Source organism: Callithrix jacchus, chromosome 15, assembly GCF_049354715.1.
Source record: "Callithrix jacchus isolate 240 chromosome 15, calJac240_pri, whole genome shotgun sequence".
Lineage (NCBI taxonomy): Eukaryota > Metazoa > Chordata > Mammalia > Primates > Cebidae > Callithrix > Callithrix jacchus.
The window spans coordinates 5,572,054-5,642,647 of NC_133516.1; the positions used below are offsets into that span (position 1 = coordinate 5,572,054).

At 50.2% G+C, this 70,594-nt stretch overlaps 2 protein-coding genes, 1 non-coding gene and 2 pseudogenes across 4 annotated transcripts; all 5 read left to right on the forward strand.

Annotated features, from left to right (window-relative positions):
* Positions 1-30,163: 30,163 nt before the first annotated feature.
* LOC118151204 (filamin-A-like) lies at positions 30,164-31,326 on the forward strand. Its single transcript, XM_078350066.1, has one exon. It carries the CDS (start codon positions 30,839-30,841, stop codon positions 31,286-31,288), a length of 450 nt encoding a protein of 149 aa, XP_078206192.1. The 5' UTR covers positions 30,164-30,838; the 3' UTR covers positions 31,289-31,326.
* Positions 31,327-31,641: 315 nt separating this feature from the next.
* LOC128928132 (uncharacterized) lies at positions 31,642-40,422 on the forward strand. The gene is made up of 7 exons (XM_078350063.1): positions 31,642-31,809; positions 31,966-32,103; positions 32,251-33,054; positions 33,801-33,987; positions 34,063-34,279; positions 34,363-39,954; positions 40,295-40,422. Exon 6 carries the CDS (start codon positions 38,905-38,907, stop codon positions 39,889-39,891), a length of 987 nt encoding a protein of 328 aa, XP_078206189.1. The 5' UTR covers positions 31,642-31,809; positions 31,966-32,103; positions 32,251-33,054; positions 33,801-33,987; positions 34,063-34,279; positions 34,363-38,904; the 3' UTR covers positions 39,892-39,954; positions 40,295-40,422.
* LOC118151229 (large ribosomal subunit protein uL16-like) lies at positions 40,031-42,867 on the forward strand (annotated as a pseudogene). Its single transcript, XR_013526868.1, has 8 exons — positions 40,031-40,203; positions 40,292-40,432; positions 40,536-40,581; positions 41,251-41,309; positions 41,403-41,510; positions 41,637-41,847; positions 42,416-42,577; positions 42,658-42,867. The product of XR_013526868.1 is annotated as a large ribosomal subunit protein uL16-like (transcript).
* Positions 42,233-42,367, forward strand: LOC128931248 (small nucleolar RNA SNORA70). Its single transcript, XR_008479321.2, has one exon. It is a non-coding gene; the product is annotated as a small nucleolar RNA SNORA70 (small nucleolar RNA).
* A 4,762-nt stretch (positions 42,868-47,629) lies between the features above and the next one.
* LOC118151025 (acid phosphatase type 7-like) lies at positions 47,630-59,419 on the forward strand (annotated as a pseudogene).
* Positions 59,420-70,594: the final 11,175 nt, after the last annotated feature.

Sequence of the window (70,594 nt, forward strand, 5' to 3'; positions counted from 1 at the left end):
CTCTGAGCACTGAAGGTTGACACCTTGGGACACGTTACCATTGGAGGCTACCAGCAGCCACGGCACACCAGTGGGGAAGCTCTGATATCATCCATCAGTGGCTTGCTACGGTCCATGAATGCCAAGTCCAAGCTTCAGGAAACATCTCCTTGGTTAATCACAGACCTGTGCTGGAAGGGAACCCAGAGAGCATTGAATCTGTGCTCTCTTGTTACAGATGAGGAAACTGAGGCTGAAAGAGGCTTGTCCAAGGTTAAAAAGCTAGTAAGTCAAAATCCCAGTTTCATTTCAAGTTATGTTAGGACAGTCATTCTTTCATTTATTCTACATTTATCGAGTTCATATAAAGACACGTTTGGAGGATACGATGAGGAAAGTAGTTGGGGGATTCATCTATATTTGGTGAAGAGAAAATCAAGGAAACAGTTCAGGAAGGTAGTTTCTTCTGGAGAGAGAGATGGGGATGTGATTGGAGAGAGGCACAAAGGGCTTCAAAAGAATTATGTCTGTTTCTTAAGCATATACAGCCAGGCACCATGGCACACACCTATAGTTCCAGCTACTCAGGAGGCTTAGATGAGAGGTTCACTTGAGCCCAGGAGTTTGAGGCTGCAGTGAGGTATGATAGAGCCTGTGAACTGCAACCATATTCCAGCCTGGGCCACATAGTGAGACCCCGTTTCAGAAGGAAAGAAAGTGTGCACAAGTGTTATTCTTCTCTTTTTTCTCAAGACGGGGTCTCATTCTGTGACCCAGGCTGGAATGCAGTGGCATGATCATGGCCCAACACAGCCTCAATCCCCTGGGCTCAAGTGATCCTTCCACTTCAGCCTCCTGAGTATCTGGACTACAGGCGGATGTCACCTTGTCCAGCTAACTTTTTTCCCCCTTTGGAGAGACAGGGTCTCACCGTGTTGCCCAGGCTGGTCTTGAACTCCTGGGTTCAAGCAATCCTATCACCTCAGCCTCCCAAAGCACTGGAATTATGGACATAAGCCAAGATGGTCAGTTGTAGGTGTTATTCTTTAAACCATCCTTTATATTCCTTTAGATGTATATTTCTTTTAAATAGCAATTGATATATATAGAAAGAAAAGTGAGAAAACTAGAGAAGAGTGGCATGGGGAGTTAGGTAAGGAGAAAGATAAGTAACTTTGCTGTTCCAAGGCAGGGTGATAAGAACTGTGGCAAAGCTGTAATAGTAATAGCCCAGCTTGGCTGGACATGGTGGCTCATGCCTGTAATCTCAGAACTTTGGGAGGCCAAGACAGATGAATCATTTGAGCTCACGAGTTTGACACCAGCCTGAGCAATACCTTGAAACCCCATCTCTACCAAAAATACAAAAAATTCACTGGGCATGGTGGTGTGTTCTTGTGGTCCCAGCTATTCAGGAGGCTGAGGTGGGAGGATCGCTTGAGCCCAGGTGGCAGACATTGCCGTGAGCTGAGATCACACCACTGCACTCCAGCCTGGGCAACATAGTGAGACCCTGTCCCCCCTAAAATATAATAGCCCAGTTATGTGCACTTGGCACATATGATCTCATTTAATCTTCACAATGGACACTTTCTATTGTTTCCATTTTACAGGTGAGAAAATTGAAGTTCAGAGGTACTTACCTTGTTTAAGGTTTCATGGTGAATCTTCTTTGCAGTCAGATTCAAGTGCTCACATCTTAGTATTACACTACAATGGTGGAGGGACACATTGACTTGCACAGTGAGCTGGGGTGGGATGGGGAGGAAAAGGCAGTAAAGTTACTAAATCTCTCTAATTTGTTTCCTGGTTCATGAAATGGAACTAATTTTACTTGTTCCTTCTTGTGCAAATAATTTGAATATGAAAGCACTATATCAGCATAAAAGCTGGCATTTATGAGGAATGAGTTCTGTACCACCTACTTTTCAGTTATCACCCTCTCTCATCATTCCTTGACCCCATCAGTAGCACACCATCCCTGTTTCACAGGCAGATTGCCTCCCTGCTCTTAGCAAACTCTAGTGACACATCTCTTTCCTCCCTGCCTTCCCAGAGGTGCTGGCTTTCATTTGTCAGTGACGGTCATTCTGAGGCTGAGATGTTAGAGATATGAAGCTCCGGTCCTTACCCCACCCTAATGTAAGCAGTGCCATCCTGTTGGAGCATGTCAGATTCCACAGTTATCTCTGGGGCCATCACCCTCTGCTGAGAAGCCTGAGGCTTTGAAATCCTTGAGTTTTCACAGTGGTTCTCAGTCTGGCTGCACATTTGAATACCCAAGGAACTTTATGGACTCTAGCTTTGAACACTCGTCATGCAAGACCTCACTCCAAGTCAATCAATTAGATTTGAGAGGAGGAGGAGGGCAGCATCCTCTTCCAGGTGACTCTGAAGGGCAGCTAAGGTAGAGAACCTCAGGTATATACATTCTCTCCAGATGAGCTGAGCTGAGAAATAAAGGGTAATGAAGGGATGAGAGAACACAGCTAAGCAATGACATGGATGCTTCCTAGCCTCAGGCTGGCCCAAGGATTAGGCAGGAGAAGTCAGGAAATGAGAAAAGAAACCAGGAGGAAAGAGATAATGAAGTTGAAAGGAAAGAGAAGAAGAAAAAAACAACAAAAATCGGTTTTGGTTTGGAGGACACTAAATTGCTCCCAATAATGGTCCTAGACCTTTCCAATGGTATGTGTTGTGTGAATTCCAGTGTGTTCTGAGTTCAGGTCCATTCTGTGGTGTATGTGGGCTTCAGAAGATACAAAGAAGTGTGAATGCTGTCCCATTGGTATTCCAAAAACTATAATGTTCTTGCATAGACAAAATACACGCATCACACATAATGCATCCCTTTGGCATGTTCTCCCCAGCACCCACAAACCCTGTCGCGAGAAGCGAATTCTAGCATAGAGGAGGAAAGTGTGGTGTTGGAGGTGGGATTTGAACTGGGACTTATGATGCAGAGGAATTAGATGATGAGGGAGGATGAAGACAGAGGAGACAAACACGGATGTGCCGGGGCAGGACAAGCCTGGCCTGATGTGAGAGGAGGCTGCCACTTCCCCAGCAAGTGTGGGCACTGAAAGGAAAGATGTACTTCCGGTCCAAGGGCAGCAGAGTTGAGAGAAAGGAGGGAGAAACCAGCTGTGGGAAATGGGTCGGTTTCAATAGATATGTGAATGATAGATTAATTACTTGACCATATAAATACATTTTCTATCTCTACTTGGAGCCTGATTCTATGACATTAGGAAGCAACAAACTGGGACCCCCATGATGGAGTGGTGTTTACAGATGTTCCTCTAGGAGCAAGAGGGGTGAAGAAACCAAGACCCAGAAATATGTGATAGACCTGAGTTGGTAGACCCAAGGCCTCAGACAGCAACTGAGAATGACAGAAAAGATTCTCAACGTTGGCTGTGAATGGGATTGCCTAGGAAGCTTAAAAAATGACTGAGGTGGCCGGGCGTGGTGGCTCCAGCCTGTAATCCCAGCACTTTGGGAGGCCGAGGCGGGTGGATCACGAGGTCAAGAGATTGAGACCATCCTGGTCAACATGGTAAAACCCCGTCTCTACTAAAAAAAATACAACAAATTAGCTGGGCATAGTGGCACATGCCTGTAATCCTAGCTACTCCGGAGGCTGAGGCAGGAGGATTGCCTGAACCCAGGAGGCAGAGGTTGCGGTGAGCCGAGATCGCGCCATTGCACTCCAGCCTGGGTAACAAGAGCGAAACTCCGTCTCAAAAAAAAAAAAAAAAGACTGAGGCAATACAAGCATATACATTTATTGACACTCTTGGAACTGTTCATGTAAAATGGGTACATTTTATTATACATAAATTGTACTTTAAAAAGTTGATTTTTAAACCAAGTCAACTTCTATCTACCATGTAAGGAGCTAAGAATCTCTGCCATTCTGTCCTAACAACAAATAAAGAGCTGAACAGACTGGGAAATCAACAACTCCTTAGATTCCTCAGAGAAGGGAGGTGAGAGGGAAAACTGCTGTCTCCAAAAGTGGAGAGGCAGGTAGGCAGATGCAGAGGATCACGACTTACCAAAGCGAGAATGAGAAGAAAACAGTGTCTAGGCAGGAAAACCAAAACTGTAGTTGATGAATTATTAGAGGCCTAGTGTGGACAAGTCTGAGAGTTCAAAATTCCAGAGGACTCCGTCGTTGCCTCTTACTGCCAAGCTTGTGTGAGTTTTACCTCTAGAAGCCGACCAGGCCCTCCCAGTAAATGTTGGAGAAAAATCCCCTTCTGCTTCCAGAAGGGGGAGGGAAAAAGAAAGCATTCTGAAATACACTAGAGCATTCTGTTTTTCTTAACATGGCCTGCCATCAGGGGAAACTGTTTTACAAGACCCTGACTTGCTGTCCTAAGCTGCCTGGGGGACGGGAAATACTCAACTCCAGTCCCTTCACAGTCCAGAGGCAGAAGCTCATTGAAAGACAGAGACAGGACTATCGAATGCATCTGCTCCTGGACACATAACCACCATATCACTAAAGGCCTGTCCAAAATTTGTTTTACTTAGTACCTCACTTTCAACAAAAAATTACAAGGCATACTAAAAGGGATAAAACAAATTTTGCAGAAACTGAACAATTAGAACCAAAATCAGATATGGAAGAAATGCTAGAAAGGCCAGAATTTTTTTTAAACTATGATTAATATACTAAGAATTTTAATGAAAAAAGTAGACAACATGTAAGAACAGATGGATAATGTAAGTGGAAAGATGGGAACTCAAAGAATGAATCAAAAAGAAACCCTAGATATCAAAACCCCTGTGATAGAAATGAAGAATGTCTTCAATGGGCTTATTAGTAGATGGGACACAGCTAAGAAAAGGATCTCTGAGCTTGAAGATACGACAATATAAACTTTCAAAACTGAAAAGCACAGAGAAAAGAAAACAAAAGGGAGTTCTCGTTGTGTCTGCGGAGAGGTGAGTCTGAGCTGCATTTCCAGACCGATCTTTGTTGCCCACAGAACGGGGAAATTCCCAAGTGAAGTGGAGACGCGGGACACCAGGCAGATATTCTGCCTGGCGAAGCCGGCAGCCGGGGTGGCGGCGGCCGGCCCTACCCAGCGCTCCCCACAGGGCGCACTTGTCTGGGTGCCCCATTGAACCGGCAACCGGAGACGTGAGAGGGCTGGACTTGTGACTGAGCTAGACTTGGACAGTGGGCCAGCCCAGGGGATTGCAGAAACAGAGCGTTAGGATTGGCCCAGTGGGACGAACAAAACCGCGATTTCAAACAAGCCCCGTGCAGACGGCCCGAGACGCTCTGAGGGGGAGGGGCGGCCACCATTACCGAGGCAACCCGCCCCAACTGAGATACACGCCCATTGCTGACGCAGCCAGCCGTTGCCGAGGCAACCTGTCCCTACTGAGATACACGCCCACTGCTGACGCAGCCAGCCGTTGCCGAGGCAACATGCTACAACAGAGAGACTCTGCCGCAGGGCGTGGTGGAGAACAACAGAACAGCAGAGCCAGGGCGAGCCTCACAACAGCAGGGTGGAGCCTCAGCAGGCAAACAGTGGCTAGTCTGCATCCTAGCTGGGCAGGACCTCAACGGACATCCAAAAATAAAGCCCAAACCCCTCAACACAGAGCATTTGAGAAAAAAAAAGGGTTTTTTTAATGAGCTCTGTTGCAGCAGAATCAAACATAGCAGCCTAACAGCCCTGAATGAACAACACAGCTCACAGCTCAGCAATTAAACCCCTATAAAGTACAAACTGTCTCCTCAAGCAGCTCCCTGACCCCTCTATATCCAAAAGACTGACATTAGGCAGGCACCATCCTGGGACAAAGATATCAGAAAAAGAAACTGGTAGCATCCCTCGCTGTGCCACAGCTGCTAGAGGTGCACCCCAGACAAGCAGGTTCTGGAGTGGACCTCAGCAGTTGTACAGCGAAGGGGCTAGACTGGTAGAAGGAAAACCAAGCAACAGAAATACTTCATCATCAACATTCAGGGTGTCCACTCAGAGACCCAATCGAAAAGTCAGCAACTACGCAGACGACCAGCGGACAAATCCACAAAGATGGGAAGAAACCAGCGCAAAAAGGAGGAAAACACCCGAAACCAGAACACCTCGCCTCCTAGAAAGGACCAAAACTCCTCACCAGCAAGGGAACAAAGCTGGACGGAGAATGACTGCGACGAAATGACGGAATTAGACTTCAGAAGATGGATAATGAGAAACTTTGGTAAGCTAAAAGATCATGTATTAAATCAATGCAAAGAAACTAAGAACCTTGAGAAAAGATTTGAAAAAAGATTTGAGGAAATGATAACAAGAATGGATAACTTAGAGAGGAATATGAATGAATTAAAGGAGCTGAGAAACACAATACGAGAACTTCGCGAAGCATGCACAAGTTTCAATAGCCGAATGGACCAAGCAGAAGAAAGAATATCTGAAGTCGAAGACCAACTCAATGAAATAAAACGAGAAACCAAGATTAGAGAAAAAAATGCAAAAAGGAATGAACAAAGTCTCCAAGAAATGTGGGACTATGTGAAAAGACCTAACCTACGTTTGATAGGTGTACCAGAAGGGGACGAAGAGAATGAATCCAAGCTGGAAAATACTCTTCACGACATCATCCAGGGAAATTTCCCCCACCTAGCAAGACAGGCCAACACTCAATTGCAGGAAATTCAGAGAACACCACAAAGATATTCCGCAAGAAGAGCAACCCCAAGGCACATAATCGTCAGATTCAATAGGGTTGAAATAAAGGAGAGAATACAAAGGGCAGCCAGAGAGAAAGGTCAGGTCACCCACAAAGGGAAGCCCATCAGACTCACAGCAGATCTCTCGGCAGAAACACTACAAGCCAGAAGAGAGTGGGGGCCAATATTCAACATTCTTAAAGAAAAGAACTTTCAACCCAGAATTTCATATCCAGCCAAACTGAGCTTCAGAAGTGAAGGAAAAATAAAATCCTTTGTGAACAAGCAAGTACTCAGAGATTTTGTCACCACCAGGCATGCTTTACAAGAGCTCCTAAAAGAGGCACTACACATAGAAAGGATCAATCAGTACCAGCCATTCCAAAATCACACGGAATGCTAAAGAGCTTCAACATAATGAAGAATCTACAACAACTAACAGGCAAAACAGCCACTTAGCATCAAAATGGCAGTATCAAATTCACACATAACAATATTAACCCTAAATGTAAATGGACTAAATGCACCAATCAAAAGACACAGACTGGCAAATTGGATAAAAATCCAAAACCCATCAGTGTGCTGTATCCAGGAAACCCATCTCACATGCAAGGATACACAAAGGCTCAAAATAAAGGGATGGAGGAAGATTTACCAAGCTAATGGAAAGCAAAAAAAAGCAGGAGTTGCAATTCTCATCTCTGATAAAATAGACTTTAAAGCAACAAAGATCAAAAGAGACAAAGAAGGCCATTACATAATGGTAAAAGGATCGATACAACAAGAAGAGCTAACGATCCTAAACATATATGGACCCAATGCAGGAGCACCCAGATATATAAGGCAAGTTCTTAATGACTTACAAAAGGACTTAGACTCCCACACAATAATAGTGGGAGACTTTAACACTCCACTGTCAATACTAGACAGATCTACCAGACAAAAAATCAACAAGGATATCCAGGGCTTGAACTCAGACCTGGAGCAAGCAAACCTGATAGACATTTACAGAAATCTCCACCCCAAATCCACAGAATACACATTATTCTCAGCACCACATCACACCTACTCTAAAATTGACCACATAATTGGAAGTAAAGCACTGCTCAACAAATGCAAAACAACTGAAATCATAACAAACAGCCTCTCAGACCATAGTGCAATCAAGTTAGAACTCAGAATTCAGAAACAGACCCAGAACCACACAGCTTCATGGAAACTGAACAACTGTCTCTTGAATGTTGACTGGGTAAACAATGAAATGAAGGCAGAAATAAAGAAGTTCTTCGAAACCAATGAGAACGAAGACACAACGTGCCAGAACCTCTGGGACACATATAAAGCAGTCTCTAGAGGAAAGTATATAGCAATAAGTGCCCATATGAGGAGAATGGAGAGATCCAAAATTGACACCCTATCGGCAAAATTGAAAGAGCTAGAGGAGCAAGATCAACAAAACTCAAAACCCAGCAGAAGACAAGAAATAACTAAGATCAGAGCTGAGCTGAAGGAGATTGAGACACGAAAAACCCTTCAAAAAATCAATAAATCCAAGAGCTGGTTTTTTGATAAGATCAACAAAATAGACAGACCACTAGCCAGATTGATTAAAAATAAAAGAGAGAACAACCAAATAGATGCAATAAAAAATGATAAAGGGGAAATCACCACAGATTCCATAGAAATTCAAACCATCATCAGAGAATATTACAAACAACTCTATGCGCATAAACTAGTAAACCTGGAAGAAATGGACAAATTCCTGGATTCCTGTGTCCTCCCAAGCCTAAACCAGGAGGAAGCTGAAACTATGAATAGACCAATAACAAGGTCTGAAGTTGAGGCAGCAATTAAGAGCCTACCACACAAAAAAAGCCCAGGTCCAGACGGGTTCACAGCCGAATTCTACCAGACACACAAGGAAGAGCTGGCACCATTTCTTCTAAAACTATTTCAAACAATCCAAAAAGAGGGAATCCTTCCCAAATCATTTTATGAGACCAACATCATTCTGATACCAAAACCCGGCAGAGACCCAACGAGTAAAGAAAACTTCAGGCCAATATCCATGATGAACATAGATGCAAAAATCTTCAATAAAATATTGGCAAGCCGATTGCAACAGCAAATCAAAAAACTTATTCATCATGATCAAGTAGGATTCATCCCGGGGATGCAAGGCTGGTTCAACATACGCAAGTCTATAAATGTAATTCACCACATAAACAGAACCAAAAACAAAAACCACATGATTATCTCAATTGACGCAGAGAAGGCATTTGACAAAATTCAACAGCCCTTTATGCTAAAAACCCTCAATAAACTCGGTATCGATGGAACGTATCTCAAAGTAATAAAAGCTATTTATGACAAACCAACAGCCAATATCATACTGAATGGGCAAAAACTGGAAGCATTCCCTTTGAAATCTGGCACTAGACAAGGATGCCCTCTCTCACCACTCCTATTCAATATAGTACTGGAAGTTCTAGCCAGAGCAATCAGGCAAGAAAAAGAAATAAAGGGTATTCAAATAGGAAAGGTGGAAGCCAAATTGTCTCTATTTGTAGACGACATGATAGTATACCTAGAAGACCCTATTGCCTCAGCCCAAAAACTCCTGAAACTGATAAGCAACTTCAGCAAAGTCTCAGGATACAAAATCAATGTGCAAAAATCACAAGCATTCGTCTACAACAATAACAGACTTAAAGAAAGCCAAATCAAGAGCGAACTGCCATTCGCAATTGCTACAAAAAGAATAAAATACCTTGGAATACAACTCACAAGGAATGTAAGAGACCTCCTTCAAGGAGAACTACAAACCAATGCTCAACGAAATCAGAGAGGACACAAACAGATGGAGAAACATTCCATGTTCATGGTTAGGAAGAATTAACATCGTGAAAATGGCTATACTGCCCAAAGTAATTTACAGAATCAACGCTATCCCCATCAAGCTACCATCGACTTTCTTCACAGAACTGGAAAAAACCACCATGAACTTCATATGGAACCAAAAGAGAGCCCGCATAGCCAAGTCAATTCTAAGCAAAAAGAACACAGCGGGGGGCATCACACTACCGGATTTCAAACTATACTACAAGGCTACAGTAATCAAAACAGCATGGTACTGGTACCAAAACAGAGATATAGACCAATGGAACAAAACAGAGGCACCGGAGGCAACACAACATACATACAACTATACAATCTTTGATAAACCTGACAAAAACAAGCAATGGGGCAAGGATTCCATGTTTAACAAATGGTGTTGGGAAAACTGGCTAGCCATGTGCAGAAAGCAGAAACTGGACCCCTTCCTGACACCTTACACTAAAATCAACTCCAGATGGATTAAAGACTTAAACATAAGACCTGGCACCATAAAAACCCTAGAAGAAAATCTAGGCAAAACTATCCAGGACATAGGAGTAGGCAAGGACTTCATGAACAAAACACCAAAAGCATTGGCAACAAAAGCCAAAATAGACAAATGGGACCTAATGAAACTCCACAGCTTCTGCACGGCAAAAGAAACAGTCACTAGAGTGGATCAGCAACCAACAGAATGGGAAAAAATTTTTGCAGTTTACCCATCTGACAAAGGGCTGATATCCAGAATTTACAAAGAACTCAAACAGATTTACAGGAAAAAAACAAACAAGCTCATTCAAAAGTGGGCAAAGGATATGAACAGATACTTTACGAAAGAAGACATATATGAGGCCAACAATCATATGAAAAAATGCTCATCGTCACTGATCATCAGAGAGATGCAAATCAAAACCACATTGAGATACCATCTCACGCCAGTTAGAATGGCGATCATTAAAAAATCTGGAGACAACAGATGCTGGAGAGGATGTGGAGAAAAAGGAACAGTTTTACACCGTTGGTGGGAGTGTAAATTAGTTCAACCATTGTGGAAGACGGTGTGGCGATTCCTCAAGGCCTTAGAAATAGAAATTCCATTTGACCCAGCAATCCCATTACTGGGTATATATCCAAAAGACTATAAATCGTTCTACTATAAGGACACATGTACACGAATGTTCATTGCAGCACTGTTTACAATAGCAAAGACCTGGAATCAACCCAAATGCCCATTGATAATAGACTGGATTGGGAAAATGTGGCACATATACACCATGGAATATTATGCAGCAATCAGAAATGATGAGTTTGTGTCGTTTGTAGGGACATGGATGAATCTGGAGAACATCATCCTCAGCAAACTGACACAAGAACAGAAAATGAAACACCGCATATTCTCACTCATAGGTGGGTGATGAAAAATGAGAACACATGGACACAGAAAGGGGAGTACTAAACACTGGGGTCTATTGGGGGGAAAAGGGGAAGGCCAGTGGGAGGGGGAGGTGGGGAGGGATAGCCTGGGGAGAAAATCCAAATGTGGGTGAAGGGGAGAAGAAAAGAAAGCACACTGCCATGTGTGTACCTATGGAACTGTCTTGCATGCTCTGCTCATGTACCCCAAAACCTATAATCCAATAAAAAATTAAAAAAAAAGAAAACAAAAAAAGAATCGAATATCCAGGAACTGTAGGACAATTACAAAAGGTAAATATACATAATGGAATGTCAGAAGGAAAAGAGAAACAGAAGCAGATGCCGAGGATCATGACTTACCAAAGCGATTTCATTATTTGAAACGATAACGACTGAGAATCTCCCCCAAATTAATGACAAACACCAAACCACACATCCAAGAAGCTCAGAAATTATCGAGTGGGATAAACACCAAAACAAAACAAGAAACACAATACCTAGGCAGACCATATTCAAACTAAGGAAAATCAAAGATTAAAAAAAAATCTTGCCAGGTGTGGTAGCTTATGCCTGTAATCCCTGCACTTTAGGAGGCTGAGGTGGGTAGATCCCTTGAGACCAGGAGTTCAAGAACAGCCTGGCCAATATGGCGAAACCCCGTTTTTCCTAAAAATACAAAAACTGGCCAGGTATGGTGGTGTGTGCCTGTAGTCTTAGCTACTTGAGAGGCTGAGGCAGGAGAATCACTTGAACCCAGGAGGCAGAGGTTGCAATGAGCCGGGATCACACCACTGCATTCCGGCCTGGGCAACGGAGCTAGACTCCATCTCAAAAAATAAAATAAAAAAAAAGACCAGCCTGGGAAACATAGTAAAACCTTGTGTCTACCAAAAATATTTAAAAACTAGCCAGGCATGGTGGCATTATTCCAGCTATTTGGGAGGCTGCATTGAGCTGTGATTACTCCATTGCACTCCAGCTTGGGTGACAGAGCAAGGCCCTATCTCCAAAACAAAGCAAAAAGGACCCAAACTTGAAAGTAGCTGGTGGTGGGGGGAGACACCTATCAAGAAGCAAAGATGAGAATTATATCTGATTTCTCAGAAACTATGCAAGCAAGAGGAGAGTTGAATAAAATAAACAGCCGAGAGGAAAAAAAATCAACCTAGAATTCTGAACCCTGTGAAATTATTCTTCAGAAGTGAAGTAGAATTGAAGACTTTCTCAGACAAACAAAAGTTAAGGGAATTTGTTGCCAGTAGACCTGCCTTGCAAGAAATGTTAAAAGTAGTCCTTTAAAGAGAAGGAAAATGATAGGTCAGAAACTTGGATCTATATAAAGAAAAGAAGAATGTTGGAGAATGAATCACTGAAGGTAAAATAAAAGGTTTAATTATTCATTGATCTAACAGATAGGTTTATTCAAAATTATAACAATGTATTCAATTATATATGTTCATATATATACTGATGTATGCTTACATATAAGTGAAATTGAATTGCAGCATTAATGCAAGGGATGAATAGGAAGAATTGGGAATATTTTGGTTTATAAAATACTTGCAGGCTGGGTGCAGTAGCTTACACCTGTAATCCTAGCACTTTGGGAGGCCAAGGTGGGCAGATCACCTGAGGTCAGTGGTTTGACACCAGCATGACCAACATGGAGAAACCCTGTCTCTACTAAAAGTACAAAAAATTAGCCAGGCTTGGTGATGCATGCCTGTAATCCCAGCTACTTCAGAGGCTGAGGCAGGAGGATCATTTGAAATGGTGAGGCAGAGGTTGCAGTGAGCTGAGATCGCACCATTGCACTCCAGCCTAGGCAACAAGAGCAAAACTCCATCTCAAAAATAAATAAATAAATAAATAAATAAAGTACTTACACTAACTGTGGAGTGGTATAGTGCTATTTGAAAGTGGATATGCCAGCCTGGACAACACAGTAAGACCCCATCTCTCAAAAAAAATGAAAAATTAGGTAGGCCTACTAGCACATACATGTAGTTCCAGCTACTGGGGAGGCAGAGGTGGGAGGATTGCTTGAGTCCAGGAGCTCAAGGTTGCAGTGAGCTATGATTGCACCTCCTCACTCCAGCCTGAGCAACAGAGTAAAACTCTGTCTCAAAAAAGAAAAGAAAGCAGAGGTGGATTACTTGTAAATATGTTGCAAACTCTAGGGCTCCACTGAAAAAAGTAAAAAAAATATATAACTGATATGCTAACAAAGGAGAAAGAATGAAATCATTAAAATACTCACTTAAAACCACAAAAGACTGCAGCCATTAAAAAGAATGAGTTCATGTCCTTTGCAGGGACATGGATGAAGCTGGAAACCATCATTTTCAGCAAACCAACACAGAAACAGAAAACCAAATACTGCATGTTCTCACTCATGAGTGGGAGTTGAACAATGAGAACACATGGACACAGGGAGGGGGAACATCACACACTGGGGCCTGTTGTAGGGGGTGGGAGAGCATTAGGACAAACACCTAATGCATGCAGGGCCTAAAACCTAGATGATGGGTTGATAAGGGTAGCAAACCACTATGGCACATGTATACCTTTGTAACAGATCTGCACATTCTACACATGTATCCCAGAACTTTCAACACACACACACACACACACACACACACACACACACACACACACACACATGACAGAAAAAGAAAGGGAAAAGAGCATAAGGGCAACACATAGGAGTAACAAGTATGGTAGATATTACTAATCCAGGTATGTTAATAATCATTTTAATTGTGAATGGTCTAAATAAACCAATTAAAAGACACAGATTGTCAGAGTGGATCTAAAAACAAAATCCAACTGTTATATTTTCTACAAGATACCCACTTTAAATATAAAGACACATGTGGATTAAATATAAAGGAATGGAGGAAAACATACCATGCTAACACTAATAAAAAGAAAGCGGAAAAATCGATGAATCCACTGTTAGAGTTGAAGACTTCAACATCTCTCTTTCAGAAATTGACAGATGCAGAAAATTGGTGAAGACATAGTTGAAGGTAGCAACACCATCAGTCAACTGGGTATGATTGACATCTACAAACTGCTTCATCCAACAGTAGCAGATCACTCATTCTTCTCAAGTGCACATGGAACATTTACCAAGATTGTCCATATTCTGGGTGGTAAAACATACCTTAACAAATACAAAAGAATAGAGTTATACAATGTCTGATCTCAGACCACAGTGGAATTAAACTAGAAGTCAATAATGTTAAGATAACTGGAAAGTCCTCAGATATATGGATATTTAAAAACATGCTTTCAAAGAACACATATGTGAAAGAAATCTCAAGAGAAATGTAAAAATCTTGAACTAAATGAAAATAGAGCTTAAAATTTGTGGGATGCAGTGATAGCAGTGCTTAGAGGGAAATTTATAACACTGAATGCTTATATTAGAAGAGAAGAAAGATCTAACATCAATGACCTATGCTTCTACCTTAGAAAACTAGGAAAAAAGAGCAGATTAAATTTCAAGAACAGAAGAAAATAAATAATGAAAATTGGAACAGAAATCAATGAAATTGAAAATAGGAAATCAATACAGAAAGTTAATAAAACCAAAAGCTGTTTCTTTAAAAAAGATCAATGAGATTGATAAGCCTCTAAGCCATACTAAGAAAAAAAAAACAAATTAATATCACAAGTGAAAGAGGAGACATCACTAGAGATCTCATGGGCATTAAAAGAATTATAAAAGAATATTGTGGGCCAGGATGGTGACTCTTGCATCTAATCCTAGCCCTTTGGGAGGCAGAGGTGGGCAGATCACACTGAGCTCAGTAGTTCAACACCAGCCTGGGCAAAACCCCATGTCTGTGAAAAATACAAAATTTACCTGGGCATGGTGGCTTTTACATATAGTCCCAGCTACTCAGGAGGCTAAGCCTGGAGGATCATTTGAGCTGGGAAGTGGTGGTTGCAGTGAGCTGAGCTCATGCCCTGCACTCCAGCCTGGGTGACAGAGCCAGACACTGTCTCAAAAAAAGAAAAATTTTATGAACAACTCTGTGCTCCAAAAGTTGATAACCTAGATGAAATGGACCAATTCTTTGAAAGACACAGTCTGCCAAAACTCACACCAGGATAAATAAACTATCTGAATAGTCATATCTACTAAAGAATTTGAAGCAGTAATTAATAACCTTTCAAAACAGAAAGCCCTAGGCCCAGATGGGTCTGCAGATGAATTCTACTAAACATTTAAGGAAGAAACTTTGCCATTTCTCTACAATCTCTTCCAGAGGATAGAAGCAGAGGGAATACTACCTAACTCATTCTGTGAGGCCAGCATTGCCCTAATACCAGACCCAGATGAAGACATTGCAAGAAAGAAAATTATGGATTAATATCTCTTATGAACATTGATGCAAAAATCCTCAACAAAATATTATCAAATTGAAACCAACACGTGTAAAAAATTACACATCCTGGCCATTTTTTTCTAGGTATGCAAGGGTGGTTCAACACTTAAAAATTAATTAATGTAATTAATCACATTTGTAGGCAAAAGAAAAATTATATTATCATATCAATAGATGCCAAAAAGATATTTGACAAAATCTGACACCTATTCACAATAAAAATTGTTTTTTTCTTTTCTGAGATGGTCTCGCTTTGTTGCCCAGGCTGGAGTACAGTGGCAAAATCTTGGCTCACTGCAGCCTGGACCTCCTGGGCTCAAGCAATCCTTGCACCTTAGCCTCCTGAGTAGCTGGGATTACAGGCACGCACCACCATGCCCAGCTAATTTTTGTATTTTTATAGAGACAGGGTTTTGCCATGTTGCCCAGGCTAGTCTTGAACCCCTGAGCTCAAGCAATCTGCCTACCTCAGCCTCTCAAAGTGCTGGGATTATAGGCATGAGCCACCACACCTGGCCTTATTCATGATACAAATTCTTAATAAACTAGGAATAGAGGTGAACTTCCTCAACTTGATAAGCAGTATCTACAACCTACAACTAACATTATACTTACTAGTAAGAAACTCAAAGCTTTCCCACTGAAATCAGGAACAAGGCAAGAAAGCCACTTCTCACTACTCCTTTTCAGCATTATACTGGAAGTCCTAGCTAATGCAATAAGACAAGAAAAGGAAATAAAAGGTATACAGGTTGTGAAGGAAGAAATAAAACTGTTCAAGATGTCATGATATTCTATATAAACAAATATGAAAGAACTGACAAGAAAACTGGAACTAATAAGGAAGTGTAGAAAGGTTACAGGATACAAGGATACAGATGTCAGTTGCTTTCTGATATACCAGCGAAGAACAAGTGGAATTTGAAATTAAAAATTAATTAACATTCACGTTAGCAGTCCCCCAAAATGGAATATTTAGGTATAAGTCTAACAAAATATTTACAAGATCTGTATAAGGAAAACTACAAAACTCTGATGAAAGAAATCAAAGAACTAAATAAGTAAAGTGATATTCCATGTTTATGGACAGGAAGAATCAATATTGTCAAAACATTTGTTTTTCCCAACTTGATCTATAGATTCAATGCAATTTTAAACAAAACCCCAGCAATTTATTTTGTGAATATTGGCAAACTGATTCTAAAATGTATATAGAGAGGCAAAAGATCGAGGAAGCCAAGTCAGTATTGGAGGCAACAAACAAAGCCAGAAGACTGACACTATCTGAATTCAAGACAGTACAGAGCTACAATAATGAAGACAGTGTTATATTGACAAAAGAATGGGTAAACAGATCAATGGGAGGGAATCAAAAGTCCAGAAATAGACCCATATAAATGATAGTCAACTGGTCTTTGATAGAAAAGCAAAGACATGTCATGTGGTAAAGGTAGTCATGTCAACAAGAGGTGTACACAGGGCAAAAAAAAAAAAATCTAGACACAGTGCTTTACACCCTATACAAACATCAAGTCAAAAACCTGTATGTAAAATTGTAAAATTCAAAACTGTAAAACTTCTAGACTACCACATGGGAGAAAATCTAGATGATCTTGGGTATGCTAGTGACTTTTTAGATTTTTAGACAACACTGAAGTCAGAATCCATGAAAGAAACAATTGATAAGCTAGACTTCCTTAAATGTAGGATCTGTTCTGCAAAAGGCAATGTCAAAAGAACAAGAAGACAGTCACACACTGGGAGAAAACATTTGCAGAAGACACATTTGATAAAGAATTATAATCCAAAACATACAAAGACAATAAAAAAACAGCCCAATTAATGCACAAAACACCTGAACAGACAACACCAAAGAAGATACAAACATGACAAGTAAACACGTGGAAAGCTGTTTAGGATCATACGTCATGGCTGGGTGCAGTGGCTCACACCTGTAATCCCAGCACTTTGGGAGGCCAAGGTGGGCGGATCATGTGATCGAGACCATCCTGGTCATGGTGAAACCCCTTCTCTACTAAAATACAAAAAATCAGCAGGGTGTGGTGGCACGGGCCTGTAGTCCCAGCTACTCAGGAGGCCGAGGCAGGGGAATCACTTGAATCGGGAGACAGAGGTTGCAGTGAGCCAAGATTGTGCCACTGCACTCCATCCTGGCAAAAGACCAAGACTCTGTCTCAAAAAAAAAAATCATATGTCATTAGGGAAATGAAAATTAAGACAACAATAAAATACCACTACATGCCTATTAGAATGGCCAAAATCCAAATATATTGACAACATCAAACATTGGCAAAGACATGGAGGCCGAGGCAGGAGGATCGTGAGGTCAAGAGATCGAGACCATCCTGGCCAACATGGTGAAACCCAGTCTCCACTAAAAATAAAAAAAATTAGCTGAGTGTGGTGGTGCACGCCTGTAGTCACAGCTACTTGGGAGGCTGAGGCAGGAGAATTGCTCGAACCCAGGAGGCGAAGGTTGCAGTGAGCCGAGATCGTGCCACTGCACTCCAGCATAGGGACAGAGTGAGACTCTGTGTCAAAAAAAAGGGGTGGGGGAGGGTGGAAAGAGAAAAAAGCCTTGTCTAGCCACAGTGGCTCATGCCTTTAATCCCAGCACTTTGGGAGGTTGAGGTGGGAGGATCCCTTGAGCCCCAGAGTTTGAGACCAGCCTGGGCAACATGATGAAACACCATCTCTACAAAAATTACAAAAATTAGGTGGGTGTGGTGGCATGTGCCTGTTACCTCATCTACTTGGGAGGCCGAGGTGGGAGGATTGCTGCAGTGAGCCACGATCTTGCCACTCAGTGTACTCCAGCCTGGGCGATAGACAGAATGAGACCTTGTATAATACCTTGGGGAAAAAAAAGAAAGAAAGAAGCAAAGGAAAAGCCTCATTGTCTGTTCTTAAATGTAAAGGACCTTCAGTCAGCATTCACCTTGCATCTGGGTCCCAAACAGCCAATCCCTTACATTAAGCTAAATTCTGCTTAACGAGTCCTCACGCTGAACTTAGAAGCCAAGCATTCAGGATGATGAGCCCTGGAGTCTCCCTCTTCCTCCACTTTCTACCATTCCATAGCAGTCATGCAGCATTGGGTGGGACCGTGGCTTAAGATGTTGAAGCCAGCACCCAGGTACAACTTGTCTGGTTTGGGAGAATTTTCTGAGCATATGGTTTTCCCCATCTCAGAGATCCATGTAGTACTGGAAACTGGGACATTGGAACAGGAATGTTCCAGGAGAACCGGCTCCTGAGGCAGTGATCAGGGAGTAAACTGGAAAGGCCGACTGGGGCCTAATATATGAGGAGGAGTCTTTATTCTTTTTTTTTTTCTTCATATGGAGTCTCACTCTGTCGCCCAGGCTGGAGTGCAGTGGTGCGATCTCGGCTCACTACAACTTCCGCCTCTTGGGTTCAAGGGGTTCTCCTGCTTCAGCCTCCCGAGTACCTCGATTACAGGCATCTGCCACTGCACCTGGCTAATTTTTGTATGTTTAGTAAAGATGTGGTTTCACCATCTTGGCCAGGCTGGTCTTCAACTCTTGACCTCGTGATCCACCCGCCTCAGCCTCCCAAAGTGCTGGGATTACAGGCATGAGCCATTGTGCCCTGCTGGAAGTCTTTATTCTTATGTATTCTTTGATAACAGAATCATTAATGAGAGCATTGTCCGGATTTAGTCTCAGGTTTCACTCATTATATTGAAAATGTTGTGAAAAGCCCCTACCACTTTCACTATAAGTGAAGAAACCTGGGGTATAAAAAGGAGGCCTGGAGTTTTTTTCTGGCTCTGCATAGCATGAGCACAGTGTCAGCATATTACTATTAAATAATAAGTACGTGTGGAGCACTTCCTATGTTCCTGGCACAATGGATGCACTTTGTATGCAGTACCTCATATTAATCTTCAGAGCTTTGTTTTCTTTTACAGATTAAATAAACGGAAGGTTGGAAAGGTTAAATAACTCAGCTCAAGTTACAGCCACACTGTAACAGCCAGGATTTGAAACAAGGTCTATCTGACTGCAGAACCCATGCTCCTAGTCACCTCATGTACAGGCCCTCTGAAATGATTTGCTTTAGGGATTCAGTTTCCTGGGGAGGGCTTTCCAGTTGCCCGCTTTGAGGTTTCTCATTTCCTCCTGAATTCTTGGGACCTTCTTTTCCCCCTTAGTCCCTCTAACTTTCTTTGTAAACCTTAATTCTGCTGATCAATGTACCCTCCGCCAAATGTACCATAAGAAACAAAAGGGTCATCTAGACCTCAGGCATGCAGTAGGTGAGATAAGATTACCTCTAAGGTTGCCCCCTACTTTCAGCACTTGGAAGTACCTGCTGTATTTCTAGGCCTGTGCTTGGGGCTGTTGTGTACAGCTATGCAGGTTGTTCACTGCAAAGATGCTTCCTTCTCAGGGGGTAAGTGTGGACCAGAATCTAGCATGCCTGCGGGAAGGCACAAAGACACTGGATAGGTTAATGGTAGCACTGACTGTCCTGGGCTCAGAAGTAAGTCTTGCCGTTGGGTACCTTTCTTATCTTTACTTAGAAAAGTATCCCCTTGAAATAATGGAAGCCGGGTCTGCAGCTCTGCCGTGTTGCAGTTAGCGCGAGGAGTGCGGCAGGTGCTCAGCTACCAAGAATCACAAGAAGATCAGTGTTCATGAATGATACACATTTGAAAAGTTTACATTTACTAAGCGTTATTGACAATCGTGTGTATTGATTAATGTGTATTCTATAAATATAAAAGCAGATTCACATCTCCTTGGATTCCAATACACTTTCTTGAGGGGTACATAAAAGGTTGGAATTTGTTAGCTCTTTGAGAGTTGAGGATCGAGAGCTGTGGAATTAGCAAACAAATGGTAGCAATACAATCCCTTGTCCATCTCTAGCCCTCACGTTTCTATTCTGGTATCCAGCAGCCTTATTCCCTAGACTCCCTGGATGTCTTCATTTACTCTTTAAAAAAATTGAGCTGGAATTCATGTGACATTAACCTTTTAAAGGGTACAATTCAGTGGTGGCTCATGCATGTAGTCCCAGCTCTTGGGAGGCCGAGGCAGGCAGATGGCTTGAGGTCAGGAGTTCAAGACCAGCCTGGCCAACATGGCAAAACCCTGTATCAACTAAAAATATAAAAATTGGCAAGGCATGGTGGTGCACACCTGTGATCCCAGTTGCTCAGGAGGCTGAGGCAGGAGACTTGCTTGAACCTGGGTAGTAGAGGTTGCAGTGAGCCAATATTTTATCACTGCACTCCAGCCTGGGCGACAGAGCAAGACTCTGTCTCAATAATAATAATAATAATAATAATAATAATAAAGTGTACAATTCAGTAGCATTTAGTACATATACAATGTTGTGCCACCATCACCTCTGTCTAATTTCAAAATATTTCCATCACCCCCAAAGGAGATTCTGCCCATGCCGATTAATCAGTCACTCCTTTTCCTTTCCTCAGATCCCAGCAACCTCTAATCTGCTTTCTGTGTCTGTGGATTTACCCACTCTTATGTCTGGCTTCTTTTGCTCAGCATGATGTTTTCAAAATTCATCCACTTGTAGCATGTTAGTACTTCATTCATTCATTTATTTATTTAGAGACAGGGTCTTGCTCTGTCGCGCAGGCTGGAGCACAGTACAGATCATGACTTACTGCGGCCTCCAATTCCTAGGCTCAAGGGATCCTCCTAACTCAGCCTCCCTCACTTTAACTTTTTTGTAGAGATGGGTTCTTGTTGTGATGCTCAGGCTGGTCTCAAACTCCTGGTCTCAAGAGATCCTCCCACTTTGGCTGCCGAGAGTACTGGGATTACAGGCATGAGCCACTTCAGCAGTCCACGATTAGATCTTTCTGACTCAGAAGGCTTGCTTGTCTTTCTGCTACATTGTAAGGCCTGCAGAGGAATTTTCCTACTCCTTAAATTAGTGAAGGTTGTGCTGTTGACTTATCCCAAGTTTTAGGTATCTCATAGCCACCTAGACTCACCTGTTACCCAGGGGCAAGACCTGACTGGGTTTAATGTCACTGAATTTCCTACGTGTAATCAACTCACCTCCCTAAATGGATTTGTCCTTGGTCACTGAGAGAGCTGCCTCTTACCTTCTGTTAAAGAGAAGTTGGACTGCACACTAGTTACGAGTCGTGCAGATGGATTTTATTTAGTATTGTTTTACACAGGAGAGAGGCTTCAGGACAGAGCTGAGCTCAACTTTGTATACAGCAGCGCTGACTGGTTAGATAGCCAACCCACAGAGTTGAGGGGCCAGTGGGTGGAAAACAGCTGAGGAGAGACATCAAGGACAGACGGATTCTTGCTGAACTGGCCTAATGGGACTCTTTCTAAAGGCAAGGGTAGGAGGTGAGGAGCTTGGTCAGATGTCAGGGGCTGGGGGGTTCTGCTAAATGGACCTAGCAGAATTCTTGCAGAAAACTGGACTAGGCAGGGCCAGGATGGGGCCCAAGGATGAGGCCTCATAAAAAAGTGCTCAGAGGAGCTGTCTAAGGCTTGGTCAAAGAGAGTGTCTTTGTCACTTCCCAGCAGATGCCAGGACAAGGGCAGCTGAAGACCCACAATGCTAGTTCATTGTGAGGGTAAGTCATCTCCCCTGGGTGTGACTTCCAACAGTCACACCACACTTTGGCTGAGCTGAAGACTGTCTTGGAGAAGGAGTGTGCACCTGAGATGTGCTGTAGCTCCCATTGATGGGGCAGGCAGCATTTCATGGCTATTTCCCACAAGCTTCTCTTGAGTAAGAGGTTTTCAGTCATAAGAGCGAAGATGACCCAGTCATTCAGATGCAGGAGCAAGGCAGGGCCCATCCTCACCCTCCCAACAGTGTAACTCATGTGTCACCCAGGCACACCTGAACCCACAACTGCTAGTCAGCAGCTCCTCGGGGCTGGGAAGCGTGGGGGGCCACCTTCAGCTCTTGCTTTAGATAATGTGTGTGGTTGGTATCAGCCAATGAACAAGCAGTTTCCCTGCACTCATCCAGAAATGGAGGAGATATTCCGGAGGTGTTCTTCCTCTTTCTCCCTCACTCCTCATGTTTTCACATCACCTCAGTGGCCCCAGAATCCTGCTTCCCCAGAACACACCCCTGCCTTGAACTCATTGGACCTGTTCCTGCCAGTTGGGCCAGCCTGGAAACAGGAGAGACCTTGATGGCAGAGGGCTAAAGCTGCAGAAATCCCTGTAACCATAACACGAGTGGAGGTTTAACATCTGCAGAACCCAGAGACAGATCGCCTGCTGAGGCCTCTGTGGTGGCACACCTCAAAGTCTATGCCAGAAAGTGCCCACAGGAGAAAATGTAGGCAGAATGAGAAAATGTGGGCCCGTGAGACAGAGGAGCTCTCTGTTCTAATCCTGGCTATTGAACAACGAGCTCTGTGACTTTAAACTCGGAGCACTCTTTCCTCATCTGTAAAATGGGGTAATGGAGCCGGCCTCTCGGGAGATTCTTAACAAGGTTCAGTTGAAATCACGCCTGTAAGACACTCAGCGAGCACGACAGGGTCCACACACAGCATAACTATGTAAGAAAGCTCTCTCACCCCACACTTGCGTGCCAGCGTGCCAGCGTGCAGTCCCTGTGCCCGCCCGTCCCCGAGCCTGTTACATAAACACTCGTGCACAGCGTGGGGGGCCATCTTCGGTGATGCCCATATTTGTGGGTGGTGCTCTGTGTTCTGTGTTCACGTGGCTGTCTGTGTCTCTGCTCGTGCTCACATAGGGGTTTCTGTGACACTTCTGCCTACTGTCAACCCTTGGCTCCCAGGGGTTGGGGGCTGTCAGGCTAATTCCTTCCAAGCAGTGCCCACCACAGTGTCCTGGGGGCATCACGGTGAACTGAGGCTGTTGAAGGGAGAGGGGAGGCTCTGTGGAGGTCCATCTGCACACTGGGGTCCTCGTCTTAGCCTTGTCTCTACTTGCTAAGTGAGCCTCGATTAGCCATTTGACCAGTTTGGGTCCCATTTTCCTCCTTTGAAGTGAGGATGAGGGGATCTTGAAAGCCTCTTCCGGCTTTCAGTGGTCCATGCTTCTGGTTTGTGACTAACAGTGGTTTGGTTCCACTTGTTCAAAGCCCAGCAATCTCCCTTCAGATGGGATCCTGGTCCTTAGAAGTGTCAGCAGTGGCTGACCGAGGGACTCTGATTCTCCCTTGCCCTCACCTCCTGACTTATGAATGCACGTGTACCCCCCAGTTTCCTGTTCCCTCCCTCCCTATCACCACGGTTTGGTTTTTTGCCTTCCCAGATGTGTGCAAGCCAGCCTGTTCCAGAGCTTTCAGGGTGCAGACAGCATCAGCCCCATGCAGCCTCCCGATGACTCCAGAAATAAGCGAGGCCTCTAATCTTGTATCTCCAGTGGTTTATAAATTTGTTTGACAGACACCACATCCAGGCCCACCCTTTCCTGCCTCCCTTAGCTCTGGCTCCATCCAGCAACCCAGTGATCAGTGGTAGGGGGTCCCCCCACCATAAGTAACCACCTGCTGTTCCCGGGCTTAGGGCACAGGAATGAGCAGGAAGGGAAGAGTGTACCACCTGCCATGACCATCTCTCCACAGCAGCTTTTGGGAGACATTGGCCTCCAGAGGCAACCGGAGGAGAACGAGCCCTTAGTGGGAGGCCCATGGTCCATGCTCAGATGGCCTGGCTCCTTCTCTGGTTTCTGGAAGGTGGCAACTGCTGATGGGATGTAAGCTTATCTCTCTCTGCCCTGTGGACCTTGGCCAATTTGCAGCTATCTCCTGCCCCTGGCTTTGCCCACTTCCCACTCACCCTCTAAAGAGGGGTGAGGAGCAGAAGGGAAGACGGTTCCCTCCATTTACCTCCCACATCTTTTAGATGTATGAGGTTTCCAGATTACGCTGGCCTGAAGGCTCCTCTCTTCCCCCTTCTGCAGGGTATGGCAGCTGGAGAGAACTGGCCAAAGCTCTGGCCAGCAAGAACATTCCAGCTGTGGACCCACATCTCCAGTTCTACCACCCCCAGAGGCTGAGCCTTGAGGTACGTGACCGGCCAGCCCATTGTCCTGCTGGTGCCTTAACATGGGTCCCCAGGTGCTCTGCCCAGTTAAGGGTAACCTCCACTACTCCATGGGAGGACAAGCAGAAGAGAAACAGCCCCTTGAATCCTAGTCTGGCCTCGGGACTTCCTAGCTGAGCTGCAGAGGTGTCATCCAGCCTTCTCAAAGCCTGGGGCTGCCACTGGGTTGGGTTTTCTGGTATCTGCCCTTGTCCCCTAGTTCAGTTTGCCCATGTTGGAACCACTCTGGGCCTGTGACCTCCACTACCAATGGCATGTGCTGCCTCTCAGTAGGGTGAGGGCTGTGCTGAGCTGTGCTTGCTGATGAGACTAGAGGTGACAAGGTGGACACACACTCCTCCCTGCCCGTAGCTGGGAGTATAGACTTGTAGTGGAGCATTTCCCTATAGTGTTTCTTGAGGCAACGGTCCCTAAGGAGGCAGTTTAGAGAAACTGGGGTCTCATTCAGTCAGGAGCCCCAAAGCTGAGCGTAGAGCAGATATGGATCCCAGAGTTGGACCAGAGTCAAACTGAACCTGTGGACCTGCACAGTAGGGAGGGTTTGGGGTATCCCTGAGGGGCTCCCACTTGTTTGAACCCAAATCTAGAGAGCTAGGGGATAAGGAGAAAGAGGGAGCCAAGCCCCTTGCCCTCAAGAGGTCCCAACCTAATGGGTAAACTTTTTTCCAATATGGGGAAGACAGAAAATTGAGAAAAGTGAGGGAAACTCAGGAGCACGTACTGATGGAAGTACAGAGATGTATTCCCCAGGGACATCGTGTGAATAACAGATGGAAGCGTGCTCTGAGCTGATGCCTCCTGTGAGCAGGCGCTGTGCCTCCTGGACCTCTGCTTCCCCATGGACACTTCCAAGGGGCCTCAACCCTGTCCTGCCTGCAGTTTCTCCTCCTGATATTCCTACCAAGTTCATTCTTCATTATTCCACTAGGAGCATGAAATTGACCGAGGTGGAAGCAGTAACAGCAGCTACTTGAAGTGGAACAAGCCTGTCCCCTGGCTCTCAGAGGTAAGGGACTTTTTACTGTCCCTGCTCTTTAAGAGAGTAAAAAATAATTTTTACAGACAATTCCAGTGATCACAGAAAACTTTCTACTAGTGAATTTAACATTTTTAAAAAGTATTTATTTAGTTAGTTTCTTGGTGGTTGCTTTTAGAGAAGAGTCTCACTATGTTGGCCAGGCTAGTCTCAAACTCCTGGGCTCAAGCAGTCCTCCAGCTTCAGCCTCCTGACTAGCTGGGATTACAGGTGGGCATTACTGCACCCAGCTTAGTGGTTTCATGAAAATTTTTCACTGCAAGCATTCCAGGTTTATTCAGTTTCTCTCTTTAGAGAAGAAATGCTCACATTTGCTGAAGGCCTCTTCTGTGGCAGGCTTTGTGGATCGTCTCATCTCAGCTTTATGACCCTGTGAGATAGTGTCATCATCCTGATTTCATAGGTGGAAAAACAAGCTCTGAAAGCTACAAGACTTTTGTGGCCATGCCAATCCCGTTTTAAAGATAAGCATCCCGAACTGTCTTTCTTGGGCCACTAAATTCCGTAAGATAACCCAGGAAGAAAAGAGTCCATTGTTAAACAAGTTTTTAAAACTGTAATATACTACACCTTGCCTTCCTGGAAATGTACATTAGCATATGAAAGGTTGTGAGTTCCGCAGTCATCTGTTTAACTTGGTTTAGCTCAGTGTGTCTCAAACTGAATGGCTTTTTTTTTCATGAAATGCCTGTTATGCTCTATGAAACTAGTGCTCTAGGTGTCATAGAAATGCCCTAAGGAACATGCACCGGGAAACGCTGCTTTAGAAATCTTTTATAGGAAGCGGTTAAATATGAATAAAAGCTGTCACACCATCAAAATACCTTTCATTTATATAGGCTTTGATAGATTGTGTTTCTTCTTTTAGTTTTTTTTTTTTTTTTAGAAACAGGGTATTGCTCTGTTTCCCAGGCTAGAGTGCAATGGCACAATCATAGCTCACTGTTCCTTGAACTCCTGAGTGGCTAGGACTGCAGGGGCAAACGACCACACCTGGATAATTTTTTAAAACTTTTTTTTTGTAGGGACAGCATCTCACTATGTTGCCCAGGCTGGTCTCAAACTCCTGGCTTCAAGTGATCCTCCTGCCTTGGCCTTCCAGACTGTTGAGATTACAGGAGTGAGCCCCTGTGCTTGGCCCTAGATTCTTTTTCATTTAGTGAAGAAACCGAGGCTCAGGGAAGTTAATTAACATACACAAGATGGCCTGGAGTAAATCGTTACACCAAGACTTCCGAGTAGCATGGTGCTTTGGAGATGAAATTTTTAATTTGAGTCCCCTATTTGACAGCTTCTTTACAACCCAGTGTCTTTAGTCTGGAGGCCCTGTGGACACGTTACTTTCATTGGCTGGCTAGCTCATTGTTTTTTATCCAAACCTATCATGGATTGAGCTCTTCAGCCTGGGTGGTTTTATTTCCAATCCAGCCACTTGCTCTGGGGCAGGAGTGAAGGAGGCAGTATTGTACTGAACTCGATGTTAGGTTCTCCACACTGTGAAACGGCCTCCTTTTAAAGCCCTGGGAGAGGATGGATTACAACCCTGGCACACCTGCACTAGATGACATCACCGGGTAATTATGCCCCGCCCTACCTGGAGATTGTACTTTGAAAAGATCTTGCCTTACAGATGATTTGGTCTGCTGATCCAGCCTTCTCTCCTTCAAGGTTGCAGCTGAGAGGCACCCCACTGGGGACTTTGGGGTCTTGGGATCTTGGCACCCAGGGAAGCACAAGGGCTCCTGCATGGGCTGAGCAACAAGGGATCTCCCTGACTCAATGGGGGTTCCAGCCCTGGCCAGATCCACAGACTCCCATCCCCACCTTCCGGGGGCCTCTGCATCCTTGGCTGGGGGAAGTGCATGAGTGGGTGGGGCTGGCTGGTAGTGCAGTAGCACCAGTGTCGACTGCCTGGGTGGCCAGCATGGCAGGGCGCAGCCCAGCCTCAGAGCCCCAAAGTGCATTCTGTGGCCTGTCTCCCTCCTTCCCCCTCCCTGATTTCCCAGCAGTTATTCAGACATTCAACAGGGACACCCAGGAATGCTGATAAGAGTCTGCAGGCCTGGCACTTGGGCAAGGTGGCCAAGGAGAGGGTTAGAGGGTGGCTAGAGTTTTGTGGCAGGAGTGAGGTGGCAGGCGTGTGTGTGCAGGGCAGGAAAGGCTGATGTTGAGGGCCGGGGGTGGGAGCAAGACTCAGTAGCCTCAGTTTCCCTGGCTATTGTGTGCAGAATGGAGACAGGGAGCCTAGCAAGGGGCTGAAGTTGCTCCCAGGCAAGCCAGAGGGCTGGCTTGGTGGCCATGGGGCTTCAGTGAGCACCAGATTAGGAGGCATAGTTTGAGGATGGAATGGCTGAGACCTGTGGCTGGGCTGGGAAAGCAGGGAGAGTCCGGTACCCGTGAGGTTGAAGTGCAAGTCATTAGCTAGATGGCATGGGGTGGGCATGAGGGAAGCCTCCCAGGGCAGCATGGACAGCAGGCAGCCAGGTCTGGAGCTCGGGAGAGGTGCAGGGCTGCCGCAGGCCAGCATGGAGCCTAGTGCAACAGAAGCCATCGGCTGACAGTGGGACTTGGTGGCAGGGCCCCTCAAACTTGGCCTTCAAGTGGGTTTCGTGCTCCTGGCTGCTTCCCTGGCAGGAGGCCAGGCTGCGGGGCCATCTCACTGCCAGGCCTCATGGGCCTCACAGCCCCTATGCCTCCACGGTGGAGCCCCAGATCATAACATCACTGTTCCTCCCCTTTCCTCAGGCACTCCAGGGCCCTGGAGCCTGCTCAGTTGCTGTACCCTCACCACCCAGCAGTGGTGCCTGTAGCTTGGGCCTCCTGTTCCCTATCTCCCTGGGTGCTGCTCCCACTTTGCCAAGTCTGCTGTGCTGCTCGGGTGCTAGCCCTGCTGCCTCCCGCTTCCCCACTCCCACTCCTGCCTGCACCGGGCTGCTTTTCACCACGAGCCTTCTCAGTTGTCAGGAAACTTCGGTTTCACCTTCAGGCCTGGGGGGGTGGGCAGGCAAGTGTCACATCCCCCCATGCTGCAGCAGGACTCTGCCTCACTGCGTCCACACATAGCAATGGGGGCCGGGGCCAGGCCACAGGGGCACAGGCAGCCGTGTGCCCAGCCAGATGCTGGCATTCAGCAGTGTGGGCTGTGGTACTTGGTGAGGCTGAGTAGGCAAGAGAGTGGCTGGGTGAGCTGCCAACACTTAGGCTGGAGTGGGCCCTACCTTTTCCTCCCAGGCACCTGGGTGCCGCTGTCAGGCCTCTCCCACGTGGGCGCTTGAGGTGGTCAGAAGAACCCTTCCTGCCTTCTGAGAAACGACTTGTCATCCCAGCTTGGAGGGGCGGGGTGGGGCGGGGTGGGACAGGAGGCCTGGTGGCCTGGCTATGCTTGGTGGTGGCAGGGAGAGGCCTGTGTGGGCGGCAGGTAGATGGGAGCAACCTGAGCCCCAGCTCATACTCTGGCCCCCCTTCAGGGTCCCACCCTGCCCCACCAGGTGCTGGCATTGGCCCCACCATCCGGATTGGGGCAGAAACGGTGATCACTGTGGACACGAAGGCAGCAGGCAAAGTGACCTGTACCATGGGCACGCACACCTGATGGCTCGGAGGTAGATGTGGATGTGGTGGAAAATGAGGATGACACTTTCGACATCTTCTACACAGCCCCCCAGCCAGGCAAATACGTTATCTGCGTGCACTTTGGTGGCAAGCACGTGCCCAACAGCCCCTTCCAAGTGACGGTGAGGAGGGTAGAACAGGAGGGGAATCTGGCAGGTCCTGGCCTATCCCCTTGGGGACTCTCTGTGACAATAGATTCTACAGCTCTGTGCTTTGCCCTGCAGGCTCTGGGGACCAGCCCTCTCGGTGCAGCCCCTACTACAGCAGCTGGCCCCACAGTACACCTACACCCAGGGTGGCCAGCAGACTTGGGTATGGCCTGACCAGCTAGGGAAACTGGGGCTGGCCAGCTGGGTGTTCTGTGAGGTCCTATCATACCAGGTTTAAGGAGGGGCCCCAGATACTCCCATTGCCCCTCACCTAGACCCTGCGTGGGTGTCAATGGGCTGGATGTGACCGGCCTGAGGCCATTTGACCTTGTCATCCCTTTCACCATCAAGAAGGGTGAGATCACAGGTGAGTGGGGTCGGGAAGAAGCCCTGGGAGCCAAGGAGGCCAGGTCATGCCAACAAGCTGCCCTAACCTCAGCCCTGCTGCCCCACAGGGGAGGTTCAGATGCCCTCAGGCAAGGTGGCACAGCCTGCCATCACTGACAACAAAGACAGCACTATGACCATGTGGTATGCGCCCATAGAGGCTGGCCTGCATGAGATGGACATGCGTTATGACAACATGCACATCCCAGGTGGGCCTGCCCTGCCTCTGACCACTGCTCTGTCACCACCTCACAGAGAGATGGGGCTGGGGGATGCACAAGGCTGCCATTCCACAAGGCCCCTCTTCCTGCCTCAGGAAGCCCCTTGCAGTTCTATGTGGATTGCGTCAACTGTGGCCATGTCACTGCCTATGGGCCTGGCCTCACCCACAGAGTAGTGAACAAGCCTGCCACCTTCACTGTCAACACCAAGGATGCAGGAGAGGATGAGCAGTAGCTCTGTGCCTGGGATGCCCTCACCAGGTTAAGGGCTGGACTCGGGACACTCCCAAATTGGACCCCGCCCTGCTGCCCTGGCCTCTACCTGGCTGTTGGAGAACAACTTGTGTGTCCCCAGCACAGTTCCTATGCTTACCCACGGCTCTCTCCAGAGGGCCTATCTCTGGCCGTCGAGGGCCTGTCCAAAGCAGAAATCAGCTGCACTGACAACCAGGATGGGACGTGCAGCGTCTCCTACCTGCCTATGCTGCTGGGTGACTACAGTATCTGGTCAAGTACAATGAACAGCACATCCCAGGCAGCCCCTTCACTGTCCGGGTCACAGATGGGTGGCACTGGGAGCAGTGACAAACAGGTGGCAGGGTGGGCATGGTCTCCCGTGGCTGGACACAGTGATGGCTGCCCTGTTCCATGCCAGGTGACGACTCCATGCAGATGTCTCACCTAAAGGTGGGCTCCGCCATCGACATCCCCATCAACATCTCAGAAACTGACCTCAGCCTGCTGATGGCCACCGCCCTCAGGATGGCTTGTTCACCGTGGTCCCGCCCTCAGGATGGGAGGAGCCCTGTTCGCTGAAGCGACTGCATAATGGCCTCGTTGGTAAGTGGCTGAGGGGGTCCAGCAGTTTCAGAAAGGAGGCAGTCTGTGGGGACCCACGCTTTCCCCGACTGACAGCCATTCCCTGTGCCTAGGGATTTCATTTGTGCCCAAGGAGACAGGGGAGCACCTGGTGCACATGAAGAAAAATGGCCAACACGTGGCCAGCAGCCCCATCCCGGTGGTGATCAGCCAGTCGGAAATCGGCGTGCCAGCCACATTCAGGTCTCTGGCCAGGGCCTCCATGAAGGTCACACCTTTGAGCCTGCAGAGTTTATCATTGATACCCGAGATGCAGGTAGGCAGTTGCTGCCCACCAGTTGGGGCAGGAACACTGTACATGGCACCCAAGCTCAGGGTTCTCCATCCCCCAGGCTTTGGTGGTCTAAACCTGTCCACTGAGGGCCCCAGCAAGGTAGACATCAACACAGAGGACCTGGAGGATGGGACGAGCAGGGTCACCTACTGCTCCACAGAGCCTGGCAAGTACATCATCAGCATCAAGTTTGCTGACCAGCACATGCCCCGTGAGTGCAGCAGTGCCTTGGCAGCACCCCTCACCACACCAGGGCCCAGAGGCAGTGTGTGACTGGAGGGCATGGGCTGTGCTTTTTTCCTACAGGCAGCCCCTTCTCTGTGAAGGTGACAGGCGAGGGCCAGGTGAAAGAGCATCACGTGCAGGCGTCAGGCTCCTTCAGTGGCCAACATTGGCAGTCATTGTGACCTCAGCCTGAAGATCCCTGCTAGGGTCTGTGGGAAGCCTGGGGCTCAGGCAGTCCCAAGAGGAGGGGTGGAGCCCAGGGCTGCTGCTCACCAGCCTGTCACCACTGTCACCACCCTGAAGAAATCAGCATCCAGGATATGACAGCCCAGGTGACCAGGCCATCAGGCAAGAGTCATGAGGTTGAGATCGTGGAAGGGAGAACCACACCTACTACATCCGCTTTGTTCCTGCTGAGATGGGCACACACACAGTCAGCGTCAAGTACAAGGGCCAGCACGTGCCTGGGAGCCCCTTCCAATTCACTGTGGGGCCCCTAGGGGAAGGGGGAGCCCACAAGGTCTGAGCTAGGGGCCCTGGCCTGGAGAGGGCTGAAGCTGGAGTGCCAGGTAGGCCTGCTCACTCCTGAGCATTTGCTCTCCTGCATTGGCAGGGATGGGGTTGGGGGTGGAAGAAGGAGCTGGCAGGCATGCCTACCTTGGCTATGCCTGGAGGGGGCCAAGGCTGGTGGAGCAGCCTTCAGTGAGGAGGCACTTCTCCCACAGCCGAATTCAGTATCTGGACCTGGGAAGCTGGTGCCAGAGGCCTGGCCATTGCTGTCGAGGGCCCCAGCAAGGCTGAGATCTTTTTTGAGGACCGCAAGTATGGCTCCTGCGGTGTGGTTTATGTGGTCCAGGAGCCAGGTACTGGGAACTGGCTGGACGAGGTGGGGTTGGAGGAGTTGGGACCCAGGGGTTGTACAGATAGCCCTGCCTGGCCTCCACCCTTCACCTGGTGGTCCCAGGGCTGCCCAGGCTGCTGAGCTGGTCTTATGCTCTTTCCCTGCCCAGGTGACTACAAAGTCTCAGTCAAGTTCAACGAGGAGCACATCCCTGACAGCCCCTTTGTGGCACCTGGGGCCTCTCCGTCTGGCGACGCCCACCACCTCACTGTTTCTAGCCTTCAGGTGAGGCACCGAGAGAAACCACCCACCTGGGGCTCCTGGGCCTGGACAGACCAGAGCCACCACAGAGCAGGCCTAGGCCCTATATCGAGTGACCCCCCTGGCCTAACTCTGGGTTCCAGGCCTCTGGTTTAGCCGGGTGCAGCCCACACTTGGGGTCGGCAGGAAATATCCTGCCCACCACGTGGAGTTTTTCTCATGTCTCAGGTCTAAAGGCTTTGAACAGAAGCCTGTGCCCCTTGAGCACCAGGGCTGTGGTTTAAAGAGGGACAGCCTTCCAAGGCTGGGTGCTGCCTGCTGGGTGCTGCCCACAGGGTGGGGCTGCCCTCCCTTCCTGCCACCTGGGTGTGTGCCATGGCAGAGCATGGGGGTGGTGGTAGGGGCACGGACTTGTGCCTGTGGCTTGCTGCCTCTTGAATATAAGTGGCTCTCCCTCTTTAAACCCAGTTGGACGCTAGATGGGTAAGTGCGACCTCGGGCCTCTCGCTCCTGGGGGCCTTCCTTCCTCCCTTGCACTGGCCCAAACCCCCCATCTAACCATGTCTGCTGTGCTTCCGGGAGTTAGGGCTAAAGGTCAACCAGCCAGCCTCTTTTGCAGTCAGCCTGAATGGGGCCAAAGGGGTGATCGATGCCAAGGTGCACAGCCCCTCAGGAGCCCTGGAGGAGTGCTATGCCACAGAAATTGACCAAGGTGAGCCCCTGTCCCTGCCCGGCCACCCTGCCCTGCTGGCTGGAAGGAGGCTAAGAGTACAAAAGGAATGTACCGCTTCTGTAAGCAGCCAAGACGGGGCCCCAACTCCTGGGCTGCCTTTGCCAGGCCACCCTTTCCCAATTGGTGACCCAAGCCCTTGGGGATGTGGCTTGTCAGTCATGGCCATTAGGAAGGCCTCCTGCCTGCAGTACTCTCTCCACAGGGACAGACCCAGAGTCCAGCCTCAGTGCTGCCCGGCTCTTTAGCTGCAACCACAAGACTTGCAGATAGGCCCGGGGCAACCTTGGGGGTAGGAGGAGCCCAGTGGGCTTTGTTTGACAGCCCAGTCATGCCCTTCCCAGCTGCATGACCTGAAGCAAGTTCCTGCCTGTCTCTGAGCCTGTTAACACACAGATGGTGTTCACTGTAACCTTTAGGAGGCAGCGAGGCCTGGGTGTGGCTTGCCTAAGGTTTCTGTCCCAATGATCCCTGACAGCGGGTGGCTTGAGTTTCTAAAGCTTCGGGCCTCAGGAAGTCTGCTGCAGGGTGCAGGTGTCCAGCATGGCACCAGAAGAAACGGTGGACCCCACTGAGCTGCTGGGCTCACTGATGGGCCGGCAAAATGGGAAGGGTGAGGGTTGAGGCTGTTCCTCACAGATACCATTTGCTGGTTTGAGGAGGGGCCCCAGGCCCACAGCATGGCTCTCTGCTCCTCAGATAAGTATGCTGTGTGCTTTATCCCTCAGGAGAATGGCGTTTACCTGATTGATGTCAAGTTCAATGGCACCCACATCCTGGAAGCCCCTTCAAGATCCAAGCCAGGGAGCCTGGGCATGGAGAAGACCTAGGCTTGGTGTCTGCCTATGGAGACTGCACAGTTGAGTCTGTGGACCCTGCCTCCAAGCTCTGGGCGATAACAGGAGGCATCTGGAGGTGACAAGCCTGTGCTGGGTGACCAGGGATGGGGAGGCAGGCCAGTCTGGCTCTGCCTGACCTCTGTGCTCCCAGGGAGCCCAGCTGAGTTCATCATGAACACGAGCAATGCGGGAGCTGGTGCCCTCTCGGTGACCACTGACGGCCCCTCCAAGGTGAAGATGGATTGCCAGAAGTGCCCTGAGGGCTACCGTGTCACCATTACCCCCATGGCACCTGGCAGCTACCTCATCTCCATCAAGTATGGCGCCCTACCACATTGGGAGCAGCCCCTTCAAAGCCAAAGTCACAGGTGAGCCTGGGGCCAAGCTGTTGGCACCTGCCCAATGACTGGCACTGTGGCCACCTCTTAGCCCCACCCACTCTGTCCTGCAGCCAATCCCAGGTGCCCTGGGCCCGCTGCTGAAGACGACTCAACTGTGCCCCTGCCATGGACTCCCACACCAACCTGTGTCTCTGACTGAAGACCGCTCTACACACATCCCAAGCCGTCCTGGCTCCTGGTGCGCCTGCGTGCTGTTTGGACATCCCCACTGCAGCCCACAAAGCTGCCTGTTCCCTGGGCGAAGAGCTGCAGGTGGCTTTGGCCCTTGTTCAAACCCCTGACAAGGATATCACCATCCCAGCATCTGCAGACAAGGGCCAGGAGCTAAGGCTCTCGGGGGAAAGGCCCAGCTTTCATGCCAGGCCCTCCCTCAGCTCCACAGCATCTTACACAAAGCTCTAGGGGTCCCCATGACCTCAGAGCACACAGCCCAAGGCCAGGCACATGAGCGAGGGGAAGGAGAGGACCAGGCCATAGTCTGTAGCCATCCCACACGTCAATCCCAGGCCTCCTGAGAGCTTAGCACCCTGTGTGCCCTCCTTGATCCCTGATGAGGGGGCAGAGTAGAAAGGGCAGCAGCAGCTCAGGCAGAATCGTTACTTTTATTTCTGATTGAGGCTGGGTTGCTGGCCCCAGGCTCAGGCTGTCCACTCACTAAGAGACATGAGCAAGCAAGACACAGAAAGTGTTAGTCCCACCCCCAGCCCCAGACACTCTACTGCTCCCACTGGGCCCAATGGCATAGAGGCAAAGGGGCCAAGCATGCTCTGGAAGCCTCTAGAAGCCACCAGCTGAATGGGGGTGGGAGGCAGCAGAGCCAGGCCCAGAAAGATCCAGTGCCAGTGGGCAGGACGACAGGTCCCCCTGAGGCCCCGACCTGTCAGCTCAGCCCGTGGTGTTGTCAGGACTCTCAACCTCTGGGGTGCCCCCTCCTGCCCTGGGTCACCCGGAGTCTCCTGCCCCCTCCCTGTGGTGGCTCCATCACATCCTCTCCCAAGCCCATGCCTGGCAGGGTCACCAGGAGAACTGCTTTGGGGCTGGGCTAGGTAAACCAGGGGTGCCCATCCCCCAACCCTCTGGATGATACCCAGGCTGGAGGGACACATGTGGGGAGGCAAGGGTGGAAGACAAACTGGGGGGATCCAGGCTCCTGGGGCCTGCCCTGGCGGGAGGTCACAGGCCTCATGGGGCAGTGAGCTGGAGGCCACCCAGGCAGGCAGGCAGCAGGGAAAGAGATCGGAATGGTCCTGGCCTGGGACCTCCCCAGGGAGACCGGGCAAGTAGGAACAAAAACAAGAGCACAGGCCCCCACCCTGCTGGGGCTTATGGCCTGCGGACCCAGCCACACTGAGGAAGACCCAGGAGGACCTGCCAGGCTACTAGGAGGACATGAAGGGTGCACAGGCCCCCAATCTGGAGGATGTGTCTGGACTGAGTCCAAGGAGGGCAGGGGAGGGGGGTAGCCCAGCTGACCTTCCCTCACCCCAGCCACACCCCTGGTACCCCAACCTTCCCTTCTGCCTTCTGACAGCCCCATCCCCGCTCTCCCAGGAAACTGGGAGGGAGCCTGGAGAGGAAAGGGAAGCAATAGTCCCTCAGAGTGGGGCTCCCTGAAATCTACGGCCAGGGACTGAGTCCAGCACTCAGTCACCACTGGGAACCCTGGCCAGGAGTCCCTCTGGGTTCCAGTGTGGGCTCCAGTCCAGGGCTCTGTGCTCCTTCGGGTGGACCTGGGAATCTGCCTGGGAAGCTTAGGGGACTGGCCCAGCACAGGGAGGGGCTCAGGCTGGAAACCAAGCAGACAGGGTACCCCCCAATCAAGGGCCGAGGAGGACAGGAAGCAGGTGACTATGGAAAGATCCCCGCCACCACCCACCCCAACTTGGCACACAAAGTCCCAGAGAGGCCCCCAGGCATCACTGTGGGGGTGTTTGCCAACACCTGCAGAGGGGCCGGGTGTCCCAGGCACACAGAAAGCTTGCAGGGCCCAGCTGAGGCTAGGACACCAGCAGGTGTTGGCTAGGAGGTGACCGACTGGGGCCCCAAGCTGCATGGGGGGGCAGGCCAGAAACAGGATCTCTCTGAAGAGGTGCTGTACCCAGCCAGGGCTCCCAGAGACACAGGTGGTGGGGCTGAGTGCCCCTCACCCTGTGCCTGGACCCCAACAAAGGGCAAGCATGTATCCTCGAACAGTGTCCAGGGCAGGGCACTCCCAAACCAAGACACTCCCTAGGCCAGAGGCCGGGGGTCTGGGGAGGCCCCCCAGGAGGCAGGGCAGCAGCCAAGAGGAGCGCAGTCCCTGGGTGCACTCTCCAACTGCAATCAGGGCCCGGTCCCCGAAGGCACCAGCTCTCCCTGGGGGCAGGACCTTGATCCAGAGCAGGAGTGGAGGCTCCCCGACAGGGGACGGCTGAAGAGGCCCTGGGCTCACGAGCCAGGGAGTGGCGGCTCTGTGCCCAGAAGCCCCTGGGTCCTGCCTGGGCTGTTGGTAGCTGCCAAGACCTGAGGGGTCTGGAGTCCCCCAGGGTGCTCGGGGGCAGCTCCTTTGGGACCCTCAATGGAGCCAGTAAGTCCAGGAGGGCGCCGATCCATCCAGGTGGCTGCACGGGCCAGGACAGGGTCTGGCTGCTGTCGTGACCATGCCCATCTGTGAAACAGGCTGCTGGAAGAGCATTCCCTGAGCGAGGGCGCTGGGCAGCTGGGGTAGGGAGGATGCAGTCCCCGTCCAGGCCCCCAAGGCCCCCACAGCAGGGAGAGTCGGCCCTCCTCACTGTTCCTTCTTGGGGCACCAGGCCGGTGCCTTGGCTCAAGGGAGAGAGGGTTCACAGAGGACAGCCAGCAGGCAGATGGCCCAGAAGCATGGGGGTTCGGGGGGCCTGACCGTATCCTGAGGTGCCCCAGGACCCTCTACCCAACACCCCTGGGGGAGGGGCTGTCCCCACCTACCAGGAACACATTCCACAGGGAAGGCCCGGCAACCTACTCTCCTCCAGTTCAAGGAGAGCCAGGTGGCTTTGGAAGGGGCCAGGAGCTGTCACCAAGGGCCCCCTGTATTGCCCGTATTGCCCAGAGGTGATGGCGGCCAACAGGAAAAGCACTCGCTGCCCACAGAACCTCGGTGACAAATTCAGAACCACCGAGAGAGCGAGAGCATCATCGGGAAGTCAACTGCCAGTCCCAGGGGGAAGGATGGGGTGCGTCTCCAGGGAAATGAGATGCCAAGGGCCTCCCGGGGCCCCTTCCGGAACCCACTCAGCCCTCCACATCCCACCCCCAAGGCCAGGGGCTGCCCCCACAGCCCCAGCCCCTCCCCTTCAGGGCTGCATGGGGAAAGGAGAGGCCTCCTCTGTCTGCAGAGCAAGGTTGCCCCACCTGGGGCAGAGAGGGGGAGGGTGTTGGAGGTGCAGGGCACATCCTGCCACCCAGGCTGGCGTGGGGCACTCACACCGTGCAGAAGGGGCTGCAGTGACCACAACGAGCCTCCCGCTGGCTCCTGGGGATGTAGGACCGGGACTCCTGGACCAGGGCTGGGAAAGACTTCCATGAAGGGCCAGAGAGCACACGACGCAGCCCCTGTGGGACACACGGGGTCTCTGTGGCAGAGTCTCCCTTCTTGGGGTTCTCTGTGATGGGTGTTGCAACCTTTTCAGGATGTCAAAGCATGCTCCGCCCTCAGAAATGCAGGCCCCGGCCAGTGTCAGCCCCAGGAGGTGGCCTGCTGCTCCTGGTGACACCAAGGACACGCTCTCGAGGCGGCCCTTCCTCTCGGGGCTTCCAACAGCCAACACAGGTCTACACGTGCAAGGGCGCTTCTGACTCACAGCACGCAGGAACAGCCTCCACCCTGAGCATGGCGCCCTCTCCAGCATGCTCCAGGGTGGACCTGTGAGACCACTGAAAACCACAGAGGAGAGAGGTGAGGCGAGTCACTTAGGATACCAGGTAGTACACAGATTGTGGCTGGGTCTGGGGCGCCCTCCCCTGCTGGTTCGATTGGATTGCAGGTCTGCAGGAAGCCCGGCAGCCCTGTGAGGAGGGCGGGGGGCTGAGGCCTCCTGCCACAGCCTCTTCAGTCAGTCAGATAGGATGGCTGGGCCCCAGTGGACACCTTCACCGCAGCCTGAGAGGGACCCTGGGCCATAGTCCCTGGCTCCCCAAGAGCCCTCCCAGAGCGGGTCCCTCAGAACCCTGGGGGATGAGGAGCACCAGGTGGGGAAGGACCAAAACGTGGGGTCACCTGTTACCCATCACTCGGAACCGGTGCCCAGCATCCAGGGGGCAAGACACGGTGTGAGCCAGAAGGAAACAAACGGACAAGAACCCCCAGAAGCCGTCAGGAAAGCCTGGAGCTTCTGATGACACGACAACTAAAATCCCGTCTGACCAAGCACAACCCGCAGACCACACAGTCAAGAGACAAGTGATAACATGGGAAAAAACAGTAGCAAGAGGTGACTAAGGGCTCGCGTCGGTCACACACATACACACACAGGGCCAGACACACGAGTGGACAAGGCAGCGTGCAAGGACAAGGGAGCCAAAGCGGGCGGAGGAGAGGAAGGGAGAGGGAGGGAAGTGTCCTCTCCACCAGGATGCAATCCCCTCGGATTGCACCACCCAGCAGGGTCGCCAGAGCCGCGGCGGAGACGGGAAGTGACGCCAGGCCTCGGAGCCCAGCCAAGAGGAACCAGAGCAGACGGGCCAAACCCAGCGGCGAGCTCCCAGGTGGGTGGTGGCGCTGGGGGGAGCCGCCTGGGCAGCATCACCAGCAGCTGGGAACCCTCCTGGCGCGGGAAGGATGGCGGGAAACGCGGGGCTTTCCCGGAAACCCTGGGCGGGGCCCCGCAGTCCCATGGGTGCCGGAACCCTCCCGCGGGAAGACCGGCCGGAGGGATGGCTCGGTCGAGGGAAGCCACCGCCTTTTCTGCGGGGCTCGCCTTCCCCACCTCCCCGAGGAGCCAGTCTGGCGGGAAGCGCCCCAGCCCACGGCCGCCCGCAGCAGAGCAGGATTCCCTCCCCGGCGGCCACGGCTGTCAAGGGACGGGGAAGACTTTGTTACCCCACCGCGCGCCACGCGCGAAATGGTGCACAGACACCTCCAGACGCCACCTCCCCCAGGACGCCTGACTGGGGCCGCTCTGCCCACCTCTCCCTGGACGCTGCGTGGTGGGCGGGTGGGGTCGGCGCTGCTTCCCCAGGACCCCACAGACGCGCCCCGAGGCGCTTTCAGAGCACAGTGGAGTGGGAAGGGCGGGGCGGCCCCTCTGCGGCGCCCAGGCCCTGACCTCAGAGGACGCCTGTCCGCCAAGTCCCCAGGGGAGGACAGTGACAACCCGCCGACGCCAGAAAGGGACTTCCCGCCTGCCCCGGAGGGCCGGCCCGAGGACCCGCAGGTGCGGAAAGCGGGACCGAGGGGGAGCGGGGTGGGGCGGGGTCGCCCTCGCCTCCGCCCGCCGGAGCCCACAGCTGCCTCGCTCCCTGCCTCCGGATCCATCGCTCCTCTCAGCCTCCAGGCGCCCACCGGAAGCTCCTCCCCTCCCCGCCTATCCAGCCTCCTCTTCGCCTGTCGTCGCCAATGACCATGCTCAGATTGAACGGAATTCCCGCCCCTCGCCTTTGACGGACGCCCCTGCTGTCCAATGGTGTGCGCGGGAGGGCGCGGCCTGGGCATTTTTGCGCTGGCGCGGTTTCCTGTCCCCGCACCGACCCCTCCCTCCCGTAGGCACGCCCCCTCCCTCACGCGGTACAGCGCAGCCGGCGCTCTGCTCCGGGACTCATCGAGTTTGCCACCGCGGAGCTTTTTTTTTTTTTTTGAGACGGAGTTTCGTTCTTGTTACCCAGGCTGGAGTGCGATGGCACGATCTCGGCTCACCGCAACCTCCGCCTCCTAGGTTCAGGCAATTCTCCTGCCTCAGCCTCCTGAATAGCTGGGATTACAGGCACGTGCCACCATGCGCAGCTAATTTTTCTTATTTTCAGTAGAGACGGGGTTTCACCATGTTGCCCAGGATGGTCTCGATCTCTTGACCTCATGATTCACCCGTCTCGGCCTCCCAAAGTGCTGGATTACAGGCGTGAGCCACCGCGCCCAGCTAGGAGCGCCTCTTTTCCTTCCGCACGGTGAGTGAGCACGCTTGTGGTATCTGGCCATGCCTTTGCAGGTTCTGACCCCTGGTTTTAGGCTTGTTCTCGTCTTCCATTCCGACTCTCTCCTTCGTTGCAGCCACTGAAGATCCTGGTGTCGCTATGGGCCGCCGCCCCGCCCGTTGGTGAGTTTTGAATCCATGTACTTTAAGGGCTGGGAAATGAGAGCGGGAAAGAACTATTTTTGGGCCCTGAAAGTACCTGTCAGGCGGAGCCCCCCACCCCCCGCCCCCCTCGGCTGCCTGTTTTGGGAACTGACCCTATGTTTTGCCTCACATCCCCCGGTTCTTTTCAGTCTTAAGTATTATTGTCTGTTCCTTCATTCCAGTGTCAGTGTGGAAGCGAAGTTCCCCTCATCTCTCTCCCTCTGTCCTGCAAGCTCGCCGCATTTTCGGGCGCTAAATACCCTCTCGGGGCCTTTGTGTGCGTTCCCTGTCTTATTTCCGGGCGACCTGCCGCGTGCCTTCCCGGACGTGAAGTGTTCAGTTGGGTGACCTGAGCTGTGGAATGATAATGCAGTGAATTTGTAGTACACAGTGTCTGAGAGAGCATTTTTAACTAGGAAAACTTGTTGCAAAGTGTTTACTTTCCAGGAAGTGTAAGATAAAGTAACGGGAAAAGGTGGCTTTTATGTTTCTACTCGGGTGCTGTCTGCTGCAGCAGCGAAGTGTTGCTTTGGAGCTCATTTCCCTGAATGGAAGCAGCTTAGAAGTGGACATGCATTCCCTCGTTTGGGTTGATGGTTGAGTTTTCTGTGAACCTCACCTGACCTGGGTTTTTCCACTCCCCTGCAGTTGCCGGTATTGTCAGAACAAGCCGTACCCAAAGTCCTGCTTCTGCCGAGGTGTCCCTGGTAAGTAGTGGAAGAGCTGCTGCACTAGCTTGACCCTACTGACCCAGCATCCGTCCGCGACACCCCCTGCACACTTACCCAATTCTTTTTTAGATGCCAAGATTCGCATCTTTGACCTGGGGCAGAAGAAGGCAAAAGTGGATGAGTTTCCCCTCTGTGGCCACATGATATTGGATGAATATGAGCAGCTCTCCTCTGAAGGTAAGACCAGATTCTCTGAATCACCCCCAGTTGTCCTCCTGCTCCCTCAGCCCCATTTGCATGCACTGCACTGGTATTGGGAGTTTGAGCCTTTTCACAAAACTCAACCAACACATTTCTCCCAAGCTGGAGATGGTCATGGTGGATGTTTCTCTACTGCCTTCTCTTACTTTGCTGCTTTCCTTCACCTCTACCTGGCCCTGGAGGCTGCCCAAATTTGTGCCAATAAGTACATGGTGAAAAGTTGTGGCAAAGATGGCTTTCATATCTGAGTGCGGCTCCATCCCTTCCACGTTGTCTGCATTAACAAGGTGTTGTCCTGTGCTGGGGCTGACAGGTGAGCCTGGTTTGGGACTTTTGAAGGCAGTTATCCCATAACTTGGAGTCTCTACATTATTAGGCTTGCATTAATTTGTCAGAGCATAGAGGTGGCCCCAGTGACTCAGCCACCATGGCTGACTACTAGAAAAGCCAGGACACAGCTGGCAAGTGACTTTCAGTGGTCACTCAGTAGGACTACTTCCTGTGGACTGTTGCAGATACAAGCAAGAAAGCATGAGTAAGTCTTAGCAACCTCTTAGTCACAGGTGAAGGGAAGCACGTGCAGTGGGAATGGTTTTCCTTGCTTGAGCTTGATGGCAGCCATCTGCCGGCAAGCAGGTAGAGCTGGCAGAGGAGCCCAGGGGTGCCTTGCAAGATGTATCAGTGGTTCTTGGGATCCTCTGCAGCCAATTAAGCCAACTGGGTTCCTTTCCTCATGGGGGCCCAGTGTGCAATGGCTGCAAACAGCAGCTTCCTTGGTAGTGTATGCATCCTGTTTCTTGTATGGGTTGCTCTAAGGGACCTTGGAGACAGGCCCTCCAGATGTATGTTCATGTGTCTCACCTTGCACTGCCCCAATGTAGACTCCACACAGGCATGTGAGGTGCCTTTGGAAAGCCCCAGGGCACTGTGGCCAGGGTTCACATTGGCCAAGTGATCATGTCCATTGCACCAAGCTGCAGAACAAGGAGCATGTGATTGAGGCCCTGCGCAGGGCCAAGTTCAAGTTCCCTGGCCACCAGAAGGTATGTGGGGCTGCAGCCCCCTTCTCCCACCTTACCTTGCCGCAGGCCTCCTGACTCAGCTCTTTGCATTGCCTCCCTAGATCCACATCTCAAAGAAGTGGGGCTTCACCAAGTTCAATGCCGATGAGTTTGAAGACACAGTGGCTGAGAAGCAGCTCATCTCAGATGGCTGTGGGGTTAAGTATATCCCCAGTCGTGACCCTCTGGACAAGTGGCAGGCCCTGCACTCATGAGGGCTTCCACTGTGCTACCCCCTAGTAATATAAACCAATAAATTGATTTCCTGTCCACCTATGTCTTTGTATGTGCATTCTTGAGGGGGAAGGAACTTCTCTGGGGACCTTGGAGTCATCATTGCCCTCTGACTTCAGAAACTGGTTAACAACTCAGCCCTGCTCATGAGGCAGCAAACTTGCAAAGGGCTAGGGCCGGTGGCCTTGTGTCAGCTGTCTACTCTGGAACTTGACTTGGACCTCCCTGGGTCCTAGGCAGTAGGTTGAAAAGCATTGAAGTGCTTTTCATAAAGCACAGCTGCAGCAAAGGCTTGCAGTCCTGGGCTGAAGTCAGCCTCAGATTGTGTTGCTTATTACAACACATGGGGGTGAAGAGAGCTTGTGGGCTAGAGGCTGACCCACAGTGCCCCTGACCAGCAGCAGCCTTTATTTAGCAAGGGTAGATGTGTGTCATGCTGGGCGTGGTCTCAGCCATGTGGTTTAGATAGTCTCCGGAATCATCCAGGTACTGATGGTGTCACCTGGGATTTGCCTATCTCTAGCAGCCTCCTGAGCCGCATGCACCTACCCTTTCTGGAGCCTGCATTCCCAGAGCCCTCACCATCTGGAGCCTGCATTCCCAGAGCCCTCACCACCATTTGGTCTGGGCCAACCTTTGCTCCTTTGTAACAGAAAGATCTGGGAACAGACAGATGTGGCGCGCTTTGGCCTGGGGATCCTGGATGTCTGACTTGAACTGTTGTAGAACAGTGATGGCCTTTGGGGGAGCAGCAGAACGAGAAGAGTGCTATGTGGGTGGTCTGAGCATCTGGGCCCGGGGACAGGAACTCCAAAAGCTCCCCAGCCTGTGGCCCCAGAGGCCTCTGTTTTTTTTGTAATCTCAACTTACAGCCATTTCTAAGGGTTTTAATTACCTTCACTTATTTGTTTTGCCAAACATACCTGGGAATACCTTTATTTTTGTTTACCTTGGGGCAATGGTTCCATACCATAAATGTGATCAGAGTTAGTACATGGCCTGTTAACTGCTCTTTTGGGGCAGTGGCAGGTGAGGAGGGAGGGCTCGCTTGGCACACTGCTCACATTTTACTGTGTCCTGCAGCCCCTTTCCTGGGGCTCCTGGGTTCAAATAGGAGCTTTTTAGGTTACACAACTGGTGCAGATTTTTTGTGTGCACCTGTTGCCTTAACCAGCCTTGGCTGGACCTTGCCAGACAGGCAGAAGCCTGTGCCAACCCAGACAACAGCACCCGGGTGGCAAGCACAGCTGCGTGGCTGTTACGACAGGCCTGACTGCAGCGCTCACTGATTACAATGAGCTGAAACATTTCCCGGTGTTTGCTGGTTTCAGGGAAGCTGTTTGATGGAGTGGCTTAATCACCCTCCTTGTAGCTACGGGGGCTTCATGGTATCCTGGTGATTCTTCCCAATCCACAATAAAGATGGCCCATTGGTATATGTGCTAGTGCCACACCTCGCCCATTGGAAGTTTTGTTCTCCGTCACTTTCCTTGTTATAGAAAGTTTTGGCCGGGCACGGTGGCTCACGCCTATAATCCCAGCACTTTGGGAGGCCAAGGCGGGTGAATCACGAGCTCAAGAGATCGAGACCATCCTGGTCAACAGGTGAAACCCCATCTCTACTAAAAATACAAAAATTAGCTGGGCATGGTGGTGCGTGCCTGTAGTCCCAGCTACTCGGGAGGCTGAGGCAGGAGAACCGCTTGAACCCAGAAGGTGGAGGTTGTGGTGAGCCGAGATCCTGCCATTGCACTCCAGTCTGGGTAACGAGAGCAAAACTCCGTCTCAAAAAAAAAAAGTTTCGGTTCCTCTTTCTGAGCCCTCCCTTCCCCTCCCACAACCCAGACCCCACTTTGTCTCCACTCCCTATACTACACTACCTGGCGGGTGGCACGAGTCCAGCCTTGGAGACCCGGGATTCCTCTCCTCATCTAGGCACAAGCCCAGCCAAAGAGCAAGAGCCAAATCAAACAGAAGGTGGGGCGGACTGCAGTCACAGGGTTGGATAGACTGGGGAGGCTGGGGTTTGAGTCCTAAAAGGCAGCAGGCTCTAGAGCGGGGATGCTTAAGTGTTAGGGCACAGCTGAGGGGGCAGGAGTGACAGCAGCAACAGGACAGTGAGGCTGAGGGGCTGGACACTGTGTGCCTGGCTCAGCTTCAGCTGCACCTCCACAGGGTAGTGCTCACTGATGTTGAGGGCCTGGGAATGGGTGGTGGTGCAGTGTCAGTGCTTGGGGCCCAGGGGCTTCCCGGTGACCCACCTCCTGCTGGAGGGGAGGGCTGCCTGGAAGGAACCGGGTCATATGGCCCCACAAAGACACCCCCTGACACCTGCGCTCACACTTTCTACTTGCCTAGGGCTCTTGTTGGTCCCCCAGCTCCTGCTTCCTCAGGCCTGGCCCCCTTATCACCTGGAAAACTGGGTGGGGCATGGCCCCTTCTGACATCAGCAACCCCCAGGGCAGGGCAGCACAGCCTGTCCCTGGCATGTAAGATCTGTGCCCTGGCAGACAGGCAAGAAATTCAGCAGCCACGCCTCACTCCTGTCCTTGCCTGGACCTGAGGGGACACAGCAGCCACAAATCACTCCTGTTCTGGTCTGGGCCTGACCCTGAGGAGACACAGCAGCCAAGACTCACCAGTGCTGGCCTGGGCCTGTCCCCGAGGGGACATGGCAGCCACGTCTCGCTCCTGTCCTGGTCTGGGCCTCGCCCCGAGGGGACATGGCAGCCAAGACACACCCCTGTCCTGGCTTGGGTCTGGCCCCTAGGGGACACGGCAACCAAGACTCACCCCTGACCTGGTCTGGGCCTGGCCCTGAGGGGACATGGCAACGAAGACTCACCCCTGACCTGGCCTGGCCCTGAGGGAACACAGCAGCCAAGACTCACCCCTGTCCTGGTCTGGGTCTGGCCCTGAGGGGACACGGCAGCCAAGACTCACCTCTGTCCTGGTCTGGGTCTGGCCCTGAGGGGACACGGCAACCAAGACTCACCCCTGACCTGGTCTGGGCCTGGCCCTGAGGGCCACGGCAACGAAGACTCACCCCTGACCTGGCCTGGGCCTGGCCGTGAGGGGACATGGCAACCAAGACTCACCCCTGACCTGGTCTGGGTCTGGCCCTGAGGGGACACGGCAGCCAAGACTCACCCCTGTCCTGGCCTGGCCCTGAGGGGCACAGCAGTCAAGATTCACCCCTGTCCTGGCCTGGCCCTGAGGGGACACGGCAGCCAAGACTCACCCTTGTCCTGGCCTGGCCCTGAGGGGACACGACAGCCAAGACTCACCCCTGTCCTGGTCTGGGTCTGACCCTGTCAGGGAGGCCTGGGCAGAGAGGGGACACAGACCTGGGCACAGGCACCTGCAGCTAGGACTGAGTGAGGGCAGGCCCAGGGGTGGGGGCAGAATCCAGAGGAAGCAACAAACTGGGGAAGGGGCATGAAACGCTGCAAAGCCTGGCCGGACTCTGTGGCAGGGCTGCTGCTTTCCTCCTCCTTCTCATCCTCCTCCTCCTTCCCCTCCTCTTCCTCCTTTTCATCTCCTCCTCTTTCTCCTCTTCCTCTTTCTTCCTTCTTCTTCTGATTTTGAGACAAGGTCTTGCTCTGTCCCCCATGCTGGAGCACAGTAGCACAATCATTACTGCAACCTCTACCTCCTGGGCTCAAGCGATCCTCTTACCTCAGCCTCCCACGATCCTCCTATCTCAGCCTCCACCAAGTAGCTGGAACCACAGGTGCATGTCACCGCGTTCAGCTAATTTTTATGTTTTGTGTAGCTGGGGTCTCGATGTGCTGCCCAGGCTGGTCTCAAACCTCTGGCCTCAAGCAATCCTCCTGCCTCAGCCTCCTACAGCACTGGGGATCACAGGTGGGACCCTCCCCCCACTGGCCTGGCTGGCCGTGAGGTTTATTTTCTCTTGGCAGGCCCCATTCCCCTCCATGTCCAGTGCCCACTGACCTCAGGGCCTGTGCCCAGCGTTCCCTCAGCTGGGAGCCACTCCTCCTCATTCCCTGTCAACTTTGGGGGTTTATCATCACGATCAGCCCTGCTTGCACCCCGACTCCCAGCATGTCCGGCTCCTGAGGGAAGCCCCGGCCCAGCCTGGCCACTCTGCACCTCCAGCCTCCAGCTGAGGCCTGGCAAACAGTAGGTGCTCCATAAAGTCCCATGCTGAGTTTGGTGGGGTCCCCATCTCACAGGTGAGGAAACTGAGGCTCAGGAGGCCTGGCAGGCACTGGGGAGCCCAGCCCATGTGAAGGCATTTCCTTCCAGCCCAGGGCAACTCTGGGTGCCAGGACAGCTGCTGGGGCTGCCAAAGGGTGGCCTCCTGTGTGGCAGCAGTAGCTGGGGCTCTGGCCACAGGGGAGGGTGAGCAGGAGGCAGCACCTGGCTGCTGGCTGGGGACCAGCCTGAGCCCCTGCGGTGTGGGGGCTTCTGAGTAGGCTCTCGCCACCTCTGGGTCCTCTCTCTGGGTCTCCCTCTTCCTCTCTCAGCTGGCCTCCATCTCTGTCTTCTTTCTCTGTCCTCTCTCTGCCTCCCTGTCTCTCTCTTTCTCTTCCCCCATCTCTCTTTTTGTCTGTTTCTTTTTGTCTCATTCTCTCTGTCTCTGTCAATATCTCTATGTCTCTGTGTCTCTCTCTGTCTCTATCTGCATCTGTCTCTCTGTGTCTCTCTCTATCTCTTTGTCTCTCCATCTCTGTTTCTGTCTGGCTCTTTGTCTCTCTGTGTCTCTCTATCTCTTTGTCTCTGTCTGTCTCTCTCCCCTCCTCACTGGGCCTCCCCGATGGGCCCTGATGGGGGATGGGTACGCTGCTACATTCTCTCTTCCAGGGCTGCCACCCCGCCCACCCCCTGCTGCCTGCACCCCTGGGTCAGCCAGTGCCTCTGAGCCTGCGTTAAGGTCTCTGCCCCTGGGGAGAAGCCCAGGAGCCCTCTCACAGGCCGGACACCCTGTACCCAATGCATTTCCACTTCCCACGTGCAGGTGTTTGCAGGGACCTTCTGGGCAGAGGTCTCAGCCCCTCGGGGCTTCCAGCCAGATGGGGAAGGAGAATTTCAAAGGAATCGCCTACAGGCATTTGAAACTCTGCCCACAGAGACCAGAGGAATCCTGGCTGAGGGAGCAGGCAGACCAAGGGCCATGAGGGTCCCTCCCAGGGCTGCCCCCAGACACATTCCCAGGTTACACAGGGAACCTGGCCCAGTCACACCTACCCACTGGTCCTGGGGAGGGCAGCTGGGAGGGGCTGTGTGTGTACTAGGGGGTGGGGAAGGAGCCCAGGAGCTGGAAGGACTCTCCCTTTCAGGATCTACACCCCTGATCCCCCCACCAGGATCCCCACCCCACCAAACCTCACAGACAATAGAATCCATGGCTGCAGAAACCTCCTCTGGGGCTGCGGCTTAATCAATTCCTGATTTGCATATTTGCATATTAATGACAGCAGAGCTGCTAATTTTGGCACGTGGTCTTTTTTTTTTGAGACGGAGTTTTGCTCTTCTTACCCAGGCTGGAGTGCAATGGCGCAATCTCGGCTCACTGCAACCTCCGCCTCCCGGGTTCAGGCAGTTCTCCTGCCTCAGCCTCCTGAGTAGCATGGATTACAGGCATGCACCACCATGGCCAGCTAATTTTTTGTATTTTTAGTAGAGACAGGGTTTCACCACTGTTGACCAGGATGGTCTCGATCTCTTGAGCTCGTGATCCACCCGCCTCAGCCTCCCAAAGTGCTAGGATTACAGGCTTGAGCCACCGTGCCTGGCCAGCACATGGTTTTAAAGGTGCAGTGGCTCTGAAACCACAGAGGCAGGGAAGGGGTGAGGACAAGGGCCCTCCTTACCTGGCTGGGGGATGCTGGCCCGCAGGTTACAGGTTGCAGAGTCTTGGCCTCTGGGAGCTGCAGGGAATCTTCGGCATTGTGGGGTCCCGCCTCCGAGGCTCACGGGAATCATGGAGTCTCTGCCACTGCTTTGTTTGTTTTCTTTTTCTTTCTTTTCTTTTTCATATGAGACCGAGTTTCACTCTTCTTCCCCAGGTGAGAGTGCAGTGGCGCTATCTTGACTCACAGCAACCTCCGCCTCCTGGGTTCAAGCAATTCTCCTGCCTCAGCCTCCCGAGTAGCTGATTTTGTACTTTTAGTCGAGACGGGGTTTCTCCCTGTTGGCCAGGCTGGTCTCAAACTCCTGACCTCAGGTGATCTGCCTGCCTTGGCCTCCGAACAGGCTGGGATGACAGGCATAAGCCACCACACCTGGCCACTGTTTTTCTTTTCTTTTGAGACAGGATTTTGCTGTGTCACCCAAGCTGGAGGGCAGTGGTGCAATCATAGCTCACTGTAGCCTCCACCTCCTGGCTCAAGTGATCCTCCCACCTTCTAAGTGTCTGGGACCACAGGGGTGCACCCCTACACTTGGTTAATTATTTAAATTGTTGAGGCTGGGCACCGTGGCTTATGCCTGTGATCCCAGCAATTTGGGAGGCCACGGCCAGTGCATCACTTGCAGTCAGGTGTTGGAGGCCAGCCTGGCCAATCTAGGGAAACCCCATCTCTACTAAAAATACAAAAATTAGCTGGGCATGGTGGTGGATGCCTGTAATGCCAGGTACCTGGGAGGTGAGACAAGAGAATCACTTGATCCCAGGGAGCAGAGGTTGCAGTGAGCCAAGATCATGCTACTGCCCTCCAGCCTGTGCAACAGAGTGAAACTCTGTCTCAAAATAAATACATAAATAAAGTTTTGTAGGACAGGAGTCTTGCTATGTCGCTCAGGCTGGTCTCCAACTCCTGGGCTAAAATGAGCCTCCTGTCTCAGCCTCCAAAAGTGCTGGTATTACAGGTGTGAGTGACCACACCCAGCCTTTCCCACACTTGCATTTGGGTATCAATACTGCCATTGGCCAGGGTAACTGGGATCCTGGAATTTTCTCCAAGTGGCTCCATCCCGATAATCACATATTTGGAAAATTGTGAATTCAAGGTCAGAGTATCTTAAAACCTTTGGATTTTACCCATTGAAGTTGAGGAAGGTAAGATTATATACTGGTCAAGAATATCTTCTTTTCTTTTCTTTTCTTTTTTCACCCAGGCTGGAATACAACAGCATGATCTCAGCTCACTGCAACCTCTGCCTCCCAGGTTCAAGAGGATCTCCTGCCTCAGCCTCCTGAGTAGCTGGGACTACAGATGCATGCCACCACGCATCTGTGAGATGAGGTTTCTCCATGTCGGCCAGGATGGTCTCGAACTCCTGACTTCAGGTAATCCGCCTGCCTCGGCCTCCCAAAGTGCTGGAGTTACAGGTGTGAGCCACTGCACAGGGCCGCCTGTGTCTTCAGTTCCTCTCCCTGGGAGGTGGGGAAACTGAGGCACAGAGCAGTGAGGCTGGTGCTCACAGTCCCCCAGGGTCTGTCCCAGACTGGTTTCCTCCCAGTGGGCCTGGGTTGCAGTGCATAGGGGTGGGGTGGGGTGGGACAGGGTGGGGGTGCTCGCTAGTCCCAGGAGCACATTTTCCTTTCTTCTTTTTTTGAATTTTCACTCAAAAAAAAATTCACCTCCTCGTTACTTATGCAAATATCTGCAGCCAGCTTGAATTTCTTCTCAGAAAATGCGATTTTATTTTCTATCCCATCGCCAGGCTGCAAATTTCCTGAACTTCTATGCTCTGCTTCCCTTTTAAAACTGAATGCCTTCAGGCCAGGCATGGTGGCTCATGCCTGTAATCCCAGCACTCTGGGAGGCTGAGGCGGGCAGATCACCTGAGGTCAGGAGTTCAAGACCAGCCTGACCAACATGGAGAAACCCTGTCTCTACTAAAAATACAAAGATTAGCCGGGCATGGTGACACATGCCTGTATCCCAGCTACACAGAAGGCTGAGACAGGAGAATTGCTTGAACCTGGGTGGTGCAGGTTGCAGTGAGCCAAGATGGCACCACTGCATTCCAGCCTGGGCAACAGAGTGGGAATCTGTCTAAAAAAAAATGGATGCTGTTAACAGCACCTCTTGAATGCTTTGCTGATTAGAAAGTTCTTCTTCCAGATACCCTAAATCATCTCTCTCAAGTTCAAAGTTCCACAAATCTCTAGGGTAAAGGCAAAATGGCACCAGTCTCTTTGCTGAAATATAACAAGAGTCACCTTTGCTCCAGTTCCCAACAAGTTCCTCATGTCCACCTGAGACCCCCTTTGCCTGGATTTCACTGTCCATATCATTATCAGTATTTTTGTCAAAGCCATTCAACAAGTCTCTAGGAAGTTCCAAATGTTCCCACGTTTCCCTTTCTTCTTCTGAGCCATCCAAACTGTTTTAACCTCTGTGTGTTACCCAGTTCCAAAGTCGCTTCCTCATTTTCAGGTATCTTTTCAGCAACACCTTACTCTACTGGTACCAATTTACTGTATTAGTCCATTTTCACGCTGCTGACAAAGACATACATGAGACTGGGAAGAACAAGAGGTTTAATTAGATTTACAGTTCCACATGGCTGGGGAGGCCTCAGCATCATGGTAGGAGGGGAAAGGCATTTATTTCTCTCTCTCTTTTTTCTTTTTTTTCTTTCTTTCTTTCTTCTCTCTCTCTCTCTCTCTCTTTCTCTCTCTCTCTTTTTTTTTTTGACAGAGTCTCGCTCTGTTGCCAGGCTGGACTGCAGTGGCACAATTCTGGCTCACTGCAACCTCTGCCTCCCAGGTTCAAGCAATTCTGCCTCAGACTCCCAAGTAGCTGGGACTATAGGTGTGTTCCACCACTCCCAGCTAATTTTTGTCTTTTTAGTAGAGACGGGGTTTCACCATGTTGGCCAAAATTGTCTCAATCTCCTAACCTTGTGATTTGCCCATCTTGGCCTCCTAATTTGCTGGGTTTACAGGTGTGAGCCACCACACACAGCTGGTGAAAGGCATCTCTCTTTTTTTTTTCTTTAATAAATATTTTATTCTCCCTATTTTACAGATGAGGAAACTGAGACTTAGGAATATTAAGTACTTTATTTTTATTTATTTTTTTTAATTTTTTTGAGATGGAATCTTGCTCTGTCACCCAGGCTGGAGTGAAATGTCATGGTCTCAGCTCACTGCAACCTCTGCCTCCTGGGTTCAAGTGATTCTCCTGCCCCAGCCTCCTGAGTAGCTGGAATTACAGGCACTCACCACCATGCTGGGCTAATTTTTCTATTTTTAGTAGACATGAGGTCTTACCATGTTGGCCAGGCTGGTCTCGAACTCCTGACCTGAGGTGATCCACCCACCTTGGCCTCCCAAAGTGCTGGAATTACAGGCATGAACCACCATGCCCAGCTGGTGAAGTGAAAGGCATTACTTACATGGTGGCAGCAAGAGAAAATGAGGAAGAAGCAAACGTGGAAACCCCTGATAAATCCATCAGATCTCACTAGACTTATTCACTACCATGAGAACAGTATGGGGGAAACTGCCCCCATGTTCAAATGATCTCCCACTGGTCCCTCCCACAACATGTGGGAATTATGGGAGTACAATTCAAGGTGAGATTTGGGTGAGGACACAGAGCCGGAACATCTCACAGAGGTGGCCGTGAGCCAAGATTGCACCATTGCACTCAAGCCTGGGCAATGGAGCAATACTCCACCTCAAAAAAATAAGAAAATTTAGCTGGGCGTGGTGGCATGTGCCTGTGGTTCCAGCTACTTGGGAGGCTGAGGTGGGAAGATGGCTTGAGCCCAGGAGGTCAAGGCTGCAGTGAACTATGATGGCACCACTGCCTGGGCAACAGAGCAAGACCCTACCTCCAAGAAAAAAAGTCAATAGCTTTGCTGGTACTGGGCTCATTTCCTGCTTGCTTGGTGGCTACCACCAGATCTGAGTGATGGCTGCCCCTTTGAGATAGGGTGGGTCTACAGCTGGCCCTTGTCTCCCTTTAGATCACCTGTGGCCTCCAGACACCCAAGCTGGCAACCCTTAAATGATATAGTGTGTACAACAGTTGGCACAAAGCCTGCACATGGTAAATAATGATATTAATAATAATACTCATTCCCCCACATAATCCTAAATGTACTAGGCACTGTTTCACGTGCTTTACTTCTGTTTGTTCATCTAAGCTTCATACCAACCATATAGGGCGGACACTATTATTCTTCCATTTTGCAGACAGGAAAACTGAGGCTCAGAGAGTTGAAGTGATGTGCCCCAGGAAAGCTCAGCGGAGCTGTGGCTGGGTGCAGTTGATTACACCTGTAATTCCAGCACTTTGGGAGGCCAAGGTGGTGGATCACCTGAGGTCAGGAGTTCAAGACCAGCCTGGCCAACATGACAAAACTTTGTCTCTACTGAAAATGCAAATATTAGCTGGATGTGGTGCCAGGTGCCTGTAATCCCAGCTACCAAGGAGGCTGAGGCAGGAGAAACGTTTGAACCCAGGAGGCAGAGGTTGCAGCGAGCTGAGATCACATCATTGTACTCCAGCCTGGGTGACAAAGAAAGACCCTGTCTCAAAAAAAAATGGCTGGGTGCAATGGCTCACACCTGTAATTCCAGCATGTTAGGAGGCTGAGGTGGGTGGATCTTGAGGTCAGGAGTTCGAGACCAGCCTGACCAATATGGTAAAACTCCATCTCTACTAAAAATACAAAAATTACCCAGGCATCTGTAATCCCAGCTACTCAAGAGGCTGAGGCAGGAGAATTGCTTGGGCCTAGGAGATTGAGGTTGCAGTGAGCCAAGATCACAGCACTGCACTCCAGCCTGGGCAATAAGAGTGAAACTCCATCTCAAAAAAAGAAAAGAAAAGAAAAGGCAGAGCTGGGATTAAACTTGGGCAGTTTCAGAACCTGTGTCCTTGACTACTAAGTGTTTAATAGCAGTTACTGTCAATGCCCCTCACTTTTTCTGCAAGTCCCCCCCACTCTCCCCAGGCTTCACTCTCCTCCACCCTCTGTCCCTTTCTCCCCAGGTGAGCCAGGCTCCATGACTGTCACCTGGACCACATGGTTCCCAACCTGCTCTGAAGTGTAATTCGGGTTGCAGCCATCAGGGCCCCTGCCCCTCCGCACCCAGGGCACCTTCGTCCCCTTTGTGGGCGGGGGTATTCTCCAGAGGAAGCTCTACATACACCAAGTCACACTGCACAAGCTGCTGCCGGGGGTTCAGTATGGTGAGAGGGGCCCCGGGCTGAGCTGTTGATGGGAAGAGGAGTGGGATCTGGACTAGAAGCTACCACTGGCTGGTGGCTCAGGCTGGGCTGGTAACTGCTCTGCCTATCTGCAAGCCTATTGCATGAGATCCCAGGAGGAAAATGGAAGATGCCAGGAAGGCAGACCGAAGGGGCATTGGCCAGCCCCCATTAGTCACCCCCATCTCCTCCCCTTCACCAGTGGAGGAAGGATGGGGGTTGGAGGGAGGGTCCTGGGGGGCCCAAGCTGACTGCAACCTTTTCCTCTCCCTTCAGTTTATTGCTGTGGCAATGCCCAGGGCTGGAGCTGTGGGTTCCACTTCAGGGCCCTCAAGAATGGGGCCCACTGGAGCCCCCATCTGGCTGTGTTTAGGGATCTGGGGGCTGACAACCTGAAGGCCTTCCCTGGTTGCACAGGGACACCCAGTGGGGCACATACAATGCAGTTCTCCACGTGGGTGATGCATCCGCATCCACAGGGGCCTGCAGAGGGATGGTGGGGGCTGTGTGGAGGGTTGATAGAGGGTGAGTGGAGGGAGGGTGGGGGTGTGTGGAGGGTTGATGGGGGTGCACAGAGGGATGGTGGGGGGTGTGTGGAGGGTTGATGGGGGTGCACAGAGGGATGGTGGGGGGTGTGTGGAGGGTTGGTGTGTGGTGCGTGGAAGGATAGTGGAGGATTGGTGGGAGGTGTGTGGAGGGATGGTAGGGGGAGCCCAAAGTAGGGGTGGCATTGGGACCATGGAGGGGACAGGGCTGGGGCCAGTGCATCTCTGAAGGGACAAGGGATGGGACTGGCAGTGTCTGTGGTCAACCAGCCTGCCCTGGTTAAAATCTCGACTCTGGCCCTCTTGCCAGGAGCAGGGTTTTCCCCATGTATTTTGATTAGACAGAAAGCTGGTTCCAACTTTGAAGGACTGTTCTGATGACTACATGAGTTCCTGTTGCCTGGCAGGGTGCTGGTTATTATTATGATTATTGCTGCTGTTGTTATTTAAGAGGGGGAAGGGAATGAGATGGGTAATGGGGATTGTATGCTTCAAAGTACAGACTCTGGAATCAGGCTCCCTCGGTTTTCTAAATCTTCACCAGCCAGCTGTGTGACCTGGGGCCTCAGTTTCCCCATCTGAAATGGGAATAATAATAATACTCACCTTGGGCCGGGTGTGGTGGCTCATGCCTGTAATTCTAGCACTTTGGGAGGCTGAGGTGGGTGGATCACTTGAGGTCAGAAGTTTGAGACCAGCCTGGCTAAAAATACAAAAATTAGCCAGGCGGTGTCTGTAATCCCAGCTACTTGGGAGGCTGAGGCAGGAGAATCGCCTAACCCTGGAGGTTGCAGTGAGCCAAGATGACACCACTGCTCTCCAGCCTGGGTGGCAGAGGGAGACTCCGTCTAAAAACACAAAACAAAGCATCTTGGCCAGGCACAGTGGCTCACACCTATAATCCCTTTGGGAGGCCGGGAGTCGAATTCTTGGCCTTAAGTGATACTCCTGCCTTGGCCTCCCAAGGTGCTGGGATTAACAGGCGTGAGCCACCATACCTGGCTCTTTCGATTCCAATGAAAACAGAGACCGGTCTGGGTCTTCATCATGCTTCCACCCCCTCCCCCAGGAGCCTTTGCCTACAACATGGATCAGGACAATGCCCGTGTCGGGGATAGGTTCATGTGGCTCATTGAACCTGTGGCTGCCAGCCTGCTGTACATGACATGCCCTGGGAATCATGAAGAACACTAGTGAGGACCGAGGGCCATGGCTGTGGACGAGGGCTGGATCAATGAAAATAGTCCTGTTCTTCTTAGTGTCTCCCCTGAGTCTCTCATGCTGCAACATCTCAATTGTGGTAGCAAGAGGTGGGGGTGGGCTGGAAGCCAGACTCAGGGCCTGACAGTGGCAGGGTGGTGCATAGGAGCAGGGCTATGAAATTCAGTCCCTCGCCTCCATCCCTTATACTTCCTTATTCTAGCAACTTCTCTAACTACAAGGCTCACTTCAGCATGCCGGGGGATAATGAGGGCCTGTGGTACAGGAAATGTGGGGGTGCCAGAGCACTGGCCCTCTGCCCGGAAGGACAGGAGATGCAGCGGAGCCCCGGCCCTAACCCCTGCCCTTTGCTTCCCCCAGCTGGGATCTGGGTCCTGACCACATCATCTCCTTCTCCATCAAGACCACCACCTGGTACAGAGGCAGTTTTACTGGCTGGAGAGTGACCTCCTCCGCTAATTCCTCAGCTGGCCCCACCTCCCCCTCCACCTCTGACCCCCAGCCCCTCACTCTGAGCCCTTCTCCCTAGAAAGCCAATAGGAACCAGGCAGCCCAGCCCTGGATCTTCGCCATGGAGCACTGGCCCATGTACTGCTCCAACGCAGATCTGGACGACTGCACATGGCATGAGAGCAAGGTGAGGCCCCTCCCTGGGAGGCATCAGGGAAGTCCCGGGAGGCATCAGGGAGGTGCTGAGATCCAGGCGGGCATTGGTCTGCGTCACCCTCACCTGCTCATTCACCCTGCCCAGGTCCACAAAGGCCTCCGAGGCAAGCTGTGGGAGGATCTTTTCACAAACATGGTGAGCAACCCTCAGGACCCACACCCCAACCCCACCTCTCCCTGCTTCAGAGGTCTGATCCTGGCTTGCTCTGTCTCAGGGGTGGACTTGCAGCTGTGGGCCCATGAGCACTCATACGAATGACTTATTTACAACTACCAGGTGAGGCTTGTGAAGGGCTGACAGATGTGAGCCACCACCCCCAGCCTCTATGGTGGCCAAGTCTTAACTGACTGTCTTCCTTGAGGGCAGCAGGGTCTTGGGCAGGCAGGTCATTTCTGCTTCCCTGTGGGTCCTCCACCTGCCATGGGCCTGACCAGTTCTCCCCCCTAGGGCTTTGAGGAGCAGCTGATGCCCTTTGCTGTCTTCCCAAGTGCCATGCATGTAAAGGAGTATGGGCACACGCGCATCCTCAATGGGACCTACACAGGTGTCGGACTACCAGGTCACTGAGAGGCAGGCCCAAGTCATCCTACTGCATAGCCAGGCCCAGCCAGGCAAATGAGCTGTTAAAAACATGGACTCCTGGCTGTATGTGGTGGCACAAATTTCACTTGAGTCCAGGAGTTCAAGACCAGCCTGGGTAACATGGTGAGACCTAGTTTCTACAGAAAATACAAAAATTAGGCCAAGTGCACTGGTTCACACCTGAAATCCCAGCACTTTGGGAGGCTGAGGAGGGTGGGTCACTTGAGGTCAAGAGTTAGAGACCAGCCTGACCAACGTGGTGAAAATTACAAAAATTAGCTGGACGTGGTGGCAGGTGTCTGTAATTGCTACTAAATTTAGTCTCTGCTAAAATTACAAAAGTTAGGTAGGCATGGTGGCAGGTGTCTGTAATCCCAGCAACATGGGAGGCTAAGGGAGGAGAATCACTTAAATCCGGGAGGTGGAGGTTGCAGTGAGCCGAGATGGCACCCCTGCACTCCAGCCTGGGTGATAGAGCGAGACTCTATCTCAAAAAAAAAATGAAAATTAGTCGTGTGATGGCACATGTCTGTTGTACCAGCTACTTGGGAGGCTGAGGCAGGAGGATCACTTGAGCCCAGGAGTTAGAGGCTGCAGTGAGCTATAATCACACCTCTGTACTCCAGCCTGGGCAACAGAGTGAGACCCTAACTCAAAACAGACAAACAAATGTGGATTGTAGAGCTAGAAATCTGCTCCTGCTACTTGGCAGCTGAATGATCTTGAGCTACTTATCTAACTTCTTTGAGCCTCAGTTTTCCCATCTGTGAGAGGGGATGATCATAGTTTTCATCTCACAGGACTGTATGGGGATTGAATGACTTATTACATATAAATTGCTTAGAACAGTATGGAACTTGGTAAGTTCTGTAGGTATTTACCATTGAGAGGCAGGGGAAGATAAAGGTGAGGGTGGGACACACATGGGGGGAAGCAATAAGTGGGGTGTGTAGAAGGGGTGGATTACAGTTAGGTAGACCCAAATAATAATGGCTCACCTTTCTTTATTTTTGCCATTGTAGTTTTAAAATAATAAAAATATTTATGATTTATTGAGCACCTACTGCATACCAGGCACTGCCTAGATGTTCTGTATTTAGTAGCACTTTATTTAATTAACTAATGTATTTATTTTTGAGACAGTCTCATCTGTCACCCAGGCTAGAGTACAGTGGCGTGATCTCAGCTCACTGCAGCCTCCACTTCCCAGGTTCAAGCAATTCTCCTGCCTCAGCCTCTGGAGGAGCTGGGACTACAGGCATGTGCCACCACACCTGGCTGATTTTTTGTGTTTTTAGTAGAGAGGGGATTTTGACATGTTAGCCAGGCTGGTCTTGAACTCCTGACCTCAGGTGATCTGCCCACCTCAGCCTCCCATAGTGCTGGGATTACAGGTGTGAGCCACTGCGTCCAGCACCAACAGCTCTTTATACACCAAAATAATCCCATAGGAGTGGATTCCTTTTCATTTTATAGGTGAGGGAACGGAGACTCAGAGAGAGGAAGTAATTTTCCCAGGGTCACACAGCTGGAGGACAGTGGAGCTGATATCTGATAACTACCATTTATTGAGTGGCACAGGCACCGGCCACACGCTTTGTGTATGTGATATCACTCGGTTCTTGTGATCACCCTGGGCATCTATTACTTTGCACATTGCATAGAACATGGAAGTTATGCTCAGAGAGTCCAGCCACATGCTGGAGAGTGGATGTGTTGGCCAGGCATGGTGGCTCATGCCTGTAATCCCAGCACTTTGGGAGGCTGAGGCGAGGGGATCACTTGAGGTCAGGAGTTTGAGACCAGCCTGGCTAACATGGAAAAACCCCGTTTCCACTAAAAATACAAACATTAGCCAGGCGTGGTGGTGTAAGCCTGTATTCCCAGCTACTCGGGAGGCTGGGGCAGGAGAATGGCTTGAACCTAGGAGGCGAAGGTTGCAGTGAGCCAAGATCAAGCCACTGCACTCCAGTCTGGGTAACAGAGCAAAACTGTGTCTCAAAAGAAAAAAAGAAAGGGGGGAGAGAGAGAGAGACAGAGAGAGAGAGAGAGACAGAGAGAGAGAGAGAGACAGAGAGAGAGACAGAGAGAGAGAGAGAGAGGATGTGCTGGTATATAAGGCAAGGTCTGTCTGACTCCAGAGTTTGTGCCCTAAAAAAATCCTACACTCACACAGCCCTTTCCATATGCTGGGCTCCATTTACAAATACGATCGCATTTAACTCCCACAACATAAGTGATGTGGCTACTGTTACTCTCCCACCCCTTTTCGGATGAGGAAAACTGAGGCCCAGAGAGGACTAGCACATTGCTCAGGATTGCACAGCCCATCAGAGGGCAGAGATGGGATTGGAAACCAGGCCTTCAGCTCTAACTAGTGTCCCTGTTTTTGTCCCTCACAGGATGGAAGATCATAGATGATGGGTGGTGAGCCCTGTTTGACCAGAGGACGTACCTCTAGGGATGGGAGCCACTCTCCTCCAGAAGCCGACATTTTGCCACCTTGGCTGCTGTGACCAGACACTGATCAGACCTGGGTGGGGAGTTGGGTGGGCCCTGACTCCCCTGCCGTCCAGAGGCCCCATGTAGGCAGCATGCAACTCTATGGAGCTGGGGCAGCTGTCCCCTCCTAGAGAGGTGGGAGTCCTGGCTGGCTGTGCAGGGAGCGGGCACAGAGTGACACAGGGTGGGCCTCTGCTGGCATGGCCCCACCCTCCTGCATAGCACTGATCAAGCGAGGTGCCCGTAGGGCTTCTGGAATCAAGAGCCTTAAACTGTGGCTCCGTGGACTTTGCATGTCTGTTGGGGGTGCCCCTGGGCTGCCTCCTTTCTTGCCCACCCCTCAAGGGCATCGCCAGCCTTCCGTCAGCAAAGTGGGCACAACCATCGTGACACTACTCACCAGCAGGTGGCGTCAGGGGCTTTTTCTTCTGAGCCCCACACTGAGAGTTGGTCTGAAGCTGGCTCCTGCTTCACAGCTCACAGAGTGTGACCCAGGGTGCCCTCATGCCTCAGTTTCCCAGCCTGACGCCATCTTATCCGGGAAGAGGAGACGTGCTAAAACTCGTGCCTCCCAGCTGGCAACCTCCACAGAGAGCAGAGGTTGGACACCAGGGCCAAACAGAAACTGGTTCAGATGCCAGCTCCGCCACTTCCTGTGTGACCATGGGCAAGTCAGCAACCCTCTCTGAACCTCTGTTTCTTCATCTGTAATCCAAGAATGATAATACTCTGTGAGGCTGCCTTGGGATTAAATGAGACTGAAAGCCTTTGGATGGATCTTGACTCTTCTTTTGCTCATGCTCCACATCTGAGTATCTAGAAGTCCTGTTTGCCTTCAAAATTGATCTGGACTCTTTTTTTTTTTTTTGAGAAGGAGTTTTGACCCTGTTGCCCAGGTTGGAGTATGGTGGAGTGATCTCAGCTCACTGCAACCTCTGGATTCAAGTTATTCTCCTGCCGCAGCCTCCCAAGTAGCTGGGATTATAGGCGCACACCACCACACCCAGCTAATTTTTGTATTTTTAGTAGAGACAGGGTTTCACCATGTTGGCCAGGGAGGTCTTGAACTTCTGACCTCAGGTCATGCACCTGCCTTGGTCTCTCAAAGTGTTGGGATTAAAGGTGTGAGCCACAGTCCCCGGCTCAATTTAGACTGTCTATACTTCTGCCACCCCAAAAGCCCCCACCCTGGTCCTGTCTGCACTCATTTTCTGCAGATTCCTTGGACTCCCTGCTCCCTCCTGGCCCCTGGAGTCCATTCCCCACACACAGCCAAAGCAGAGACAGGGTTTTACCATGTTGGCAAGGCTGGTCTCGAACTGCTGACCTCAAGTGATCCTGCATCAGATCACACTCCCTCCTGCTCACAGCTCTCTGTGGCTCTGTCTCAGGTCCATAAGGCCCCAGACCATCGGTCCCTGTCACCCCTCTGTCCTCACTCCCTCCACTCACCCGCTCACCCACTCTGCTGCGGCCACACTGGCCTCTGCATTGGCCTCCCTGCCCACTTTTGCACTGGGAGTTCCCTCTGCTGGGAACACTGTTCCCCCAGGGATCTGTGTGGCTCCTGTTCTCCCTTCCTCAGGTGCCACCCTCAGTGCCATCCTCTCTGACTCTCTTGTTTAAAACAGCTACACCCAACTGGTGGTCATCAGTTTCAGGGAAATAGGCCAGGCACAGGAAGACAAACCTCACATATTCTCACTTGTTTGTGAAACCTAAAAATCAAAACAGTGGCTCTCATGGACACGGAGGGTAGGAGGAGATCAGAGGTTGGGAAGAGGGGTGGGGGCTGTGGGGGTGGGCTTTTTATGTCGTGGGTTTGTTGTTTTTCGAGATGAAGTCTTGCTTTTTCTCCCAGGCTGGAGTGCAATGGCAATATATTGGCTCACTGCAACTTCCACCTCCCGGGTTCAAGCGATTCTCCGGCCTCAGCCTCCTGAGTATCTGGCGTTATAGGCATCTGCCACCACATCTGACTCATTTTTGTATTTTTAGCAGAGACAGCGTTCTACCATGTTGGTGCTGGGCTGGTCTCGAACTCCTGACCTCAAGTGATCCACCTGTCTCGGCCTCCCAAAGTGCTGGGATTACAGGCGTGAGCCACCACACCCGACCTTGGTTTTGTTAATGGGTTAAAAAAATTAGAATGAGTAAGACCTACTATTTGACCACACAATAAAGTGACTATACTGAATTATAATTGTACATTTTAAATAACTAAAAGAGTGTAATTGGATTGTAACTCAAAGGATAAAAGCTTGGTAGGATGGATCCCACATTCTCCCTGAGGTGATTATTTCACATTGCATGCCTGTGTCAAAACATCTAATGTACCCCATAAATATATACACTTACTATGGACCCAACAAAAATTAAACCTTAAGGCCAGGCATGGTGGCTCCCACCTGTAACCTCCGCACTTTGGGAAGCCAGGGTGAAAGGATCACTTGAACTCAGGAGTTTGAGACCAGCCTGGCCAACATGGCAAAACCCCTCCGTCTGTAGCAAAAATACAATTAGCTGGGCATGGTGGCGTACATGTACGATCCAGCTACTCAGGAGGCTGAGGTGGGAAAATCGCTGGAGTCCGGGAAGTCAAGGTTGAAATGAACCAAGGTCACCCCATTGCACTCCAGCCTGTATGACAGAGAGCCTGTCTAAAATAATAATAATAATAATAAAATTCTTAAAAATTAATAATTAATAATAAAATAGTCTTACCCTCCCACACACCTCCCATCCTCCTTTCCTGCTTTATATTTCTTCAAGACACCTAGGACCAGGCACAGTGGCTCACGCCAGTAATCCCAGCACTTTGGGAGGCTGAGGAAGGCAGGTCACCTGAGGTCAGGAGTGAAAGACCAGCCTGGCAACATGGTGAAACCCTGTCTCTAGTAAAAACACAAAAATTAGCTGGGTGTGGTGGCACATGCCTATAATCCCCGCTACTCGAGAGGCTGAGGCAGGAGAATTGCTTGAACCTGGGAGGTTGCAGTGAGGTGATATCGCACCACTGCCCTCCAGCCTGTGTGAAAGAGTAAGACTCCATCTCTGAAAAAAGGCATTTAGATCGTGTGACCCACTATATAGATACATGCTTAATTATTTGTTCCTTGCCTTCCCCAACAGAATGTGAGTTCCCTGGACCACAGGGTTTTTTTTGGTTGTCGTTGTTTTTTGCCAGTTCCGTTCCCTGGCTGTTGCCCTGATCACTGGTATGTAGTAGGTGCTCAAAAAATGTGGTTTGCATAGAAGGAAGGAGCGAGAAATAAAGGAAAAATGCTTAGCACAGGGCCTGGTACTGAAGAATGCACAACAATCAGGAGGAATGACTGACTTAGGTGACTGATGAAGGCTCAGCCTTTGGGAGCTCCCCATGGCTGGGTGTGCAGGAGACTGGCAGGCAGGACTGATGGCAACACCTGCCCCATGTGACCTGTACAGGAAGTTGCAGGTTGCAGGGCCAGAGATCCTGAAGCTGCTGAGAGGTGAAGCTGAGCAAGGCATTTCTTTTTTAAAGATGGAATCTCGCTCTGTCACCAGGCTAGAGTGCAGTGGTATGATCTCGGCTTACTGCAACCCCCACCTCCTGGGTTCAAGTGATTCTTCTGCCTCAGCTTCCCGAGTAGCTGTCACTTCAGGGAGTGGTGTGGCCACCACACCCAGCTATTTTTTTTGTTTGTATTTTTAGTAGAGACAGAGCTTCACCATGTTGGTCAGGCTGGTCTGGAACTCCTGATCTCAGGTAATCCACCTGCCTTGGCCTCCCAAAGTGCTGGGATTACAGGTGTGACTCACCACACTGGCCTATTTTTATTTTTTATTTTCTGAGACAGGGTCTTGCTCTGCTGCTCAGGCTGAAGTGCAGTGATGCAATTATAGCTCACTGCAGCTTCAACGTCCAGTGCTCAAGCAGTCCTCCTGCCTCAGCCTCCCAAGTAGCTGAGACCACAGGTGAGTGCCACCATGCCCAGCTAATTTTCTAAATTTTTTTGTAGAGACAGAGGTGGTGGGGGGAGTGAGAAGTGGGGGGTCAAGAGGTTTGGTGAAGGGTGGTTGCTATGTTTCCCAGGCTGGTCTAGAACTCCTGGGCTCAGGTGATCCTCCTGCCTCCCACCGCGCTGGGATTCCAAGTGTGAGCCACCAGGGCCAGCCTGCATCTTACACTTATATTGGCTAAATTTGGGCACCCTAAGATTGAGCAAGGAGGACATGGAGGGAGATAATAGAGCATGTGGAGTGGGCAAAACGTTGAGCAGGAGCCTCAGTTCCTCCTGGATCCCACACACACCGCCAAAAATACAGGATGTTCCTGGAGGATTTTTGCGGGGTTTCTGTTTTCTTTGTTGTTTTTTTGAGATGGAGTTCTGCTCTTGTTGCCCAGGCTGGAGTGAAATGGCATGATCTCAGCTCACTGCAACCTCCACCTCCTGGGTTCAAGCGATTCTTCTGCCTCAGCCTCCGAAGTAGCTGGGATTACAGGCATACGCCACCACACTCGGCTAATTTTGTATTTTTAGTAGAGATGGGGTTTCACCATGTTGGTCAGGCTGGTCTCAAACTCCCAACCTCAGGTGATCTGCCCTCCTTGGCCTCCCAAAGTGCTGAAATTACAGGCATGAGCCACCACCCCCTGTTAGGAGCTTCTGTTACATGGGTTCCCTCCTTGGGTAGGAGTCCCCCCTCACAGCCCCTTCCTTCCTCCAGACCTTTGATGCTTCTTTTCAGCAAATTTAAAAAATGGTAATATTTTAATTTTATTTCAGGTGAGAAAACAACACACTCATTGCTAAAAATATATCAACTCAAACCATGCAAAAAAGAATAAAGCAGTCACAAAAATGATAGTTATGTGAGGTAATGCATATGTTAATTAACTATAGTCATCCTGAAATGTATATATACTTAAAACATCGTGTTATACACGTTAAATACATACACTTTTATCTGCTAATTTAAAAAAAGAGGGCTGGGTGCAGTGGCTCACACCTGAAGTCAAGGCAGGAGGATTGTTTGAGACCAGGAGTTCAAGGCCAGCCTGGGCGACAAAGTAAGTAAGGCACTCTCCCTGTCCTTGCTGGCTAGCTAGCTATAAAAACAAATACATACATAAAATAAAACAAAAAGGATGTAGACCAGGCACAGTGGCTTACTCCTGTAATCCCAGCACTTTGGGAGGCTGAGGTGGGTGGATCACCTGAAGTTACGAGTTCGAGACCAGCCTGGTCAACATGGTGAAACCCCGTCTCTACTAAAAATACAAAAATAAATTAGCCAGGCATGGTGGTGTGTGCCTGTAATCCCCGCTGCTCTGGAGGCTGAGGCAGAAGAATTGCTTGAACCCGGGAGGTGGAGGTTGCAGTGAGCCAAGATTGCGCTATTGCACTCCAGCCTGGGCAACAAAAACAAACTCTACCTCAAAAAGAAAAAAAAAAAAAGAATGTAAAACTGGAAAGCGCTGCTGTTTCATTGCTAATAGCTGCTAACTTTTAACATTTTAATTTTAATCCCTGTAACCTTTAATTTTGTTAAATGAAAATCCTATCATATGATATGGGAGGATTTGTAGCTTTTCTGCTTAAATAAACATGGGTATGAAATCATCTGCATTTTTTCTATTTTAAGAAATAAACTATTTTGTGAAGCAGTTTTAAATTTACAGAAAAATCATAAAGATAGTAGTTTCCATAAACCACACACCTAGTTTCCCCTATTATTAAAATATTATATTAGTATGGCCATTTGTTAAAATTGATAAACCAATATTGACATAATATTACTAACTAAAATCCAAATTTTATTCTACTGTCTTTTTTTTTTTGAGACAGAGTTTCCTTCTTGTTGCCTAGGTTGGAGCGCAGTAGTGTGATCTCAGCTCACCACAACATCTGCCTCCTAAATTCAAGTGATTCTCCTGCATCACCCTCCTGAGTAGCTGGGATTACAGGCATGCATCACCACACCTAGCTAATTTGTGTTTTTTGTTTTTTTTTGGAGATGAAGTCTTGCTTTGTCATCCAAGCTGGAGTGCAGTGGCATGAACTTGGCTCACTGCAACCTCTGCCTCCTGGGTTCAAGCACGTCTTCTTTCTCAGCCTCCGAGTAGCTGGGATCACAGGTGCACACCGGGCTAATTCTTGTATTTTAGTAGACACGGGGTTTCAACATGTTGGCCAGGCTGGTCTGGAACTCCTGACCTCAGGTGATCTGCCTGCCTCAGCCTCCCAAAGTGCTGGGATTACAGGTGTGAGCCACCATGCTGGACCTTAATCTTTCTATTTTTAGTAGAGACAGGGTTTCACTATGTTGGCCAGGCTGGTCTTGAACTCCTGACCTCATGATCTGTTTTAAAATAACTCTATTGAGACTTTTTTTTTGACAGGGTCTCATTCTGTCACCCAGACTGGAGTGCAGTGGTGCAGTCTCGACTCATTGCAACCTCTGCCTCCTGGGTTAAAGTGATTCTCCTGCCTCAGCCTCCTGAGTAGCTGGGTTTACAGGAGTGTGCCACCACACCTGGCTAATGTTTTGTTTTTTTTTTGTAGAGATGGGGTTTCACTATGTTGACCAGGCTGGTCTTGAACTCCTGGCCTCAAGTGATTCACCTGCCTCAGCCTCTCAAAGTGCTGGGATTATCAGTGTGATCACCACACCCACTGTAAGCATCGGTTTTGAAATCAGGTTTCCTGGTTACAATCCCAGCAGAGTTGCTTCTGGGCGGTAAGACTTCGTTCTACTTCCCACTCTATTCCTGTGATTCAATTTCCTTATCTGTTAAGTGGGACTAAAGATTCCATTTTTTTTAGATGGAGTTTTACTCTGTTGCCCAGGCTGGAGTGTAATGGTGCCATCTCAGCTCACTGCAACCTCTGCCTCCCAGGTTCAAGTGATTCTCCTGCCACAGTCTCCCTAGTAGCTGGAATTACAGGTGCCACCAAGTCCAGCTAGTTTTTTGTATTTTTTGTAGAGGGTGGTTTCACTATGTTGGCCAGGCTGATCTTGAACTCCAGACCTCATGTGATCCACCAGCCTCAGCCTTCTAAAGTGCTGGGATTACAAGCGGGCACCACTGTGCCCAGCTAAGATCCCACTTTAAATATAAATGGTGACAATTAGATAAGATCAAGTAGTTAGGCTGAGCATCAGTTCATGCCTATAGCCCAGCACTTTGGGAGGCGAAGGTGGCAGGATCACTTGAGGCCAGGATTTGGAGACTAGCTTGGTCAACATATTAAGACCCAATCTTTACACAGAATTATAAAATGAGCTGGGTGTGGTGGTGCATGCCTGTAGTCCCAGCTACTCAGGAGACTGAGGCAGAAGAATCGCTTGAACCCAGGAATACAAGGTTATAGTGTGCTTTATCAGACAGCCATTGTATTCCAGCCTGGGCAACAGAGAGACTCTGTTTCTAAAACAAAACAAAAGATCATGTAGGTAAAGTAGATTTAGAGAGGGTCTGGCATAGAGGGCAGGAAAAAACCTGGAAGCAACCCAAATGTACAATAATAGGGAATTCAATTACTTTTTTTTTTTGAGATGGAGTTTTGCCCTTGCTGTCCAGGCTGGAGTGCAATGGTGCAATCTTGGCTCTCTGCAACCTCCACCTCCCAGGTTCAAGCAATTCTCCTACTCCAGCCTCCCGAGTAGCTGGGATTACAGGCATGTGCCACCACGCCTGGCTAATTTTTTTGTATTTTTAGTGGAGACAGGATTTCTCTGTGTTGGTCAGGCTGGTCTCGAACTCCCAACCTCAGGTGATCCACCCACCTCAGCCTCCCAAAGTGCTGGGATTACAGGCATGAGCCACCACACCCAGCCAATTTTTTTTTAGACAGGGTTTGGCTCTGTCACCCAGGCTAGAGTGCAGTGGTTGATCTTAGCTCACTGCAACCTTCACACATCCCCCTATTCCACTGGCTCAAGTGATCCTCCCACCTCAGTCTCCCAAGTAGTTGGCATTACAGGTATGAGCCATCACACCTGGCTAATTTTCACATTTTAGTAGAGCTGGGGTTTCACTATGTTGGCCAGGCCAGTCTTGAACTCCTGATTTCAAGTGATCTGCCTGCCTCGGCCTCCCAACTTACTGGGATTACAGGTGTGAGCCACTGTGCCTGCCCAAGTACATTATGATACATCAGTCATGTTATATATAAAAAGCAATAGTTATAATAAACATTAAAATAGTACTTTCTGATGATGAATATTTGCACATATATACCTTTATCTGTGTGTTCTTTTTCCCTAAGGAAAGCAACTCTAGTCTTTCTTCTTTAAGATCAGTTCCAGCTGGGTGCGGTGGCTCATGCCTGGAATCCCAACATTTTGGGAGGCCAAGGCAGGCAGATCACTTGAGGCCAGGAGTTCAAGATCATCCTGGCCAACATGGGGAAGCCCCATCTCTAGTAAAAATACAAAACTTAGCCAGTCATGGTGGCTGTCACCCAGGAGTTGCTTGAACCCTGGAGGTGGAGATTGCAGTGAGCCAAGATCGCACCACTGCACTCCAGCCTGGGTGACAAAGTAAGATTCTGTCTCAAAAAAAAAATTAGCTGGTGTGGTGGCATGTGCCTGTAGTCGCAGCTACTTGCGAGTCTGAAGTGGATCACTTGAGCCCAGGAGTTGCAGACTGCAACCCAGCTGGGGTGACAGAGTAAGACCCCCTGCTTTCAAAAACATGCAAAAGAAAGAATGAACAAATAAAAAGAAAAAAGGTAGGTAAACACAAAGAAAAATGAACTCATCATTTCAATCATTCATTCATTATTGCCACGGACATTAGTGGAAATTAACTAAATGCCTACTATATAGCTGTTCTGAAGCAGAGGAGAAGAACCAGACATTTGAAAGTATCTCTGAGGAGATGGAATTACCATTCATTCAAACATCCCTTTCACCATTCATTTCAAACATCCCTTCTGGTGATATTTACAATCAGTGTTTCCTGAGCATCTACACGCCAGGGCACTGGGAATGCAGCAGTGAACAAAGAAAGAAATTCATGTTGTCATGGGCTGACATTCCAGCAGAGGAGACAACCAATGAGCAGTAACTACAGTTAGCAATGAGCAATAAGCAAAATGCAGACAGAGTTGGGTGACATGTGACAGAGATGTTTGCTGCTTTCCTCTGTGTGAGCAAGGGAATTATTTCACTGAGAGAGTGACATCGGTATAAAGTCCCAGAAAAGTGAGGAAGAGACAGGTGCGGTGGCTCATGCATATAACCCCAGCACTTTGGGAGGCCTAGGTGGTTGGATCATCTGAGGTCAGGAGTTCGAGACCAGCCTGGCCAACATGGCAAAACCCGTCTCTACTGAAAATACAAAAGTCAGCCGGGCATGGTGGTGCATGCCTGTAATCCCAGCTACCCAGGAGGTTTACAAGAACCCGCAAGGTAAAGGTTGCAGCTAGCTGAGATGTTGCCACTGCATTCCAGCCTGGAAAACAAAGTTAGACTCTGTCTCAAAAAAAAAATTTAAAAAAAGAGGGGAGGGAAGGAAGGGAACTATAAGTATCCTTAGGGGAAGAGTAAGTTCCAGACAGAGGAACAGCCAATGCAAAGATCGTGAGGTGGGAGCACACCTGAGAGTGTTCAGGAACAGCAAGAAGGTTGTCCAGTGAATAAGACTGTGGAGAACAAAGAGGTCTGGCCCTGCACAGTGGCTCATGCCTGCAATCCCAGCACTTTGGGAAGCTGAGGCAGGAGGATACCTTGAGCCCAGGAGTTGGAGCAGCCTGGCCAACATGGTGAGACCCTCTCTTTAAAAATAAAAGAAAAAGGCCAGGTGAGGTGGCTAACACGTATAATCCCAGCACTCTGGAAGGCCGGGGGGGTGGGGGTGGGGTGGATCAACTACAGTCAGGAGTTCAAGACCAGCCTGGCCTATGTGGCGAAATCCTCATCTCTACTAAAAATACAAAAAATTAGCCGGGCATGGTGGTGGATGCCTGCAATTCCAGCTACTCTTGAGGCTGAGGCAGGGGAATCTCTTGAACCCTGGGAGGTGGAGGTTGCAGTAAGCCGAGATCGTGATATTGCACTCCAGCCTGGGCAACAAGCGTGAAACTCCGTCTCAAAAATAATAATAATAATAATTAAAAATAAAATAAAAGAATTCTAAAAATAGGATGTCTGGTGTTTGTTTCCAATATTTTGACTAGCTACTTTTTAAAATTTTATTTAAAAATTAAAGATCAAACAGTATTAGGTTCCCAGGCTCAGATAGACCAGCATTAAAAACTCATTACCTTCTTTCTATGATGCCAAGTCAGCTATTTCACCCTCTGAACCTCAATTTCTTTATCTGTAAAACAGGTATTAATGGTATTATACCACAGGGTTGTGTATGCAGTGAGAAAAATGCCAATAAAGCATTTATCCAGGTGCTTAAGAACTATCTCTGGCTATTATTAACCGATTACTCTCTCCCGGCCCCTAACTCCTTTTTGGGGGAAGTTGGGAAATCGGTATCACACGAAAACAGTCTTTTTTCCTTTTTTTTGGAGACGAAGTTTCGCTCTTGTTATTCAGGCTGGAGTGCAATGGCGCAATCTCGGCTCACCGTAACCTCCACCTCCTGGGTTCAAGCAATTCTCCTACCTCAGCCTCCCGAGTATCTGGGACTACAGGCGTGCACCACCATGCCCAGTTAATTTTTGTATTTTCAGTAGAGAAGGGGTTTCACCATGTTGACCAGGATGGTCTTGATCTCTTGACATCATGATCCACCCGCCTCTTCAAGTGCTGGGATTATAGGCATGAGCCACCGCACCAGGCCAACAATTTCCCCTTTAAGGACCTCAGTGGGCCGGGAGCGCACTTTTTCCAAAATTTCCAGTCCACGCTTGGCATTTTCTGCCCGAATGTCTTCGGTTGGATGCTCTGCACCAATTGGAGGCTGGAGCGGGCTTGGCGAGGAGCCCGGCTCCGCCCCCGCTCTGGTCCTGCCCACTGCCAGTCAGCTTCGTTGCTATGGGGACTGGTGGGCGGTGGGGGTGGGGGGAAGCCCCGGATAATCCTTGGGGATTCAACATGGCGGCAGCAGTAACGGAGGTGGCGGCCGCGCAAGAGAGCTGAAGGAGGCGCGAGGGCGTGG

Excerpts from the sequence above, each read along its gene's own strand:
- LOC118151204 (XM_078350066.1), top strand. The coding sequence starts at position 30,839 with ATGAAGAAAAATGGCCAACACGTGGCCAGCAGCCCCATCCCGGTGGTG.
- LOC128928132 (XM_078350063.1), top strand. The coding sequence starts at position 38,905 with ATGCAATCCCCTCGGATTGCACCACCCAGCAGGGTCGCCAGAGCCGCG.